General features: G+C 36.8%; 7 protein-coding genes and 1 pseudogene across 8 annotated transcripts; 3 read left to right on the top strand and 5 right to left on the bottom strand.

The window, feature by feature from the left end:
* Nucleotides 1-5806: 5806 nt before the first annotated feature.
* LOC124630406 (dehydrogenase/reductase SDR family member 13-like) lies at nt 5807-7084 on the top strand. Its single transcript, XM_047164298.1, has one exon. It carries the CDS (start codon nt 5854-5856, stop codon nt 6844-6846), a length of 993 nt encoding a protein of 330 aa, XP_047020254.1. The 5' UTR covers nt 5807-5853; the 3' UTR covers nt 6847-7084.
* Nucleotides 7085-12725: 5641 nt separating this feature from the next.
* On the top strand, nt 12726-14197 carry LOC124630422 (dehydrogenase/reductase SDR family member 13-like). Its single transcript, XM_047164323.1, has one exon. It carries the CDS (start codon nt 12771-12773, stop codon nt 13761-13763), a length of 993 nt encoding a protein of 330 aa, XP_047020279.1. The 5' UTR covers nt 12726-12770; the 3' UTR covers nt 13764-14197.
* Nucleotides 14198-17619: 3422 nt separating this feature from the next.
* Nucleotides 17620-19910, bottom strand: LOC124630494 (annotated as a pseudogene).
* A 1256-nt stretch (nt 19911-21166) lies between these two features.
* Nucleotides 21167-26489, bottom strand: LOC124630678 (cytochrome P450 4C1-like). The gene is made up of 9 exons (XM_047164643.1): nt 26405-26489; nt 26039-26149; nt 25533-25718; nt 24956-25152; nt 24550-24604; nt 24265-24469; nt 23817-23968; nt 23372-23548; nt 21167-21354 (listed from the first exon to the last, which is right to left on the bottom strand). Exons 1-9 carry the CDS (start codon nt 26487-26489, stop codon nt 21167-21169), a joined length of 1356 nt encoding a protein of 451 aa, XP_047020599.1.
* Nucleotides 26490-30334: 3845 nt separating this feature from the next.
* Nucleotides 30335-35265, top strand: LOC124630754 (cytochrome P450 4d8-like). The gene is made up of 10 exons (XM_047164735.1): nt 30335-30507; nt 30749-30841; nt 30982-31092; nt 31428-31613; nt 32140-32327; nt 32892-32952; nt 33347-33548; nt 33757-33908; nt 34156-34335; nt 34786-35265. Exons 1-10 carry the CDS (start codon nt 30351-30353, stop codon nt 34962-34964), a joined length of 1509 nt encoding a protein of 502 aa, XP_047020691.1. The 5' UTR covers nt 30335-30350; the 3' UTR covers nt 34965-35265.
* Nucleotides 35092-40407, bottom strand: LOC124630755 (cytochrome P450 4d2-like). Its single transcript, XM_047164736.1, has 10 exons — nt 40132-40407; nt 39805-39897; nt 39416-39526; nt 38769-38954; nt 38305-38501; nt 37923-37986; nt 37083-37284; nt 36661-36812; nt 36144-36323; nt 35092-35652 (listed from the first exon to the last, which is right to left on the bottom strand). The coding sequence occupies exons 1-10, from the start codon at nt 40289-40291 to the stop codon at nt 35483-35485; spliced, it is 1515 nt and encodes a 504-aa protein (XP_047020692.1). The 5' UTR covers nt 40292-40407; the 3' UTR covers nt 35092-35482.
* A 2810-nt stretch (nt 40408-43217) lies between these two features.
* On the bottom strand, nt 43218-47534 carry LOC124630451 (cytochrome P450 4C1-like). The gene is made up of 9 exons (XM_047164361.1): nt 47425-47534; nt 46521-46631; nt 46040-46225; nt 45494-45696; nt 45324-45384; nt 45007-45196; nt 44369-44520; nt 43845-44024; nt 43218-43477 (listed from the first exon to the last, which is right to left on the bottom strand). The coding sequence occupies exons 1-9, from the start codon at nt 47507-47509 to the stop codon at nt 43218-43220; spliced, it is 1428 nt and encodes a 475-aa protein (XP_047020317.1). The 5' UTR covers nt 47510-47534.
* A 4306-nt stretch (nt 47535-51840) lies between these two features.
* LOC124630771 (cytochrome P450 4C1-like) lies at nt 51841-62449 on the bottom strand. Of its 2 annotated transcripts, none has more exons than XM_047164767.1 (10): nt 62273-62449; nt 60944-61033; nt 60421-60531; nt 59097-59282; nt 58290-58486; nt 57855-57912; nt 54098-54296; nt 52934-53085; nt 52425-52604; nt 51841-52083 (listed from the first exon to the last, which is right to left on the bottom strand). In XM_047164767.1, exons 1-10 carry the CDS (start codon nt 62424-62426, stop codon nt 51896-51898), a joined length of 1515 nt encoding a protein of 504 aa, XP_047020723.1. In that variant the 5' UTR covers nt 62427-62449; the 3' UTR covers nt 51841-51895. The 2 variants fall into 2 exon arrangements, with proteins under 2 accessions (XP_047020723.1, XP_047020724.1); XM_047164768.1 differs by having other exon boundaries at nt 62277-62435.
* Between the last annotated feature and the right edge of the window lie 599 nt (nt 62450-63048).

The following is a 63048-nucleotide window of genomic DNA, read 5'->3' as shown; positions in this document are numbered from 1 at the left end:
CAGGCCTTGGCCCTGCTGGGCCCCGCTGGGGTTGCTGACATCTCTTTGAGGAGCGCGTGGAACAACGCGCGCCGTCGACACGGGTCTGTCGTCTAAGCAGACAGAGGGACGATGAGCCACCCGAACTCACCGCCCACAGACCCACGCCTACGGTGGCCGGGAGTCATCTCGCGACACCCGGCGCCCATGGTGTCTACCTGGTCCAGCGCGGCGGCCGGGATGAGAGGTGCGAACTCTCTGGCGTTCCGCCTCCTCCTTCTCGAGCATGACCGCTTCGCAGAAGGAGGCGACGGCATCCCATTCCCTCTCGCCCCGGACCATGGCCTGAACCAGGGCCGGACGCGAGAGGTCGCCGCCGCCCAAAGCCTCGACGAGGATCCGGCGGTGCCCCTCCCATGCGGGGCACACCTGGACTGTGTGGTCCACCGTGTCCTCGGGGCTGTCCGCACAATGGTGACACCCGGGCGCCTCCTCACGACCGATGCGGTGCAGGTACCTCCCGAAACAACCGTGTCCGGTGAGGACCTGCGTCATGCGGTACGTGAGGGCGCCGTGATTCCTCCCGAGCCACTCCTCAAAGAGGGGACTTACCGCCACGATGGTGGCGTGCCCTGCACTGGGTTGCGACAGTCGCTCCCTCCAGGCCACCATGAGATCGCGCCGGAGCTCCGCCCGCTGCGCGACAACTTGCCGCGGCAACGGGGTTTCCCCCCGGCGCTGAGCCTCCTCGCGCCAGTCGTACAGGCGCAAGAAGACCCTCGCCTCCAGATCCCACGGTGGCAGTCCAGCAAGTAAGCCAGCTGCTTCGCGGGAGATCGTGCGGTACCCCCGGATTAGCCTAATGGCTATCACCCTTTGGGGCACGTTCAGGTAGTGTACAGCCCGCGGCCGTACCGAACCGGGTACCGCAGGGCTCAGGAAGTGGTCCCGTATGCTACTTAATGCATGTAAACAGTCTATGTAATGTGCTAAAGCACTGCTCGGCGCATATGTTCGCGGACGACCTCTGCGCCTTGCGAGCCGGCACGGACCCCGCTGAAACGTGTCGCCTAGTACAGCAAGACGTGGACGCCGTAGTTAAATGGTCTCATGATAATGGCATAGTATTAAATACGGATAAAACGCAATATATCATCATTCATTCACCATACTTACCACTAAAGGAAAATCCTCTGCCACTATACACTCATACTTTTGATTGCATTCATGGTAACCTTGTCAGTTGTAGCTGTAAACCTATCCAGAGAGTTAATTGCGTAACTTATCTAGGAGTCAAAGTAGACGAGCATTTCTCTTGGAAAGAGCATATAGATTTCTTGTGCAATAAACTTAAAACTATACTAAGTAAATTTTACCACCTAAGTTATCGAGTTCCTACAAGTACTCTAAAAATACTGTACTCATGTATGGTGGAATCTATCTATAATCGACTATGCTCTTGATTGCTATGGACTTACATTCAAATCTTACATAGAAAAAATAGAAAATATACAAGTAAGGTTCCTAAAACTCTTGGTGGATAAAAAAACTAAAAATAAATATAAAACAGATTATTATAAACTATATAAACTTTGCAAGGTATTATAGTTCGGCCATTCAGAGAATGCGTTCCTGACACGTCGCGATTGAACTGACGACGTAACTTTGCAATGGCGTTGCAGTTACGATAAAAATATTTTTGCTGGTTGTTTACCGTTTTAACAATTGAGGAGCATTAAAACAACATTATTATATCAATAATCAATGAATGTTATTACGTCGTCAGTTCAATCGCGACGTGTCAGGAACGCATTCTCTGAATGGCCGAACTATACCGGTCAGCATTAAACATAAGTACCTACTCGCAACTAATAACCATGGTAATCAGGAGCATAATTCATCATTATTAATAAATGTATCTAACAAATAAAACACCCGAACGATGTCGTCTGGTAAATATTTAGTACCCAGAGTCAATAACGTTTATGGAGACCGAACGCTAGAAAAGCGTGTCCCATACGTACTCAATAGCTTACCAGACGACATCAGGGACGAAAAAAATAAAAATAAATTTAAGCTTAATCTAAAAAAACACCTACTTACTACACTGCCTTAACTTTTTATTGTATTAAATATCCTAATAACTACTACTAATACCGACCTACCGACTACTTTTCTTACTTAAGCTATATCTATACTAATTTTACTATATATTCGACTTTCATACTTACGTACTTAATATTAACCTTCTAATACTACTTATATACATAACATTATATAATACCTACCAATATATTATATTTAGAAATAATAATAAAATTATCTACATACTAATACAACATGTAATTAATAGGCATGATGACAAATTTTTAAATTCCTTTGTATGATGTAGGTATACGTCTATTTTATATGAAAAATTATTAATTTTAAGAAAATGCGAAGTTTTTTTTATCAAATAATTGCATTTTTCTCTGTCCACTTTGAATCCGGCGCGAAAACGCTTGTCAGTGTCATATCGTCCCTTGTGACGTCACGACTGAAATTACAAGACTCAAGTAAACAACGCTCGTGCAATAATTAAGTTTTTTATGTTATTAAATATGAATTCGAAAGTGCATAGGTGTTGTGGGGTCCCCCAGTGTAAGAACACATCCAAAACAACTCCTGATAAGTTATTGTGTACGTTCCTCACAATAAAAAAATACAAAACAAGTGGCTTATGTAAACTTGCAAGGCGAGATTCAAAAGCAATACTGCCCAGGATACAACTTTATTTTTGTGAAGATCACTTTGATGTAAGTTATTACATAGTTCTCTAGATTCTAGCATAGAAGTTTTTTTTAATTAAACTAATACACTTATTGGAACTAAGTACTACTAATGGAAGTTTTAACATTTCTAAATTCAGCTGAACAAAAATCTTTATTTGATGAAAAAAACTCTCCCAGCATTATGATATCAATTCTAGGCAAATTAGCGCTGTTTGCCTTGATAAATCCGGGCTCCATAACTCGTGTTATAAACAATTAATTAATTAAAAACAAAGATCGCAGTGGAAGTTCACAATAACGAAATGTGACGTTCGCGCGCTTTCGCGCGAGTTGTTTTGAGAGATGACGTCACGAGCTCTGATTGGTGTTCAAGATATCATGGCGGATTGCCTTATTTCGTAATTTTATTTTATAAAAATACATATTAATCACATTATTAATAAAGAAAACAATGCGCGTTTTATAGTCCAAGCTTCAAGTTTAATTTAATAAATATATTATTTGAATGATTTTTGATTACTGTCATCATGCCTATTGTAAACTTAATAGCTATAGTAATACCAATGTACCTAAGTCAATAGTTAAAAAAATCTGATCCAACAGACAAACTGTTGTATAAAGTTTTGTTGGACATTTTGTACCCTTTAGAATATATAATGTACCTTGTAATAAGCAATAAATAAAAATAAATAAATAAATACAGGTTGCCCCTCTAAGTAGTTACTAAAGGGGTGAATCAACTTTTGACTTTGAACTGACCGAATAAAGAAAATTTTGCATTTTATCGTGATCGGAATATAATAAAGAAGAAAAAACATTTCATTGTTTGTTTGTTCAGATTTTTTTCAGAGAATAAGTTTTTGTTCATTTATTTGGAGACTTTAGGCATATACAAGCCTAAAGTCTCCAAATACTACGTCTAATAAAAATAACACTTCAAAAAATGTATCCGGAAACAAAGTATCTTTAGAACTTTCCATTCGATCTTAGAGTGTACAGTGATTATTTATATATTATTGTTTAGAAAGATTTCATTGATACCTATAACTTTATTAGTTATTTACAATTACTAACTTATTTTTACTATGCTAGTTTTTATTAAGGTTCCGTAAATAAGGGGTAAAGGGACTTCGTCTGTCCGTCCTTCTATCAAACTGTATCTCATGAACAGTAATACTTAGTTAGTCAGTTAACAAATACTGAAAACTAGATCAAAATAAATATTTCAAGAATGACAAACAAAACATGTACATTATACACAGGTTTTTACATGAAAGTTTTTTTTTTTAGCATTTTATTTACTATACTCAGTATAAATACAATTTTCATTCAACTCTAGCTAGCTTGTTCACCATACAAACACAGATTACTTAATATTTACTGATAAGTACAATACGCGTGATTTTTACGGAACCCTTCGTCCGTGAAAAATACTCGCCCTTGACCGGTTTTTTTAGATAAATGCCGACGCTTATCAAGTGACGCACAATATTTTAACTTCTTCCCAAACTTGCTCGTTAACTAATTTAATAACAAGTTTTTTAATATAACTTTTTTATCATCTCACAAAAGGTTATAGGTAGGTATATAGGTAGACAGGTCACCTGTTCGATTGGTTAGCTTTTTTACTGATCATAAAAATATCTATCCCTTATTTACAATCTTTTAGCAAATAAAAAATAAAATAAACATGTTTACTTTGAAAACCGCATCAAATTGACGTCACACGGGATATAAAGATCTGTTTGTTTTGAACTGATATTTTTAACTTGAACTTGCTTCGTATTAAAATATGTTTAGCCACAATAACACTAAATTGTTTCAATCTTGCGTGAGTTATAATTTGTTTAGTCAACTATCATGATAATCATTTTTCCTGGTATCATAGAATACGTTGATACAATAGTCAAACAATTAACATTGTAACGTTAAGAGCGCGCGCACACTACTAAACTTTTAGTCGGCAGATTGCTGCTTTGGGCTCTTAAATTAGTGTAAAGATAAATGGAAGTAAACACGTAACATCGATCAGGTATTTGTTCCATACCAGACCGACTAAAAACTTTGATTGAATACACCATTTTCTAACGGATACTACTAGAACTAATTTAATTATCAAATTATCAATCAAAAATCAAATCAACTATTGGCCGTCTGCAATGTAATGTGCGCGTGCACAAATTCTATCGCTTTACAATCGGTACTAGTGATTAATATAATTACATACTTCATGTTTATGTATGAACGGTATCATTTGGGGGTCGCGAAGGTTATCAGCAAAAAAAAATACACAGAAATATACTTTATTGCTGAAAACATAGGCAGCATTGTCGCGTAAACTTTATCTACTGGACATAATGATACAGCTGTCTATTTCCCATATATGTCATTTATTTATTTTTAGAACTCCAGACAGTTTTTTCGATAGATGTATCATCATCATCATCTGCCTAGGCTTTCCAACTGTATTAGGGTCGGCATCTAGTATCAGCGGATGCAACTGGGCCAGTGTTTTACAAGGAGTGACCCCTTAGTAAGACTGTGTATCAGACTTAAATTCTGACTACCCGTAACGAGTGCCAAAGATATTCAAATGACAGCCGGGACCTACAATTTACCTTGCCCTCCGAAACACGATCATTGGTAACCAAGATATACCAAATACGTGAAAAAAATGTACAAATATTTAGATTGTTATTGTAATGTTAATTAAGTATTTATTTTTTCAAATTAAAAGTTGAGAGTAAAATTTATATGATAAAAACTTATAATGAGAAAATAAAATAAAAATGTCATGTAGGTATGCGACTACGACTTAGCTTTTGATAATTAAATATACATATACGCATAGTTTTGGTATTTTGTTCTTACAGAATGAGCTAGGTTTATTCAAAAACCATTAAAATATAAAGTAGGCTTTTTACATACAGGCGTAAAAAATATATTTATTCATCACTCAAACAAAAACTGGTATATACTAATAAATCAGCATGATACCTGTTTATTACATTTAGATATAGCCTATGTATACATTTATAATGAGCCGTCCGCTCCACTTGTTATCACAGTGTGCTTAGAGCCGCGAGGCGCCCCTGCCGTCACCATGTACGGAGCACTCCTCATTGTAGCGATCATCGTCATCATCGCACTCTCCGTCTCCGTCTACCAGAAGACCACCAACGCAATATGTCTCTCCAGAAGAAGACTAGAAGGCAAGACTGTCATAGTGACCGGAGGAACCGCAGGCATGGGTCTAGTGATAGCCACTGATCTAGCGCATAGAGGAGCCAGGACCATCATCGCCTGCCCATTCGAAGAAGAAGGAACAAACGCAAGGAAACAAATCATACAAGAAACTGGCAACCAGAATGTGGTGTTCAAACTCCTTGACTTAGCGTCTCTGCAGTCCGTCAGAGGATTCGCTTCAGACATCTTGAAAACAGAAGACAGGCTAGACATTCTATTGAACAATGCTGGAGTTGGTATTCCTGGAGATTTCCTCACGAATGACGGAATGAACTTTATAATGCAAGTAAACTATTACGGAACATTCCTGCTGACACTCCTACTGCTGCCTCTCCTGAAGAAGACAGGCAAGCCTGGCGAGGCGAGCAGGATCATCACGACTGCATCTGTTCTGCATATGGTAGGGTTCGTAGACGTCAACAATATATACAAAGCGAACCACTACTGGTCTAAAATTCATATTTACGGAAACAGCAAGATAAGCCTCGTATTGTTTGCAAATGAACTGACAAAGAAATTGAAAGGTTCCAACGTTGTGATTAATAATGTCGACCCTGGGGCAGTGGGTACGAGGATTTTTGATTCGACTAATATTGTTTTCGCGCCCATTCTTAGATTACTTTGCCTGATGTTCTACAAGAACCCGTGGCAAGGTGCGCAGACGGCCCTGCACGCCGCTCTGGACACGAAGGCGGGAGAGGTCAGCGGACAGTACTTCAAGAATTGTGAAATTAACAGAGCTGTGAGTCGTGCGTATTGTGATAAGACTGCTAAAGCTCTCTGGGAAGAGTCTGTGAGATTAGTGAAGTTAACTGACGAGGAATTGGAACAGTGCTTTAAGTCACTATAAGTAAATATGTGCTGTGAAATGTTTTTTTTTAAATAGGCCTAGTCCTAAATACGTCAATAGAGACTAAACTCGATGTATAAGGTAACACTACTAAGTCGTTTAATTATGTACTTGTAATAAAATAACTATTGATTAATGTTTTTTACGTGGCGAATTGGTGTATTTCACTATTTAATATTATATATATTTGATGAAGAAATACATAAATATACTTATATAATAAACAGCAAACATTTTATTGTGTCTTTGTACCCGAAAGTCCCCGAAACTACTAAAGCCATTTGAAAAATTATTTCAGTTTTGGAAAGCTACGCTCTTCTAGCCCGGTAGGGCAATAGTTCTCACGGGACACGCGTGAAACCCCGGCAAACAGTGAAAAATGAAATGTCTGAGTAATCAGACTTTTTTTTTATATGAAAGTGGTTGATCATCCCTTGGATGATAGTTTTGCGCATATAGCAACATACTCATCATCATCCTCCGAGCCTTTTCCCAATCATGTTGGGGTCGGCTTCCAGTCTAACCGGATTCAGCTGAGTACCAGTGCTTTACAAGAAGCGACTGCCTATCTGACCTCCTCAACCCAGTTACCCGGGCAACCCGATACCCCTTGGTTAGACTGGTGTCAGACTTACTGGCTTCTGACTACCCGTAACGACTGCCAAGGATGTTCAAACACATGTATATAGAAACATACTACGTCTAGTAAAAAACACTCGGTAAAAAAAATGTCCGGAAAACGAAATATTATAATTTTAATTTTCCATTGGATCTAAGAGTGATCAGCGATCACATCATACATAATTTTGAAATATTTTATTGATGCCTATAATGTTACTGGTTACAACTACACTATCTTCTTTTGAAGCTCGTTTTTATTAGGGTTCCGTAAACAAAGGGTAAAACGCCCTGCGTGCGCGAATAAGACTCGCCCTTGACCGGTTTTTTAGATTACTTATCAAGTGACACACAATACTTTAACTTGTTCTTAAACTTGTTCGTTAAGTATTTTATTGATCTAACGAGTTTTTAATAATATTTTTTTATCATTCTACGAAAGGTAGGTATATAGGTAGACAGATTACCTGTTCGATTGGCAGTAATCATAAAAAAGCATTTTTTTCAATCTTGAATGAAAAAAATATATTTGGGAAATAAAAAGTGACAGCCATCCTCATATCAGAATGGCTGTCACCTTTAAATTCATAAGGGTGTCATTGGGTAGCAACTAATGGTAGCTGGTAGCAATTAGGTAGCAACTCTCTATATGTATTTCGAGGGGATCGGTGAGAAGTGACAGCGATTCTGACGTTAGCCATTGTTTCAATCTTGCGCGAGTTATAATTTGTTTAGTCAATTTATCAATTGATAATCATTTTTCTGGCATCGTACGTTAATACAATAGTCAAACAATTTACATTATAATGCTAAGAGCTTGCGCACACTACAAATTTTTAGTAGGCCGATGGTTCATTTGGGCTCTTAAATCAGTATAAAGAGGAATGGAAACCGACTACTAGACCCACTAAAAACTTTGATTGTTTAGAAAAAATTAAAAATATGTATTATCAACTGTCAAATCGACAGTCGACAATCGACTAAAAGTTTGTAATGTGCGCACGCACTAATTCCATCCATTTTACAATCAGGACTAGTGATTAAAGTAATTACATACTTCATGTTTATGTAGGAACAGTATTATTTGAGGGTCGCGAAGGTTATCGGCAGAAAAAAATAACTTAGATAGAAATGGACTTTATTCCTAAGAAGATACGCAACATTGTTGCTTAAACCTATCAACTGGACACAATGATAAAGCTGTCTGATTCCATAATATTTGTTTATTCTAAATACTCCAGGCAGTTTTTTCGATATAAGTACCTAAAAGCTTCCTGAGCACTAGAATTTTACGAACAAAGTATATCCCAAACATCATCATCATCATCTGCCTAGTCTTTTCCCAACTATGTAAACCCTTACAGCTTCTAGTCTAACCAGAGGCAATTGAGTATTGAGTACCAGTGTTTCACAAGGAGCGACTACTATCTACTTATCCTCCACAACCCAGTTACCCGGGCAAACCACTGCCCCTCGGTAAAACTGGATATCAAACTTGCTAGCTTCTGATTATCCGTAACCACTGCCAAAGAAGTCAAAATGACAGCCGGAACCTACGGTTTATCGTGCCCTTCGAAACATGATGATTAGTGTCCAAGACAAACCAAATGCCTCAAACAAAATGTATAAATATTTAGATCATTTTAGGATAATGTTAATTACTTATTTATTGATAGTCGAGACTAAAAATAAAAACAGTGATAATAATATCTGATACTAAGTAAGGGAAAACTGAGATCTCCCAAAAAACATTTTCATGACAAATGTTGTAAATAAGTAATCAGATATGCTGTCGAGCTTAGTTTTCTAACTCTCACGTCATGCCAGTTCTAAATCTATAACCCCTAATTTTACAGTTAGTTTGCGGTGAAATACTTGACTATGATAAATGTCAACCGCGCGAAAAGAATTTATGAACTCGAACCTCAGTCAATATGAGTGGTTTGACCATTTTACCATAGGTACTACAAATGCTATTGTATGACAGAAAAACTAAACATTGATGAATAGATATTTAAGTTGAAATCCATACACAAAATAATGGCCAAGCCGTTCATTTTGACTGAGGTGTAGGGTGATATTTATTATTTTATTGATTAATAAGATAGTGTACATTATACTAGTGTACGACTTCTACTTACCTTTTTATACGTCGCTTAATTGAATCTACGTATTGGTTGGTAACACTGGTCAACAAATTATTTTTTTTTTTTTGGTGCAAAGGTGAAATAAACAATTTCTTGTACAATTTCTTGTAGAATATTTGATACGTAATCGAAGTCCAGAACATAAAGTTGCACAAGCACGTAGGGATTTAGAGATATAAAATAAATAAAATAAAATAAAAAGCCTTTATTGTTGAAACTGATACAGAATGTTTACAATCTCTATACCCCTCCTAAATTACCAAAAACGCGTTTTTTTTATGAAATTTGATGTAATTTTTTGGGAACAGAATTTTCTAGTAATTTTTAACTAAAGCATTATATAGTACTACTTTCCCCGCATTAACCCCATTTTAATTTATATTTTTGCAAGTTGTCTTTCTCAATATATACCATTTTATATCTAAAGTGAAGTTTTTTCATACTAACAGGCCAAATAAAATATAGGGAAGATCGAACTATCGTAGCTGTATACTTATTTCATGAAAATTTAAACTCTTAGCGTTCGAAATAAAAATGAATTTCAATCGGGAAGAGTAGTACTATATAATGCTATAGATAGAAACTAAAAAACAATTTTGCTATCCTTCAAAAAAATCGTCAATATCGTTAAAAACACGTTTTTGGTACTTTAAGAGGGGTATATCTCTAAATCCCGACGTGCTAGCGCAACTTTATGTTCTGGACTTCGATTACGTATCAAATAATCAATAAGAAATTATATATTTCACCTTTGCACCAAAAATGCTGTTGACCAGTGTAATTATTATTTTTCGTATCGAGTGAGCTGTAGGTTTAATGTCGGGACACCTTTTCACACACGGTCGGTTAGCCCCACGCTAAGTTATTAATTAACTTGTGTTATGGGTGCTAACACAACTGATAAACTACATATAGCTACATATATACATATTTATAACACCCAGACCACGACCAACAAGCATGCTCATCACACAAATGTCGATCGAACCGGGAATCGAACCCGGGACCTCAGATTCGGCAGTCCGGCTTGGTGACCTTTGCGCCACAGAGGTCCACCACCACAGGGTTTAACCACTTCTTATAGATACAGTGCGCAGTAGGTTTAATCACTCAATAAGCCTATCAAAATATATACAGTCATGGACACATAATTAAAGACACCCCCGACTCGAAGTGAAATAAACAGTTATGGTACTGAGATGAGCTTAAGCACGGTATAAAATGTAATGTAATTATTATTAAAACAAATATTACATTGTGTTCCTTAAATTAAGGACAAAAAATATTTACTGTCTTTAATACTTTAGATAAAACGCTTTATGGGAACTAAACACTAACTTTTGTAGCGGATACTTGGCTGGTCAGCTAATTAAAGACAGTAAATGGAAGATATAGAAATAGTCGCCATACCTTTTTTCAAGTGAGTAAAATATTTATGAGAACTCAAATTAGGTAATAATTTAGGTTTCCTTTATTAACATTTTTCATTTCAGTCCAATCAATACGACTTAAACAAAATTTCTGGTAAGTAAAATGTTTTAGGCTTTTTTAAATAAAGTTTTATCATACGGATTCATTCATACCACTTGAACTGTAATAAGAACATGGTAATAAAATTATTATTAAAGATGCCTTGTTAATGCACTAAAAAAGTCGAGGTTTGAGAACAACTGAAAACCGCCGTCAAGGAAAACTTATCCGCATTAACAGACTTCACGGTGGTGTTATAACGAAAATAGAGAACCATTAATATTATTCGGTACTGTTTTTTCGGAGTCATTTGATGCTAAAAGGACGAAAATTGTGTCTGCAGAACTTTAGGATAACACTCGGGCCGGGAAAACCTGTAGTGCAAAGTGTTTCGGAAGATGTTACTTTTGGAAAAGCACCGCACGTCCATACTGTAGTTGGCGTTTTCTAGCAAAGGTGAAAGTTGCTCTGAACAAGTATTGAAAAATGATTTTTTTATCTGATAAAACAAAGGGATTTGAAGAATTCTAAAAAAATAATTGATTTTAGTCACTTCCAAAACATGTGATGTAACCAAAGTACACCAAGAAAGTTCTCAAACGTAGGAGGCGAAAATGTTATAGTGTGGCTAGTCACCACTGTTTAGTGAAAGACCCTTCAGAGAGGTATTATTAAAAATAGGCGAATTCAAATACTATAATATTTCATAAACAAGCATATCGTTATAAGCTAAGCATAATTTACCGGTCATTAGGCCTTTCCAAATTAGAAAAGCTCTGAAAAACACTGCAAGGGTAGTAAAAATGACTCTTTAATCGGGCAACTTATGGCGGCTTTGGTTTGGCCTATTGCAAATCCAATGAAATAAAAACTGTTAATAGGCGAAAAATACTGTGGCAATAAGTTATACATGGAACATCGATCAATTTTACACAGATTTTAATTAAGCATGGAAGAAAATCCCCTTAGCGACTTTTACAAAACTGACTGCTTGCTTGTTCAGGGATGTCGTACCTACTGTTATTGAGGTAAAATGAAATAAACCAAATATTAATACATATTGGAATGTTTAATTATAGTGTAGGGAATGTTGTTGTAGAAAGGTAACTCCTATTTCTCGTACTCCTAACTATTTCTTCCTCTGAGCAAATGGAGTGTCTTTTATTAGATGGCCAGGCTTCGTTATGGATCATACCGCCCGGGATTCGGATAAAGCGAAAAAAATACTAGGGGCGGGGGATTATTAAATATAGTCATTAGTTTTAACATTTCACAATGCCTTCTTAAATATTTTAAAATAGAAAAGAAAGTTCCCACGGCAATGTAAAAAAAGAAATACAGATGAAATGCCCCGATAAGTAAAGATTCTAACAGTGTCTTTAATTACGTGTCCATGACTGTAAATACAGTTACAGTTACAGCCTTTTTATCGTCCCACTGCTGGGCACACGCGGAGAAGAATTGAGCATTAAAATATATAAATAGAGTAGATTTTTTTCATACAGGCGTAAAATAACAATTAATTTTGATTAGAATTATATATTCATCATTCAAACAAAAACTTGTATTAGTTATACCTGTTTACGTTTACTACATTAAGATATAGTCTATGTATACATTTATAATGAGCCGTCCGCTCCACTTGTTATCACAGTGTGCTTAGAGCCGCGAGGCGCCCCTGCCGTCACCATGTACGGAGCACTCCTCATTGTAGCGATCATCGTCATCATCGCACTCTCCGTCTCCGTCTACCAGAAGACCACCAACGCAATATGTCTCTCCAGAAGAAGACTAGAAGGCAAGACTGTCATAGTGACCGGAGGAACCGCAGGCATGGGTCTAGTGATAGCCACTGATCTAGCGCATAGAGGGGCCAGGACCATCATCGCCTGCCCATTCGAAGAAGAAGGAACAAACGCAAGGAAACAAATCATACAAGAAACTGGCAACCAGAATGTGGTGTTCAAACTCCTTGACTTAGCGTCTCTGCAGTCCGTCAGAGGATTCGCTTCAGACATCTTGAAAACAGAAGACAGGCTAGACATTCTATTGAACAATGCTGGAGTTGGTATTCCTGGAGATTTCCTCACGAAGGACGGAATGAACTTTATAATGCAAGTAAACTATTACGGAACATTCCTCCTCACACTCCTACTGCTGCCTCTCCTGAAGAAGACAGGCAAGCCTGGCGAGGCGAGCAGGATCATCACGACTGCATCATTCCTGCATATGGTAGGGTTCGTAGATGTAAACAATATATACAAGGCAAACCACTACTGGTCTAAAATTCATATTTATGGAAACAGCAAGATATGCCTCGTGTTGTTTGCAAATGAACTGACGAAGAGATTGAAAGGTTCCAACGTTGTGATTAATAATGTCGACCCTGGGGCAGTGGGTACGAGAATTTTTGATTCGACTAATATTGTTTTCGCGCCCATTCTTAGATTACTTTGCCTGATGTTCTACAAGAACCCGTGGCAAGGTGCGCAGACGGCCCTGCACGCCGCTCTAGACACGAAGGCGGGAGAGGTCAGCGGACAGTACTTCAAGAATTGTGAAATAAACAGAGCTGTGAGTCGTGCGTATTGTGATAAGATTGCTAAAGCTCTCTGGGAAGAGTCTGTGAGATTAGTGAAGTTAACTGACGAGGAAGTGGAACAGTGCTTTAAGTCATTATAAGTAAAAATGGGAAGTGAAGTGCTCTTTGCAATAGGCCTAATCCTTAACACATCGAAAGAGCCTATACTCAATGTATAGGTAACACTAGTATGTTCTGTTGATGTCCTTGTTCCAATGCAGCAAGTTATTATTTCGATTAGATCATTAAGAATTTACCAAGTATTTTATATAGTCTTGAATTATTTGACATTGTTAGTCTAAAAAATTAACGTGAATAATAATTTGATTACCTACGGTTGAGTTACACTTTTTTGTGTAGCCACTTAAAATTGCAAATTATGTTAACTAATGACAAAAGAATCATTTTAGTTTTAATTACTCGTAAGTACATGCCCATTGTTAAATCTTTTTTACATTTTGAACTGATGTATTTCACTATATAAATAGCATTAGTTTTATTTCTTGCCTGAGTATAAATAAATGGATTATTTTTATATCTTTTATTAAGTAACCTTGGCAAGCGCGTTCCAAATTCATAGCAAATTATGAAGCAGACAGCATTGAAACTGATTTAATTACGTATAGATACTATTACATACTTATTTCTTGGTATCGTGTCTGAATCCAATAAAGGAAACGCGAGCCTATCATACGTACTGAAGGTAGAAATACTTATATTGGTGGGATGTAGGATATCATTACATGACCCCCTCTCGCTTGGCAGTCTAACCAAGGGGTATTGGGTTGCCCGGGTAACTGGGTTGAGGGGGTCAGATAGGGCAGTCGCTCCTTGTAAAGCACTGGTACTCAGCTACGTCCGGTTAGACTGGAAGCCGACCCCAACATAGTTGGGAAAAATGCTCGGAGAATTATGACCCCCTCTCGCTGTGGATGCAGCGTGAGGGAGTGTTAGACGCTTACTGACTAAAATCCATCATGTTCCTTCTGGAGCTTTACCAGGATCGCGGTAACTCTCGCACTATCCCACTGCCCCGGCAGGCAGGTTTGAGCTACACTATAACATTAAGATAATTTAAGATTTAAACACAAATTGATGGCATCATCTTTACCGGTTCAGATACGTTAGTCTTCATTAAAAATGTATATATGTGTAGTTTATAATTAACGCATACAAAATATTATAACCTTTTAAAATTTTCCAATGATAATTAATAATCTGTTAGGCAAGCGTCGTCAGAAAGGTGTATCACTGAAATATAAAATAAAATAAATATTTTTATAACACTGAACTTTAGTCCCCAAATAATAATATTGATTAGAACTTTTATTGGGATCGGCTTCCAGTCTGACCGGATTGAGTTTTTTATATAAACTAATTGCCTATTGGTCCTCTATAAATAACCCAACTATTAGGTAATACTAAAAAACACATGCTAACAGTTTCCTTTTCCACTTCGTAATTTATTTTATACGTTTGCACTCACATAATAGATATTTTTGAATGTGTTTATCATTAGGTAATTCTTAACCCCTAGGTCAAAGTCAAAAGTTTTTATTTCAAATAGGCATTTGTCGTCTTTCATAAAAAATCGAAACGGCAAAAAACTCTATGAACACTCTTCTCAAAAATATAGTATTGTTTACTAAGTATCAGTTTTTAACTAGTTAAAGATTCAAGTAATTAACACAAAAAGTTAAATTATTAAATTAATAGGGCCAGTACCAAGGCCAACTTACGTAGTTACGTAGTTAAATAACGTAATAAGTATATTGAAAAACATGTTACCATAGGTCGTTGAAAAAAATATGGTAAGCAGGAATTCAAGTTAGTAACAAAATAAATTTTACCAAATTTTTATTTTCATATAATATATACATACTTACTAAATTAACATTAAAATTACCTCCTTTATAAAGATCTGACAAAGCGACTTGCTGACCCTTCAAGAAAACCAAGGGCTGCGGTTTCTATTTTGGTCAAAAGTTAAGCATTGCCATCCAACGTGGCAATGCTGCCAGCCTCTTGGGTACACTATATGTATGAAGAGTATTTCGACGCCATCTTTTAATTATTATAGAACAAATAATGATTTATTTTAATGTCATCAGTATATTTAGGATCATACTTAACAATAGATATTTATATAGACCTAGTAGACGATCGGAAGACAGTAAAGGTAAGCCTGAAACCGCGCGGACCCGCTGAAAGCAGTTTAAGTGTAACAAAATATTTTGTTTTCGGTAGTATTACCTACTTCTGTTTTCATTTTATTCGACTTCGATAAAGATATTACATCTCAATTCAAGGTGACATTGGTTAACACGTATCTTGTTATTACTTATCTATACGGAACTTGCTTACGGATTTGACGGACAAACTTTTAACGGCTATAATAAATAGTAGTTTTTTGTGTAGTTTTTAAAGAAAACTGGTACAAGGTTTGGTCAATCGTTTCAAATAGCTACGCCGTAAGACTATTTTTGTGTGTGTGTGCTTTTTATAAGCTACGACGCTACTAAATATTACTAAATTAATAAACATGTTGGCTATTTATAAAAACCTACTACACTTAAATCTATACTAATATTATAAAGCTGAAGAGTTTGTTTGTTTGAACGCGCTAATCTCAGGAACTACTGGTCCGATTTGAAAATTTCTTTCAGTGTTAGATAGCCCATTTATCGAGGAAGGCTACTTTTTATCCCGGTACGGGAAGTAGTTCCCACGGGATGCGGGTGAAACCGCTGGCAGAACGAAGATAAAGACGAAACCGTTTTTTGTTTGTTTGTACACTCAAGACTCCGAAACTACTGAACCGATTTGAAAAATTCTTTCACTGTTGGAAAGCTACACTCTTTCCGACTAACATAGGCTATATTTTCTCCTGGTACGTTCGGTAGTTCCCGATTGACGCCGGTGAAACCGCGGGCAAACGGCTAATAAGCTGTATTTTGCCCGAGTACAGACAGAAGTTCCCTCGGAACGCGGGTGAACTCTCTAATAAATAGCTACTATATTATATGTACCTACGAATATAATTATACTAAGTTATTCGATTATTTTTTGACGCACTTTTCACCTAAAGTAGTGCCAGTAACCCCTAATTAATACATGTGACCTCATCACGATTCATAAGCGTGAAGGTTATCAAAGTACCTAATCAGCTTATTAAGTTATTAGTGAAATTATGCCCTAGGTATACAAACCTAATGGTTAGTAATTCCATTAAATTCCGTACATTAGCAGTCATTATTTAAGTACACATGTTAATGTTAGTGACTAATAAAGGACAAGTCTGTTGCGATAAAGTGCCTATAACGTCTAAATTTCATACTTACCTACATCATCATCATCTGCCCAGCCTTTTCCCAACTATGTAGGTGTCGGCTTCCAGTCTAACTGGATGCAGCTGAGTACCAGTGTTTTACATGTGGTGACTGCTATCTGTCTTTCTAACCCAGTAACCCGGGCAACCCAATCCTCCTTGGTTAGATTAGTGTCAGACTTACTAGCTTCTGACTACCCGTAACGACTGCAAAAAATGTTCTAATGGCAGCTGGAACCTACAGATTATCGTGCCCTCCGAAAACGCAATTCATTAGACAACTTAATCTATAATATAAAAATGAATCGCAAAAAGGTGTTGGTAAGCGCATAACTCAACAACGCCTGGACCAATTTGGCTAATTCTTTTTTTGTTGTGTTTGTTATTGTTAGGAGAAGGTTCTTATGAAAAAAAAAATAGGGTAAAGTAGAGAAGTCAGTTGACGGGAGCGAAGCCACGGGCAAAAGCTAGTAACAACTATAAAACTTAAATTCCCTTTATTACAGGTCGTGACTTCATCCTCTAATATTTTATCATAGGAACATTTTAAAGAAAAGAACAATTTAAGCATATCTATGTTAGTTGAAACATGAAACACTGTGTAATTCTACTTACTCTAACCCAATTCTTTTAACAACATAGACTTATAGTTCTTTGTTGACTGTTGATAACACTTCATATGTCGATTAACATCATTACATCATTATTCTAATAAACAAATAAACCTATGAGTCAACTGCTATATTAATAAATGTAAAGTTTAAGCTCATGTATTTTGTATTTATGACGAACATAAACATGACAGAGATACTAGAGGTATAACAAAAAGTTATAATGACTTAAAGCACTGTTCCAATTCCTCGTCAGTCAACTTCACTAATCTCACAGACTCTTCCCAGAGAGCTTTAGCAGTCTTATCACAATACGCACGACTCACAGCTCTGTTTATTTCACAATTCTTGAAGTACTGTCCGCTGACCTCTCCCGCCTTCATGTCCAGAGCGGCGTGCAGGGCCGTCTGCGCACCTTGCCACGTGTTCTTGTAGAACATCAGGCATATTAATGTAAGAATTGATCCGACAACTATGTTTGCGGAGTCAAAAATCCTCGTACCCACTGCTCCAGGGTCGACATTATTAATCACAACGTTTGAACCTTTCAACCTCTTCGTCAGTTCATTTGCAAACAACACGAGTCAAATCTTGCTGTTTCCATAAATACGTAATTTGAACCAGTAATGATTCGCCTTGTATATATTTAATTAAAGATTTAGTAAGTTTTATTTATAATTAAAGATTCTACCTGTACCTTGTCTTTATATTTTGGTCCTACTAAGTAATTTTCAAAAAAACTTAAACAAATATGAGACAAAGGAAGAAAGGAAAACTAGGATGGAAACGCGTAGGAAAGATTTACCTAATTATTTGCAGCCAAAATTAAATGTTGTCAAACATAGCTCTAAAGTACAGTCCGTTAAAATTTACAATAAATTGCCACTAGAGCTAAAACTATTGATAGTTCAAGAATGTTTAAATTCAAATTAAACTTATTCCTGTTGTCGAAGTGCTACTATAGTATAGAAGAGTTTTTCAGCGACAAAAGTAATGCCACAATGTAACTTGTTTCTTATTAAGTGAACTTAATGATTTTTGACATGTTGTTATTTTGATTGAGTTGAATGTTTGTTTTTTTTTCCCTTGACATTACCTATTTTCATTATTGACTGTCTCGACTTTTGTTGATTACCATTGTTATTATTGTACCATTAGTATAAGTTGTCTTAATCCTGTATTCAACACAAATGTATTTTTGTTCAGAATAAAATATACGAAATATTGTTGATGTCTACGACCCCTAACTTATGCAGGACAGATGCAGTCGTGATGATCCTGCTAGCCTCGCCAGGCTTGCCTGTCTTCTTCAGGAGAGGCAGCAGTAGGAGTGTCAGGAAGAATGTTCCGTAATAGTTTACTTGCATTATAAAGTTCATTCCGTCATTCGTGAGGAAATCTCCAGGAATACCAACTCCAGCATTGTTCAATAGAATGTCTAGCCTGTCTTCTGTTTTCAAAATGTCTGAAGCGAATCCTCTGACGGACTGCAGAGACGCTAAGTCAAGGTGTGGGTCCACACTGCAAGCGCGGTGACTGGAGCCTAGGCGGGCGCGGCGAGTGGTGGCGTGGGGTGGCCACAGTGAAGGCGCGAGCTCTTGTAGCGGTTTGACGTACATCAGGAGTGCAACACCTTCACTTCCAGGAAATTGTTTTTTTATTTCACTTCATAGCTTTCTTGTTATTGTGGTGTGGATGTTTGCTTTGCCAGATCGGTGGTTTAGATTGAATTGCACTTATGAACGATTCAGTATTCACCGCCATTTTTTAGACAAACAAATAAATACGCCGAACGACAAAATCGAACTGGTTTGTTAACCCCGCCGCCCGCGCATTGGGTCGCTCGATGACTAGGCCCGTAGTGTGGCCAGAACGCGAAGATAGAAGCGTTTGAAACTTACGCTCGCTGTGTCGCTCAGTCCCATCGCACTAGGCTTCCGCCTTAGTCACTGCAGTATGGACGCAAAGGCGAGTTTCATATGTCGTCGCAACCGCGCTAGGCTCGCAGTGTGGACCCACACAAGGAGTTTGAACACTACATTCTGGTTGCCAGTTTCTTGTATGATTTGTTTCCTCACGTTTGTTCCTTCTTCTTCGAATGGGCAGGCGATGATGGTCCTGGCTCCTCTATGCGCTAGATCAGTGGCTATTACTAGTCCCATGCCTGCTGTGCCTCCGGTCACTATGACAGTCTTGCCTTCTAGTCTTCTTCTGGACAGACATATTGCGTTGGTGGTCTTCTGGTAGACGGAGACGGAGAGTGCGATGATCACGATGATCGCTACAATGAGGAGTGCTCCGTACATGGTGACAGCAGGGGTGCCTCGCGGTTCGAACACGCATTCTTCACACTCATTATAAATAAAGCCATGGTATGAAGTAATTGTTTTTAATTATCAAAATATAAAAAAATAAGAGCGTGTCGGGCCACGCTCAGTGCAAGGTTCCGTAGATCCCGATTTCATCAATTCAGATTAAATGTTAAAAGTGCGAAGGAGTCCAAAGTACAGCGACATCTCTCGGGGAATTGAATACTCATTCGATAAAACTAGTTATAATGTATGTTGGGTTACGGTGGTAATATTGAATTTCGTGAACCCATTTTAATAATTATTTTTTATTTGAAAGAGGATACGTTCTGGATTATAAAATATATGTACTACTTACGTTAAAAAAGTTCTTGCAATTCTTTTAAGGTTAAACTATGAGGGTCCCCAGTTGACTACGGTACCCTTATAGTGTACACGTGTAAACATAATAACTACAATTTATTTTTAACTTGTAAACGTATTTTTAAATCTTGGCATATCATTTATGATACTATTTATAATATTCATTATTTAAATACAAGTTTAAATATTCAATTTTCACAAAAAATCTAGCTTTGGAACTTTTATTTCCCTGAGACCATGGGATTACGTACATTGATGCTAAAATACAAGGGCATGAGAATTCACAAGACTGCAAAACATTGTGTAAACAATTAAACATTTGGGAACATCAAAAATAATTCATCTAAGTTCTTATAAATTCCGATAACAATCGCCTCCGTTGAATACAGTGGATCGATGGGTAATTTTATAATTAAGATTACCCGCACACTGCAGAAAGATCATCATCCTCCGAGTCTTTTTCCCAACTATGTTGGGGTCGGCTTCCAGTCTGACCGGTTTCAGCTGAGTACCAGTGCTTTACAAGAAGCGACTGCCTATCTGACCTCCTCAACCCAGTTACCCGGGCAACCCGATACCCCTTGGTTAGACTGGTGTCAGACTTACTGGCTTCGATGTTCAATGCCAGCCGGGACCTACAGTTTACTGCAGAAAGATGAGAGAGACAATAAAAGTCCAACACCCTGCTGTGGGTGCAACGGGATGATGATAACCCGTTTCAATAAAAAGGAACCTAATTTCTGCAGTAGGCAAAAATTATAAATAAACAGATGTGTTATTCCAGCAATATATTAATTTATCAATAAAGGATAAACACTAAATTTCCACATTTTCAGACCTCCTATTCAACTACTTGGGTCCAACTTCAGCATTTCTCTTATAACTCACTTCAGCTATTGGATTTTCTCTCTAGATTCAATCTGTATAGTATACTTATCAACATCTCTCATCATGAGATTATATTTAACTCTCAAAGGTTTTTTGAGGTCAGTAGAATTGATGCCTTTTGTTGGCAATATTTTGTATTTTCTCACAACGGTTGCTACCACGGTTTTCATTGACATCGTCGCGTAAAGGTAACCTGAAAATAGAAATATTGTATCTACATATAGTATATTAGAAAGTTGAAATGCTTGTCTTTTTGGTTGAACGTAATAATGAAAATTATTTTAGTTTTAGATAACCCGAGTATACCTAGAAACAGGCTACAGGCTGTCTACTTTTTACGCGGGTGCGGAAAATAGTTTCCGCGAGACGCAGGTCTACAGCAAACTGCTAGTTCTGCTATGAAGTAGGTATCCGTTTTTACTTTGGCACTGTAGGTAAGCTTTTCTTGCATCTTAAATTATCCTATCCAAGTTTACCGTTTCATCTTAAATTAGTGTAAATATTTTCAGTTCCCTTCATAGATTTCCAGCCACTTTGTAAATGGTATATATGTTACCGGCCGAACCCGATTTTAGGACAAACCAGTTTTGCCTAGGCTCAACTAGTTCTTCCTATAGGCGTTAGGATTAACTAGTAGAGCCTAGTCCAAACTAATTTGTCCTAAGCCCGATAGGACGGACCAGTTTAGGCTAGGCAAAACTAGTTGATCCTGATATAAGTACGCACACTCTTGGATAGACTGGTATAGCCTAGTCAAAACATATACATATCTAAAAGTGTAAATAAATAGATGAACTAAATAAACTACTCCGTGTTTAGAAAAATAATCATCTTTATTAAACTATAATGATTCGTCGTTATGGATAAATTGATAATACGAACAATCATACTACATATATGTAGCAAAGTAACAAATAATAGGTAAGTATTTTTTTAAATTAACTAAATACGTTATTAGGCGCGAGGCGCTCGGGGCGTGTACGTTATGCACGGCTAGCAACTAGACGCTAAATGCGTTTAAAACCACGCGACAAATGACGAACGGGGAGCGAGCGGCGTGGGACGTTCGGAGCATTCCCGCATGAACATGTTGTTTAGACTAGGCCATACCAGTTTATCCTAGAGTGTGCGTATTGATATCAGGATCAACTAGTTTTGCCTAGCCTAAACTGGTCCGTCCTATCGGGCTTAGGACAAATTAGTTTGGACTAGGCTATACTAGTTAATCCTAACGCCTATAGGAAGAACTAGTTGAGCCTAGGCAAAACTGGTTTGTCCTAAAATCGGGTTCGGCCGGTAACATATATAATTTCTAACAAGTTCTAAGCAAAATAATCTATAGTTCATGTATTAACCTATAGTTTATGCATTGGTCAATTTTCTTCTTCTAATCCTAACTAATATTATAAATGTGAAAGTAACTCTGTCTGTCTGTCTGTCTGTCTTTTCTTCACGCCTAAACTACTGAACCGATTTGTGTGAAATTTGGTACAGACATAGTTTGGAACTTGAGAAAGGACATAGGATAGTTTTTATTTCAAAAAAAATAAATAAAAATAAAAAATAAAATTTATTCCGGACATATAGCGCCATCTATTGGTCAAAATATGCTGGAAGTCACTATTCCATGCGAACGAAGTCGCGGGCAAAAGCTAGTTATACATATTTTGTTCTCACGAATGACAGCAAAATAGAAGACACAATAGACTAATTAACAACAAAATTAGCGTAATGACTAAGCAACGTATTTATAAGTTCGCGTGTTTTTGCTTTGATTGGCACAAGAGACTAATCCGGATCTAAGTAGTAGAGCATATATTTTGTCTGTAATACATCCAGTACCTACCTAAGGAATTAAACAAAACTCTAGTAAAACTATTTATATATTTTTTTTATAAACCAATGAAGTGGCTTTTAGACCAAGATAATTATGGAATCAGGCGTTACTTTGAGGACATTCATTGCATAAAATGTTTGGAAAAAATAGAGTGTTGATTCCCGCACCCGAGAGGTCGACAAGTCAACATCTTCTGAAGTTGCCCCTTGGAGGGGGCGAAATACGCGCCGAGTATTCAAGGCGTTGATAAATTGTTAGCGGAAATTAACGCTTTTAAACCAAGAGAAAACCTATTTGACTTCTTATTATTTGTGATATTAGAATAATTCTTTTAAAGAACTTCAGAGTTCTAATAAGCTATAAATAATCTCACCTAGACAGTTCCTAGGTCCATGGCTGAAGGGCATGAAGGCAGCTGGACATTCGAGAGGCTGCAGGAACCTCTCTGGTCGAAATTCCTCAACATCATCACCCCAGTACTGAGGGTTGTGATGGATTCCCCAAATATTGATGACCACGCCGCACCCGTCCACTAAGGTCACTCCCGAAGCTGGAAGGTCAAAGGAATCAAGGGAAATCTTAACAGTTACAGAAGTTCATTTTTATAAATATGGTTGATAATATGATTTTCATTGAATTTTGCGGGTGTCCTATGTTTTTGTAAGAAAAACAATGAAGTAAATATTTTGGGGAATCATTTAAAATTTAGACACAAAGCCTGAATGAAGGGTGCGCTTCGTAAAATAACCTTAACAAAATGTCCGAAAATGGAATTTGATAACATTCATCAGTACGAGTGACATAAATAAACTACTTACGTAAAGTAACGTCGCTCTCGATCTTCCTCAATATGATGGGCACTGGAGGATATAACCTCATCGTCTCTTTGATGACAGCCTCCAGGTACTTCAGACGAGGCAAGTCAGCTGCCTCAACTGGCCTGTCGGAATCTCCGAACACCTCCTGCAATCTGATGAGTACCAAAACATTAATGAGCCAAACCAGTAAAGTAAAGCATAGAGCAAGTAAAAATGGCATTTACTGATGAGGTTGGTACTGCAAAGTTATTTAGTGCATTTAGATTAAAATTATTCTTTTTATCATGTTATTTACTACTAGCCAAGACATGTTACACTCTCACCTGACCAGTAACATCTTTCTTTCTCCTTTAGAAAATTGGTTTCGAATAATATGTAACAAATTATCAATTCAACTCTAATAGATTTATTGATAAGTTCCAGAATAAAAATGTGTTTGTCAACTTACTCCTGGTAAACCTTCTCCTGTACCTCAGGATACCTGGACAGCATCACACACGTGAAGGCAGCTCCCACAGCCGAAGTGTCAGTACCCGCTACCAGCACCACAAATGACTCCTCTCGAAGCTCCAAGTCTGAGTACCCTTGCTCACTTTCCTTCTTCGAAGACTCAATAATCAGGTCTATTAGTGTTCTTAGTGCTTCGCCTTTTGCTGTAATGGAGTTTGTTAAGGTTTTAGAGATGGATTGAAGTTAGTGTTTAATTTGAATTCTGATTTTTGGTCCTATGTACCTGTATCTGTCTTTAGTCCTTCAACTTGCTTTGACTTTCTTGTTGATTGTATTATCTGGAAAAAAAAATCTGTATTTTAACCTTTCAAAATCATTCGAATAGATGCATTATTTTTGCCTAATCTACGACACGATATATAATATTATCTTTTAACGTAAAAACTATTCAGTAATAACCCGTTGTATGCCTACGCTCAAATAGACCAACAATAAATTTTCTTTTGTCTCATAATTACCGAGCAGTTTATTCGATCAGTTTTACAACCTGTTCTTATCACCTTGCACATAGTTTCTGACCAATTCTTCTCCATTCATCTGGATCATAGGACCCTTAAACCAATCCTTCTCTATAGGAGTTACTTTTGGAACCTTACAGGTGTTTTATAGGACCATAAAACTGTTCCTACCTCATCAACAAACCCGCAGAAGATATTCTTGCATTTGATAACTGTGGTGTAATACGGAAGCTTCTTGAACACGAAGTCTGTGTGCAGCCAGGGGTGAGTCATCCTGTGGGCACCGACCAGCAGTAGCGTCTCTATAGCACTCACTATCTGGTTGTTCGGGTTCATTTGCGCGTCTACTTTCACTCCCATCGTTGATTCTGGAATTGTGTAATATTTTTGTCTTTGAATTTGATACAGATATACGATATACGATGGATCTTTACCCATCTATATCTGTATAGCTGCGTAGTTTTAGCTCCAGACCATTTTTTCAGGGTTTGTTATTTGAACACATCGTATTATGCAATGAGGACATTAAAGTATTCCAAGAACAGCTATGACAGTTTCAGTTTGATATTGAACATTAATATAAACTCGCACAGAAAGTGCTAAAAGTTATTATAGCACATATTTATCAATGTTTTAACAAGTCACAGGGTTCTTCAGTGATGTAATTAATTTCATCTTTACAATTAAAATTTAAACAATATACCTACGTATGTGTAATAATACGAGTAGTGTTTACTATAAAACTTACGACAAACAGAATCCATAGCATAATTATTCAAGAACGGCCACATAGAGAAGTTGCCCTTCTCCACCACAGCTTGCATCTGCTTCGTCATCACATTGCTGTTCTCTGAGAATATCTCCACGAATCTGTTCAAGTTCCTCGTGCTGAATGTTGGAGCCAGGATCTTGCGACGCGGACGCCATATTGGAACTGTAAAAGTAGAATTGGAAAATGTGCGACTGTCACTTGTTACAGTATTGGAAAGCAGTTGTGAGCTGCGCCTTTCGGAAGGCCCGCTTTAAAAAATACTTTAAATAATCTTCTCTCGGTTGCAGATCTTCAGGAATTATGAGGGCTGCTGTAACCTATAATAAGTACTGAACTATAATGAACGAAACGATTTTATGTGGTCATATTTTGATTTTACCTAATTCAGCTGCATCTAGTGAGACTGCGAGCTGACACCAACTAGTAACATTTACTATTCAGGAGATATAGTTAAAAATAAATTGAATTAAGTATTTACCTACCAGACGCAAATAAACTTCCGTTGCCCAGTACAATGTGAGTGACTTTAAGTAAGTCATCTTTCCCTAATGATGTCTTCAGGACGCACTCAGCTGCTAGTGGGTCTGTGATCACTGAAAAGTAAACAATATTTATATTTAAATATGTATTTTTGAACTCTTTGTATTACAGTTCGCGTCATCTTTATTTTTCAGGACTTTTCTTATGTCTCCATTTTTTCTTTTAATTTTGGGTGTTAACATAGGCAGAAGATCTCAGGCTCGGATCACAGAATTAGCGGTTACTTTATTTGGTGTAATAATTCATTGTACATATTACTATTTTTTTTTTTGGTAAGCCATAAAAGTAATACACGAGTATGTACTTACTAATATAAAGTTTGAATGCATGCCAGGCGCCAACAACTCCTCCCCTTTTTGTTGACTCCCTTGCAAACATCTGCAGAGCCTTCATTTGCTCTGTAAAAGTATCAGGACTTTAATTACTATAAGTTCACCCGCCAATCAAATGTAATAAATACATACTAGATCTCCTACATAATCAATTCATCATCATAATATACCAGACTATTGCCCTCCTCTGATGAACATAGACCTGTATGTGCTCAGACTATAAGTAATGGTCTTGACTGCAGTTGTATTAAGTAATAATAAGGCCGGTTTTAAGACATACCCAGTGTAAATAATGCGTAATTAACAAAGCAATACAATTACAAACTACCATACCAACCAAAATAACCTAAACCACAAAAAAAATATAAACAATATTTTTATTAATTATGGTAATCCAAGTTTTTCAGTACCAATGTAACGAGGCATGACTCTCTCCGATCCTTATGGCCACTTTAAGTACCTACCCACTCTAAAGATAAGAAAATTATGCTAAATAAGGGGTATTGGGTTGCCCAGGTAACTGGGTTGAGGAGGTCAGATAGGCAGCCGCTCCTTGTAAAATACTGGTACCCAGCATCCGGTTAGACTGGAAGCGAACCCCAATCAACATAGCTGGGAAAACGCTAGGCAGATGATGATGATAATGATGCAACGTAACTTGAATATTATTATAACAAGCCATTGGTATTTAGGCTTCCTCTATTAAATAAAGAATTTTCCGTATTGTGTTTTAACAGGTTACTGACCTTATTGAAATGTGAAAGCAATAAAATACTTGTTTCTTTAAAAATTAAGTTCCTACTCTTTTCTTTGTGTGCGGCATTGTAACGTAGACGAGTGTTTCTTCTGGTCCACTCACTCGAGCAATCAAAACAAATTACGTGTGATCCTTTGCGAAATTTGTGAACATATTCTGACAAATTTTGATGGAATCTCTCCATTTGACTTTTAAGTTAAATAACAAGTCTTCATCTGGATGCACATGAGTACCGTTGTTTTAAATGGAGCGATTGTCTATCGACCTTCTTATCTTGACTCAGTTGCCCAATGTCCAGGCACTTACTAAAACTATTTATCAGACTTTCGGGCTTCAGACTGCCAAAGATATGACTGCAAATGACTGTGGGGACCCACAAAGATTCAACCTGATTTTAGATGCATAGATATCTATGATTTTGGATAGGTAAATAGATCGATATGACAGTCTATGATCAATGAATCCAAAATTCGACCCAATCTTTATGCATAGAAATCTGTAATAGTTTAAAAACTTTTAGTGCCTACACAAATACTAATTGCAATAAAATGCTTAAATTGAACATTGCCTATTAACTTAATAACGGTAACAGTTGTTACTAAGAAAATTAATGTACGATAAACTTGTAACTGGATTAGTAAAAGCTTCCTAAATAAAAGAGCCAATGAAAATCGGAACAATAATTCCAGAGATTAGAAAGCTCAAACAAAGAAGCGAACTTTTCAGCTTTATAATATTAGTAGCTTCCACCCGCGGCTTCTTCCGCCTTACGAGGGAACTACTTCCCGTACATAGAAATACACGTTATTCCTCATAAAATTATTAATCATCTCCCGAGCCTTTTTCCCAACTATGTTGGGGTTGGCTTCCAGTTTCACCGGATGCAGCTGAGTACCAGTATCCTTATAAAATTATAAATATTGTGATATAATTATTTATTTATTTATCACGTCTTTAAAAAAAAACATAAGTATCAACAACAAAACATAGCAACAATTACAACAATACAATTTCCTACATATACCAACTTCCGCGTTAATAATATTTTTGTAACAAGTATAGATTAAAAATAATTATTACTATTAAAATACTTACGCTCAGAATCACCAACTAGCAAATAAGAATGGCCTATGATAGGTAACCACCTGAGCCCACATGGTATCAACCGGTATAAAGCTAACAACTTTCTGCGACTCCATAACAAACACACAAACAAAAACAAAGCAATTACTACTAAAATAACAAATAACATTATCTTTGTTTTAACGAAAGGAGCAAAAATCCCTTCGGTTTTTGTAAACGTAACAAGGCTATGTATGTATGTTTAATTCTGATTATAATGAGGGCAAAAGTACGTTTTTGAGTTAATATTATGTTGAACTGATTTTATTTTACTGGTGGGGATAGGAGAGTAAAAACAAGGTAGTAACTGTCTTCTGTTATCCTTCGATTTTGCTCGAAAGGCAAAAGTCGATGCAAGGATAAATAGGTAATATAATATAAATCCCCTTAATTATCTCTATAAATAAATCCGTAATTGAAGTTTCTGATGACCACCTCACATATCATAATTAAGAAACAAATGAATCGAATGTCTTTGACAAACTTACATGCAAACGACTGATCTGCTAGACTACTTCTAGTACTGATCGCTTTGTTTGCTCTTAGAGATACGGAAAGAATTTCGTTATGCTAATACAGTGGATACCTATTGGATACCTAGTGGATTGATTCTCTCTCTTTCCTGCTATGTATCTCACATGGTAGTCCACTGTCCTGTTAGTCTAGTTTTGTTAAACGTGACTGTTGAGAACGGGGTCTCGAGTTTGATTTCCGTATTGTGAAATCGCTTTTGATAACTGATACACCCGTGCACCAAAGAACAAGTTAATGTCAGTCTTACCCACTTTTCTCATCAACTTCGTGTCAATTTGTTCTCCCCATATCGGGCTATGCGAGAGAAAGAATTGGTAGTGCACCTGTGTCTGCGTAAATGCTTGTGCGCTGTAATGTCCCACGCAGCTGATCTCCTTCAAGAATAACCGCTAGGCCGACAATCGGCCTGGAAGTCATCATCGATTCGAGAGTAAGAGCTACTAAGGAGGGATGTCTAAAGACGGAAACCTGATCACCATATTCCAAAGAGTGAAACACATGGTTTGTTTTGATGATTATCTTTAATTTCAAATATATCTATTTTTATAATAAGCGTGTAATCTGATAAACGCAGTAAACAAAATTAAAACTAATTGCTTTTAATTTCTCGCCGATTAAACGTTACATCATTATTTTGTGTTTTTTTCGTTAAGCGCGCTTAAATCTTAATAGAATTTAAAATCATTAGGTATTTATATATGTGACTTTATTTTCATGTGGTATTCAAAATTCTGCTCAATCTACTTAATTTGCAATATTTGTAGTTTCTTTCACTTGGATTTCATTTCAGAAGATTAGCAGTTATCGGCTTTTTTCATCAATTTAAATTAATATCTCTATGAACCAGTCATTTATATCGGGTGTGTCGTTCACAATCACATTAAATGAAATGCGTTAATATACTGGTTATTATATGTCGATTAACACAAAGGAAAAAGAAAAATACGTAAAAATAAAAAAATGATTTTTTCAAACAAAGTAAATAGAATAAAAATGCGTGAAAATTAGAACACCATATAAAAGTCAGTCATTACAAACAACTGAAACTCTCCCTTGAAGACTAACAGCTGTCAACTGATCAAAACATTCAATACTCCTAACTTTATCTCTGCTTTACACATGATGTTGTAAATTAGAAAAACGAAAAATCACTCCTGTGGCTAAACCACTGAATGGATTAGGTTATTTTTTTTACAATTCGCCATAGAATACCATAAAGTATGTGTGATAAGATTTAATGTGATTGTGAACGACACACCCTGTATACGAGCATTGTGCTTAAAAATTTAGACAGCATTTTTCAGAGGAAGGTAAACGGGACGTTTTGACTGAAGTCAAAGAAAAATGTCATGTATGCATTCTTCTCATATTACCATATTATTCGAAAACAACTATCGATTCTAGTTTTTCTGTGGAACTTAATTAATCGTGAATAAAGTTCGTCAATATAAAGTTTAGCATATTTAATCTACATGTGAGTAGTGGACGGACAGTCAGATAAACAACATTATGTTAGTAGAGATTTTAGTGTGTTTTTCCATTATTTTGTTGTTGTACCAAAGATGGGTGAAAAGAGATATTTACAGGTTAGGTGCACAGTTAAATTCTGGTGTGAGGACTTTTCCGTTTATTGGACATAGTTATTTGTTTTTTGGTGATAATCATGGTGAGTTTAGTGATTAGAAATATACGTTTTTCTTTTCTCTTGCCATCTAGTATTTATGGAGAAGTGACATATGTAGATGCAAAAGGTGTAATGGTACTACAAGAACTTACTTTCTCCGTATTTTTACGTTTTTTTTTTTTCTCATTAAGTGTGATAAAAATAATATTTAAATAATTTGAATATAGAAAGATCTCCACGTTACTTGAATGGATGTTTATTTTTATTTCAATTTTATTTATAGCACGAATGAATGGTTTCCAAACTCTTGGCCGCGATGCAATAAGCAAAGAGAACGGTCTGACTTCCATGTGGCATGGCAATCATTTATTTACAAGTAAGTACCTGCAGTCTACTTACTGAAATAATTTCTAAAATACATAAATCATTAAATCATATAGGTGCTGGGCAGGACAATGCTACCATGTTAGAGACCTCAGCGATTTCACTAAATACTATCTATCCTTCCAATTTCAGTGATAGCAGATGCTGAGGCTGCTGAATTCGTTTTGAAGACATGCCTCGAAAAAGATGACATTATGAAACTGTCAACACTATTTGTAGGCAACGGCTCTATATTCGCTCCAGGTAAAGTCTAGCAGAATTACTTTTCGTAATATCATAACCTCTCCTAGGCCTCTAGGCCTCTAGGCCTCCTCTCATACAGAAAAAGGATTGGGCGTTAATCACCACGCTTGCTCAATGCGGGTTAATAGCAGACATTGCAGTTTACTATGACTTATGAAAGAGAGAATCCATGAAGGAGGTTCTTAATAGAATACTACATTATTGACGGACTTCTATTACAATCAGATTATCAAAAATCGCAATCCATAAGTTTTCGTTAGTTAGAGAGAGTTATGTGTGAGTATATGAGAGTCTTTTATTGAATTCAATATTTTCTTCTTTATTTTATCCAACAGTATCAATATGGCGTCCTCGTCGCAAAGTCCTGGTCCCTTGCTTCGGCACGCGCAACCTGAAGACTTTCATGTCAATATTCGTGAAGCAGAGTGCTATACTCGTGAACAGGATAGGCAAGATGGCCGGCACCGGACCTCTATCAGCGTGGAAATATTATACGGCTTATACTATGGATGCTATTGCTGGTAAGGGCTTATAATTAGTAGTAATTTGTCGTAATTATTCACAATAATCTAGTAAGTTTAGTAATTTAAAAAAATGATTGTTTAAAAAAACAAAATAAAACACTCCTTTAGAGCGCACAATTTTTTTTGAATCGATTGAATAGCTATTCGTTTATTGTCATCAGAACTGAAAGCGTGTGCAAAATCAATCAATGTCATCCTAATCGAAGACGGGAAGTAGGGCAAATTAAGGTTCCAATATTTTCTTACATACATAGTTACAAGTGAAGCGTATCACAAATAAATGAGAGATCCTAGACTTAGAAATGTGCAATCATTCATCTTCTTTTTGAATAATGTCGTTCGTTATTACTTAATACTTTTTATTAAGGGATCGGCAGGATCGGCTTGTAGTCAGAGCTCACTGGTGTCAATAATAGGTATTTGATAAAGATTAATTTTTAGAACAGTTCGCAGCTAAAATTGATTCATCTTTAGTATCTTCAAAAGAGCAGCAACAACTTTCATTAAAATGATATCATTTCAGAATCAACCCTCGGCTATCAAATGGGTGCCCAGAACGATACCCGTCACCCATTCCTAAAAGCAGTAGAAGATGGTCTCGCCAGAAACGCAGAGAGGGTTTGTCAACCTTGGCTGCATAGTGACCTGGTTTATACCAACCTACCCATCTATCCTAAGTTAGTGGCTTACAAAGACTTTATGTGGGATTTTGTATTGAAGGTAAAGTAGATACCAAATGACTGTAGTGTTGTCAGTTTTCATCATCATCCTCCGAGCCTTTTCCCAAACTATGTTGGGGTCGGCTTCCAGTCTAACCGGATTCAGCTGAGTATCAGTGCTTTACAAGAAGCGACTGCCTATCTGACCTCCTCAACCCAGTTACCCGGGCAACCCGATACCCCTTGGTTAGACTGGTGTCAGACTTGCTGGCTTCTGACTACCCGTAACGACTGCCAAGGATGTTCAATGACAGCCGGGACCTACAGTTTAATTTCAGTAATTTCATTTCAACCTATTTAGAGTTGTCAGTTTTATTTCAAGTTAAATCTAATTTTCTTAATCAAAGCATATCAGATATTTTGTTTGTAATCATTTCTAGACGTCATTGACGTAATTTTATTGAATTCATTTAAATTAATTATTCGCTTGAAAACTCGTTTTTAACTTATCTACCTCGTATTTACACTAGATTGTTTATGTTGACTCATACCTACATTAGAAATGATGATTAAAAATATATCTACGTGCCATATCAATTATTTGTTTTCATTTTAGCTAATAAAAGCCAAGCGGGAGGAAATAAAGGAAAATGATGAAATGCAAAAGGCTAATGAAGGTAAGCCTTGTCTCAATAACTTAAGAGCGAGTCAGTTAGGGGTTAAGTTTTTATAAATCTATTATTTCTTAAATAAACCTATAAAAAACATATACATATTTTTAAACAACAAATTAATAGATAACAAAGCTCCAATCAATTAATTAAAATCAATTACTATTCTAGTCACTATGAATAAAAACAATTTTATCACGACGAAAATATCTCGATGCTTCAATATGATAATAGGTTATTATTAAAACAATTCAGGCTAAAGGAATTTCTTGTGTTAATAGTTACTCAAAATCGAAAGATAAGAAAGAAGAAGAAGCAAGAAAAGAAAAGGGTTCCTTGATACAATTCAAAAAGCGGAGTATATATGAAATAATTTAACTCAATATAAACCATCTTTCAGGATCTTCAGAACGCGCTTCATCCACATTTATGGAGTCTCTAATAAGACTATCTGGTGGTGACGGCGGTTACACGGATGTGGAAATAATTGAAGAGCTGATGGTTATCATGGTGGCTGGTAATGATACCTCGGCGGTGGGGTCCTCATTCGTGTCACTGATTCTTTCGAGGCATCCCGATGTACAGGAGAAGGTTTATGAGGAGTAAGTTGTAATATATTGTTTAACAATAGCGTCATAATGGAAACACCTAATATTTAGAATATTTGCAAAAGGTTGGTCCGAAAATCAAATCTGCAGTTGTCTTTAAAACAGCCAGCATTACCACAATAATTAACTACCCACTGATATCAGCAACTAGATCATCGTTCCACATTCTACTTTTTAATGCACTTTTTTACTATTTAAACAGATTACAAGAAGTATTCGGTGAGTCAGACAGACCAGCTACTTTTGAAGATCTGCCTCGTCTCAAGTACTTAGATGCAGTGATTCGAGAAACACTACGATTGTACCCACCTGTACCAGTGATCACCAGGAAGATTGTAGAAGAAGTTACATTACGTAAGTCCGACAATACTGTACCCTTATGTCCTATACACTCGCACTTTAATAAGTCTGCACGCACATAGGGTCCTGCAGACTGCAAAAATGCGTACCTAAGTTTGAAACGATATTTTTTTTAAAATGGCATCTTCCCTATTTATGATCATAACAGGAATTAAAATATTAGCTTCATTACATAAAATGCAATAGTTTCCAAAATATCTAAAACAAATATCTCCTACTGGAACCCATTTCCCTATTACAGCATCAGGTATAAAAATCGTGCCCGGTTCTGGCATCATCGTCAACATCTGGGCGCTTCACCGCAACCCTCGGTACTGGGGCTGTGACGCGGAGCAGTTCCGTCCTGAGCGCTTTCTCGACGCACCGCCCACACACCCTGCCGCCTTCATGCCCTTCAGCCATGGACCTAGGAACTGTGTTGGTGAGTGATTTTTGTATCTGAGACTGCTGTGCTTTGTCCCTTTTCTTTACTATCTTTCGATCTTTTGATGGTAAGATTGTGCGAAACCCTGGTATAGTTATCTTTTGGCACCCTAGAAACCCTGAAACTCTTAACTTCAGCGGAATTAATTAGAAGAGAATTCGAATAAATTAATCTCTCTCAGTTGACGTGAAAGTCATTACCTGCCTAGCCTTTTCCAACTATGTTGAGGTTGGTCTCCACTCTCACTGGATGCATGGGAGTGCCAGTGTTTAAAATAAAGCGACTGCCTATCTGACCTCCTCAACACAAGCTACCCCTTTGAAAAGATGTTAAGTCAAGCTCATAAAATCTTCTACCTGTATGAAGGACATTTTGATTATCGATTTGATTTGATATCGCTTTTTATCTCAACTTTGTTTATTTAAAATATCGCCTTTCATCTTTCAGGTTACCAGTACGCGATGACATCAATGAAGACCGTAGTATCTTCATTACTGCGCCGGTACAAACTCCTGCCAGCCACAGCCCCCAACGAGAAGGGGACACATACACCCATACGTCTGAAGTTCGATCTCATGATGAAGGACGATGACGACTTCCAAATACAAATAGAAGCCAGATCTTAATTTATTGAATTAATTCTATGTTTAATTAAGTTTGCTTAATATGTAAGGTTTGTGCAAATGAGGGGCAAAAATCGGGTTATTAATCGGATTTTTTTTTATTATGAAACTTCGTAGGCATTCATTTAGCTAGTTTTAGAAGGTGAATAAACTCTGAAAATATTCATAATCATTTTATGATTCCTGTCTTCTCAATATTTGCACTCAAGCTTATGGACACTTTTAAGAACTGCTAATTTAATAAATCGCCAATTCAGACATTCGAAAAGTTGAAACATACCAATGAAATAAAACCAACACAAACTTTCGCAATATTATTTGGCAGAAAATACTCACATTATAGGTAAACATTACACTGGTAAAAATAGTCACTTATTTCAAATTTCAATCTGCTCCCAATGCCCACAAACATCGCTGTTTGCAATAAAAAATATCCATGATGCGGTGACCACTCTTAATAAGATCAGCAGTAAATAATGGCAATTTATTTTGCAAAACAACCCTGTCCACGAACCACTACATCATACTCTCTCTTGAAGCTGCAATGTGAAGTTATCGACATCTCTCATCATGACATCAAACTTGACCCTCAAGGGTTTGAGGTCCACATCATCTGATGCAGGCATTATCTTGTACTGACGGAGCAGTGCTGCCATCGCCGTCTTCATTGACATCATGGCGTATTGGTAACCTGAAAGAGCATTAGCAACATACATTACTGGCTCCAATACATTAATTTTAAGAAAACTAACCGACTTATAACTTATTTAAATAGTTAGTAATAACAAGTCTTCACATGAGAACTAGCTTAAAAGAAGTTGAATGTTTGCTCAAAATTCAAAGATTTGGTCAATAACCGCCTCGCTATGCTTGCACTTATGCAACGTTGAACCTCCGAGCTGCCCTTCATAAAAACGCATTACGTTTAAAAGTAGTCTTAAACAGAAACATAATATTCTGCGATTAGTCTTCAATGACGAAATTGTACATCTATTTAACTTCTGAAGAAAAGTAGGTGTTGCTTCAACGTCTATACAGTATGCTCCTACTAAAGTTATGAAGCAATGCTTTACAAACTTGCAACTTGACAACTAGTGCTGCATGCAAGCCACTTCCAACCGGTCCTTTGGCAACCAATGGGTAAGACCCATACTCAAAAGTCTTATCGCATAATGTCCTTACCAATGCAAGCTCTAGGTCCATGGCTGAAGGGCATGAAGGCGGCAGGGTGTGTGGGAGGCGCGTCTAAAAAGCGCTCAGGGCGAAACTGCTCCGCGTCCGAGCCCCAGTACCGAGGGTTGCGGTGGATAGACCAGATGTTGACCACTAAGCCACACTCCTTGACTAGGGTCACTCCTGATGCTGTAATGTTAATATTGGTTATTAGTAGTTACTTAAATGATGGCTTCAGGCCCAGGATTTCCTCATTCATGAATACTACCGAGTTTACAAGACAAGATTCGTAACGAAATCCTTTTGGTGGTTTAAAAAATTCTCCACTTCACTTTAGTGACGTCAGGGTCTTAATGAAATGACCAATCTAACTGACTTCCCAGTGTTGTGAGCTTATCTATTAAGAGAGCTATTGCTCAATTGCCAATGAAAATGGTACCATTTGCAGACATTGTGTTTGTAAAAAAAATCTTATCATTCTGCCGAAACTAGCAGCGAACAAGGCAAACATTATCAATCTACTCACGCAAACTGACTTCCTTATCAACTTTCCGAGCAATGATTGGCACGGGTGGGTATAGTCTTAGAGTCTCTCGTATGACAGCATCCAGGTACTTGAGACAAGGCAAGTCTTCAGCCACCACGGGTCTCTTCGAGTCACCGAATACTTCCTGAATTCTGTAAATAATGAGCAACATCAAAAATCTAAATATCGCTAATTTAAGCTTCAAATTAAACAAACTGCAAAAAAAATCCTTTTTGTAAATACCAGAATTATACTTTTTTGTTAAAGTTCATTCAATTCGAATTAAATTCAGACTGAATAAATATCTTCAAAACATCAAAAAAAATTCGTATCCAGTAAATAGACATAGTTTGTATAATAGTATAAAATTATATAAAAGATCGCACTAAAAGTATTAAATTACAACTTTTCTTTGAACTTACTCTTCATAAACTTTATCTTGCACATCAGGGTACTTCGACAGCATCATGGATGTAAAAGCGGTGCCCACTGCGGAAGTGTCAGTGCCAGCTAAGACCAGAACAACAGTCTCTTCCCGTAGCTCTAGATCTGTGTAGCCACGATCTCCTCCCGACATATCTATGAGTAGCTCCAAGAAGGTTTTCAGTCCATCTTGCTTAGTATCTGAATTGAATTAAACATATTTTTAGATCCTAGTAATGTTAATTAGGAACATTAGAAATACTGTTTATTTTTTTAAACCTTATAAACTCTATCATTATGTACCTACATAGATTTTTCCACAATTCTGTCATTGAACATCCTTGGCAGTCGTTACGGGTAGTCAGAAGCCAGTAAGTCTGACACCAGTCTAACCAAGGGGTATCGGGTTGCCCGGGTAACTGGGTTGAGGAGGTCAGATAGGCAGTCGCTTCTTGTAAAGCACTGGTACTCAGCTGAATCCGGTTAGACTGGAAGCCGACCCCAACATGATTGGGAAAAAGGCTCGGAGGATGATAGATTTTCCCACAATTATTTCATTTTAATTTTTAAATTTTTTAACTGTAACTATAAATAAAATTGACTTAATTTAATTCTTTTTTTATTCATTAGGTACGTGCCTACATCAAAAAATTGCATTAAAATATCATAGTATTGTTCTTAAAAGTGCATAAATATTCTTTCCTGTCTATGTAAATTATTATTAGGTACTCTATCAACAATTTAAATTGAAAGTAACTAAGCTAGTATAAGAAAACCTAATTAATTAAGTATCATAAAATATTAAGACATTAACAGTTTGATGTTTCTGTTTTACTTACATTTATCAGATTCAGTCATAGCCTCCTTCTCTTTTTTCAAAGATTGCCTTTTAGCTTGTATCACCTGAAATATACATTATATTTTAAATAATACAAAGTAGATTATTACAAAGATGTCATGTTTCTGGTTTCATTTAAATGTTTTTCAAATAATCTACCAGTATCCCACTTTTCTTCTTCTTCTTCGTCATTCCCTCACTGATTAGGTTCACGACCACGCATTACATACTTTACGCATAACGCGGTCTGAAGCCGCGTGGTCTCTACGATGGAGATTGCCCCCAACAATGCTCTTGGATGCATCCAACCGTCTTTTAACTAGCTAATTTACTTTTTTTAAGTAGATTGTGATGTTTTACCAAACAGGTATATAACATTCTACCTCTTCAACAAACTTGACGACATAGTTCCTGCACCTGACGTGCCGCTTGTAGGCCGGGGTCAGCTTATACACCGCCTCGTTGTGCAGCCAGGGCTGGACTAGGCGCGAGGAGTCCAGCTGGGTGCACTCGTCAAACGCCTTCAGGAACGGCTGTTCTGTCTGCTTTTGAGAGTTCACTAGGACTCCTAGGGTTGACTCTGCGAACATACGATTTGTGTGTATCAGTTTAGTAATTCGCTCATGTACCTTAGTGGAATAATTTATGAAAATTTAAGGTTATAATGGATTGGACTTTCCACATAAAAATATAACATAAAGGCATGATATGAATTGGTAGATGGATCGGCCAAATAGCAAGACCTTACGAGCGAAATTTCTGGCTTGTGATTGTCTTACGTCTAAATACCCATCCCTTCTAAGCCTAAGTTGTCACATTTTCGCACAAAAAAAGCATGATCTCTTACCACAAACAGAATCCATAGTATATGTAGTAAGGTACTGCCATATGGAGAAGGCGCCTTTCCCAGCAGCGGCCTGCAGCTGTTCCACCATGATGGAGCTCTGACGAGAGAAGATCTGGGCGAACTGTGCCAGATTCTTCGGGCTGAAGGTAGGAGCCAGGATTTTGCGACGAGGACGCCAGATGTTCACTGGTGGAAAAAATAATAAATAGTAAAGGATGGTGAATTCTTTATGGCGTATGTAACAAAAATAAAAATCGATGTTTTGAAAACCATGGAACATGGATTTAAGAAAGCTGAAATGATAAAAGTTCTCAATATTCATAATAAAACTCAGCGTTTGCGGTATGAGCAAACTAAAAGATAAAAAAACACACGGCACTTAATTTCCACTCGAATAAGTTCAAAATATATAATGAGGTGCTAATAAAGCCCCGTATTCATAGTTAACATTCGTTTAACAACATTGTTGATGAGCAACAAGAGTGTTGTTTTTACTATATACTGTATTTACTATATGATACAAGCAATATTGTCAACAACATAATCGCCAGTAATTAGGCAACTTGTTAATGCAACTTTGTTTATAAACAAAAGTTTACTATGAATGGCTTTACAAAGATAATTATTATTCTCATAGAAGGTCTTACCAGGTGCGAATATACTGCCGTTACCAGTCATAAGGTGCAAACATTTCAGTGCGTCATCCTTCTCCAAGCAAGTTTTCAAAACAAACTCTGCTACTACTGCGTCAGAAATCACTAGAAAAATAAAACCTAGGTAAGCATTTTCATTTCTCCTATTAATGTCTCTTAAATAGGGCGTAGGATTATTTATTCTCATCATCATCATCATCATCAGCCTATCGCAGTCCACTGCTGGACATAGGCCTCTCCAAGTGCACGCCACTGAGATTTATTCTCATACACATAGCTAATAACCTTTTTTATGTGCGATACTACTTAAAGTTATACTTCTAAAAGATAGCACAAGTACTTATAAAGTTGAAGAGATTATATAAAAAATATAGTGTACTTACCAAGATAAAGTCGATGCCCTTGCCATATAGTAACCACACCATCGTCTTTATCATAAGCTTCGCGACCCAAATTTTGGAATTGTGACATGCGATCTAGAACATAAATACCAACATCCATTTTTTTTATCCTACTGTTGCGAGAGAATCTATGGAAATTGCTGGAGAAATTATTGAGTAACATGAAATTATTTAAAAAGAAAGAAAGAATAGCAAAATTATTAGAGAAGCAAAATTATTAGAGAAGCAAAACTATTTAGTCGGCACAGATATAAAAACAAAAATTGAAGAAATATAAAGTAATAAGAAAGAAATAGTAACACTACTTACGTTCATCACTTCCCAAAAACATGTAAGCGTGTCCAACAAAAGGCAGCGTCCTATGGTTAGTAGATCCAAGTTTATGGGAGAGATCTATCATCTTCCGCCTTTGCCATCGCAACACTAACACCCATATTATTAAAACTAGTACAAGTATTTGTCCTAACATGATAGAAACGATAATTCACAACATAAAAAAGTCAATGTTTAGAATTCACAATCTGAAAAAAAACAATATGCCCTCGATGATACAGAAAACGAAGATATTCTAATTAAAAAAACCTTTGTAATTAAACACGAAGTAAGTTAAATGGTAATGAAGCTGCATGGGCTACTGAATCTAACAAAATACTTACGGCTGGCATTGATGAGGTATTTAAATACATACAAACAGTTTTTGTAGCACCCACTTAAACTTTTTAGAGTCTAGTATGACAAAATGCGCAATCAAAAACGATTGACTCGTGAAATATAGGTATCATCATGATAGTGATTTGTGACAATATAAATAGGATCCTTTATAGAACACATAATTAGATGGGTATACCTAAGAGATTCCCTTTCTAGCTGCTCAGCCTTAACCCAACAGCAGGTCAACTTTCTCAGATGTATTTTAAAAGAGACTATGACCCTTGAGTTTGTTTCGGCGTTTCTTCTCAGGGATCGGTCATTTTGGAAATGCCGACCCCAGCGTTTTTAAAATGACGTGTAAAAGTGATGTAATGTCCTACTTGCAAAATAAACGATTTCATTTAAATAACATATCTTTGAGGACTAGACACGACCAACATGCCATCGTTATTAACCAAACATTCATCATAATTATTACAATGGAAACTAATAATTTCTATTGCATTATTAGAATCAAAATTATGTTTCCTCGAACTAATCGGTGCCATATTATTTCTCATTACTGTTGCTTTCTTTAACATATTCTCTCACAGCTACATAAAGTACCTCATACTTATCATCTTGTGCTTCCATTTTACCAAAAAAAGAGCCGTCAAACAGTTCGTATACTTTAGTACGTACTGACATAGTCTGACGCAATAGTTAGTTAAATAATGCTTGAATCAAGTGCACCGTATAATTGAAGTTAGTTTGTTCATCTATTCGTCAACATGTTCTTTACATGTGATATGAAAAGCAAAGCAAATATGCTCTGAGATATATAAAGCGTAAGTCATTGCTCGTGATGGTAAATGTGTTTTTTTTTTTCACTTTAATTTGTACCTATTTGTGCTATCATAGTTGATTCCCGCCACTTCATTATAAAACGTGGTCTTACAAAGTACCGAATTTAGTAATACCTTCAGAGCGTTAACTATGTTTTAGGGGATGGTTTATTACCAGTACTAAAGCCGGTACATTTTAGAACAACGTTTTATAGTAAGGTAAAAACACTGGTACTCATCTGAATCCCGATTAGAATGAAAGCCGACCTCAACATAGTTGGGAAAAGGCTCGGAGGATGTTTCTCTTTATGGGTGATCATACCGCTACAATTAAAACCTTTTAGATTCATGGTGTATCGTAGATATCCATTCATGTATACTTATGTGTCAAGCGCAGCAATCTAATTTATTTGCAAAGCACTCGAATTTTTTCGAAGGCTAGAGTTTACGAGGTGAATTGTCTAGAAGAGTAGTTATGTCATTCCTCAAAAATACTGACATTGTAATTGTACATACTTAAATCCATAATGCCTATAATTTAATAAGTACCAATTGTTCTTTAATTCAGTGAACAAGTGACTCCCAGTGATCAAAAGATAAAAAGCGCTTGATATATTTTAAACTAGCTTCCGCCAGCGGCTTCGCCCGCGTGGTGTGATGATAAAAAGTAGCCTATGTATTAATCCAGGGTATCACCTATCTACATACCAAATTTCAATCAAATCGGTCCAGCCGTTTTTGCGTGATTGAATAACAAACATACATCCATACATTCTCACAAACTTTCACATTTATAATATAAGTAGGATTCGTAGAGAATGTCACTTCTCCACGATATTGTACGGCCAGTACCTGTATTACGTAATGTGTGCAAAAAAAAAAAAACAAAAAAGGTATAAAAATAAACAACAATAACAACATAATAGGTATAATTTATTTACGTAGTATCAGAAAACCAGCTTTCAATAGCAGTACGTTTGTAGTTTTAAATAGGTCTTCCGTAACATGATAATTAAATTAAATTGTTTTTCTGAAAGGACCTTCACTACCTTGAGTAAATAAAAGTATTTGTTTTTAAGTACTTAAGTAATCAAGGCCATATCGTTATATCATATAGAGATTAAAATATACTCTACTTATTTACTGTTATAACACAATTAATTATGCTTAACATTGTATTTTTTTTTGTTACTTAGGATTAAGAAATCAAGACATGATACTTTATTGATAAAAAAGTGGTACTATAGTTCGGCCATTCAGAGAATGCGTTCCTGACACGTCGCGATTGAACTGACGACGTAACTTTGCAATGGCGTTGCAGTTACGATAAAAATATTTTTGCTGGTTGTTTACCGTTTTAACAATTGAGGAGCATTAAAACAACATTATTATATCAATAATCAATGAATGTAGTTACGTCGTCAGTTCAATCGCGACGTGTCAGGAACGCATTCTCTGAATGGCCGAACTATAACAGTAATATTATTAATCGTTACATCGTTATTTTTATCATTAAGGTACGTCTTGAATTCTTGCTGCCTGTTTTGGAATGTGCAGTCGCTGTCAGATAGCGATGTCAGCTTCCGACTTCGTCAGCGGGGCCCAGTAGGGCCAAGGCCTGCCGGGGCTGCGGGTTCGAAAGAGATACCGCGGCCCTGGCACATGAAAGGCCTACGACGGAACACGACGGTTTTTAGTCAGTAAGAGTCTGACACTCCCTCGCCGCTGCTAACCCACAGCGGGAGGGGTCATTTGATGATTTTTGACGTCGTTAAAAAAAAAAAAGATTTCGACTTCGTGCAGGCGGCAGTGGCAGCCGGCAGCAACAATTCAAAATTTACGTTTAACAATTAACGTCAATATAAACTATTATTTACTTAACATCTCATCATCAATCATATTAAAAGTCCTTTATCAATCTTATCTCAATTCAAGTTGCACAACAAAATCATTGACGTCTCTTATCATGATATCAAACTTCACTCTAAGATCTCCCTTGAGCCCATCTGAGCTAAACTTATCGCTCTTGGTTTCATCGAAGTTAAAGTTATCCCTCTTGGTTCCATCAAAGTTAAACTTATCCTGGTTTACATAGTTATTCGTCTCACTAGGTAGTACGCGGTATCGACGCAACATAGTCGCAAGCGCAGTTTTCATCGACATCATCGCGTATTGGTAGCCTGAGAAAAAATAGAAACGAATATTTTGTAAAATTGTTTGCTTTGCACGGTCAATTTTAGGATGGGTGATCGTCTTGAACAGTAAATGAGTTTTTATCGGAGGTTCATGCAATACTCAATGCCAAACATGGATGTTGCTCACCACGGACAACAAAATGATGGGTGACCGATTAGAAGATGATATTTCCCTGGCAGGCACAGTAAAACACATTAAGGAAGTATTAGTACATGTTTCTTAACACACACATCTTATGTATGGGGACTTGGGAGTCTTAAATTTAGGCTTAACGGCCAACATGGTACTTGATTGCAATTTTCATAAATCTTTACATCTTAGGTATTTTCTAGATATTCATTAGCTACCCACCTAAACAGCTCCTAGGTCCATGGCTGAAGGGCATAAAGGCGGCAGGGTGTGTGGGCGGCGCGTCGAGGAAGCGCTCAGGACGAAACTGCTCCGCGTCACAACCCCAGTACCGAGGATTGCGGTGGATAGACCAGATGCTGATGAAGAGGCCACAGCCTTCTAATATTGTTATACCTGAAGCTATAGAAATAACATTACAAGCTTTACCTTCTTAGTTTTTTAACAGGAAATTAACCATGTTTGAGGAGACTTACATTAGTGGAAACGTAGTTTTTATAACCACAAAATTGGGGCATAGGAAGTTTATATGATCCATGCAGTGCAGGATTAACGATAAGCAAGAGTGCTTAGAACCTCGCACTCAACATATACACCAAGGCTGCACCTAATTCTTCCAAAAAATCGAAGTGCTGTATCTACTATCATTTTCGTCGCTTCTCTTTAGTTAGCAAGATGTTTAGTGAGTAAAGGGGCCCTCATTTTTCTAATCTGGTACTGGATCTATGTTTCAATATACTACTTACGTAGAGTTACATCTTTCTGGACTTGCCGTACTATGAAAGGTACGGGAGGATACATTCGCAACGTTTCTTTTATAACGGCTTCCAAGTACTTGAGGCTGGGCAGATCTTCAGGAGTCACTTGTCTGTCTGAATCGCCAAACACACCTTGTAATCTGAAAAATATTTCTTCCTACTTATTTATATTGACTAACGGCCAGTTTCTTCATCAAAAGTTAAAGTTAAAGTAATGTCTAAAGTAAAAGTAACGGTCAAATACGTTTTTTCAAGGCTAAAGTGACAGCAAAACTAATAGAAAAATTGAATTTGACCGTTACTTTTACTTTAGACATTACTTTGACTTTTACTTTGGCTTTAACTTTTGATGAAGAAACTGGCTGTAAATGTTAATTGTTATTTGTGTATTGTATTTTCTATGGGCCCTAGTTGCCTGAATTAAAGGAATAAATAAAATAAAAAAATGACATACAGCTGAAGAGTTACTTTATCTGCCCCGTCGTGCAATTCCAGAAACTACTGAATCCATTTGAAAAACACTTTTAGTGGGCTATCTAACCATTTATTGAAGTAGGCAATATGCTTTTTGTCGTGGTTTGAAAATGTAACTTATACATCAAGTCAGATATGCAAACAAAACTTACTCTTCATAAACTTTGTCCTGCACATCAGGGTATTTGGCCATCATGAGAGTAGTGAAAGCGGATCCCACTGCTGAAGTATCAGTGCCAGCTAGTACGATAACCAGGGTCTCTTCTCTTAGGGTCACGTTGTTATGCTCCACTGGCGATTCCATCAGCAGTTCTAGGAACGTCTTAAAGCTTTCTGTCTTTGCTGAGGACATTCAAAGCAGTGTTAGAACGTGCAGTGGAATAAACTCCTTAGCAAGTAAAATCACAATTCAATCACTATTTTGCAGAAAAAAAATAGGTCATAATTAAAAAAAGCTTCGTAATCTTACGTGTGCCAGTTTCTTGATCTATCTTTTCTTTTGTCAGTTCTTCTGCTTTTGATGCAATGATCTGAAATAATAAAAAATATACGTTCTACTGCCATCATCACATTGAAATTCGCCAAAGAGGCTATAGCCAGATTGACAGATTTTGTTATATCCATTCTGGACCTTAATACCTTGTTCATAAAGTTCATTATCAGTTCCTTGCCATCTGCATACATTTGAGAGGCATTTGCGCAGAAGAAGCGGTAGACCGTCTCATTATACAGCCAGGGCTGACAAATGCGTTTGGCATCTATACGGCAGCAGGTCTCGAAGGCATGTAGAAATGGCTGGTCGGGCTGCAGCTGGGAGTTCATTTTTATGCCCAGTGTCGTTTCTGTAATGTTTGATTTAATAAGTAATCAATTCGTACAAATATTATATGTTAAAGAGTTTGTTTGGAAGGCTTTGAACTTTAGTGGACCTTATGCCATTAGTGGCAGAAACTACTGGTCAGATTTGAAAAAATCTTTCAGTGTCCTTATGTGTCAAACTGACCATTTATTGAGGAAGACTATAATCAACTTTTTTATAGGAGTGGAAGAAGGTGTTGCCGTGGAACGCATTACACACACGCGTAAAACCAGTGGTTAGAAGCTAGTTTATAATACACGTAGGTCAAAATTTACTTGCACGCCGGTTGTGTAATAGTTATTTAAAAAAAATGTCAACCACCATACCACAAACAGAATCCATGGAGTACGTAGTGAGGTACTTCCAGATGGAGAAAGCGCCTCTGCCAGCGACGGAGCTGAGCTGTTTCACCATGGTGCTGCTCTGGTTGGAGAACACCTTCACGAACGAGTTCAGGTTCTTAGGGCTGAAGGTCGGAGCTAGCATCTTGCGACGGGGACGCCATATTGGGACTGTACAAAAGTTTATTTAGTTTTGTGTTATGAATGGTTTGTTGAAATTAGAGATCACGTCATTATATAAGTACGTAGTTTTTTTCCCCCGACAGTTTTTCAAATGGAAGGACTATGTATATCTTATCTCGACAACTCAGTTACTAATTGGGTAAACTATATACCTTGATTAAATTAATACTTAGGTACTACACAGTCAGTAAACCCAAATATCGCCAGCTAAATCAATCAGCTCCTAAAATCAAGATACCCCATTTGTTTTTTCGGTACAAGTCAACAATCTTCGAATACTGACCTGGTGCAAACACGCTGCCATTTCCAAGGAGTCTTCTAAAGTACTTCATAACGTCATCCTTCTCTAGGCAAGTCTTGAGTAGAACCTCCGCAGGCTCGGGGTCGGCTACCACTATTGTGTAACAAATAGGTACAATTTTAATATGAACACATTGACCACTCTGAACCTATGACCAGTCTTACCATATTACGAAACTACGTCAAAAGTACATTAGGCCAGGAAATTTCTATCGATTTAGCTAGCTACCGCAAGTGATTTCTATCGAGTCCTCGATAAATGGGCTATCGAATAGAGAAAGATTTTTCAAATCGGTAAAGCATTTCTTTAGATTATGGCGTTCTAAAAAGAAACTCTTCAGCTTTGTAAGTATAAGATATTACAGTAAATAAAGTATGGATTCCAATAAGTAGGCACAATAACTATTTTACTGAGAAAACGGAAACTTGTACAGCTAATTCAGATAAACAAGTTCAATGTAAGTATCAATAAGGTAATTATTATCAGGTATTTTTATTGATGATATTAAAAATAAATATTTGGCGAGAAATAGTTGTATAAGTATCTAAAAAGTTGCATAATGAAGGTTAACCGAAAGCACCCCATGTAGATTCCGCATTTATTGAATTTTTCGTTTCCGTGTTTTTGAATCCCAATCACTTTCGGTGCATATCAAGGATATTTTGAACGGGCTAAGTAACAAAAATATTTTAATGGGATTATATAGAAAACGAATAAATTACGATTATATTCTTGATTAAATCCGTTGTAGGTACATGAGCGAGCACACACGAAAAAGACACAATTGATTTTCTATTGTTTTACAATTACGAACATACCTATACCTTTTTGGCATTAGGTAAAAATTAAATACGTTTAGTTTAAATAATAGTTTTTATTTACTTACAGACATAAAGCTTATTTGCTTGCCAGTGGGATATAAGTCCACCTTTCTCTATTGCCTCGTATCCAATTCTTTTGAACGTTTCCATACGATCTGAAAACAAAAGGATATCAGTTAAAAACTTTAGTTAATTGGGAGATGAAAGAATATTCTGAATTTTGCTAAAATGTTACAGTAAGTTGTACATAAAATAATGACAGTTTATTGTAAATGAATAGCTGACTGGATTTATTTATGTTCTACTTTTTTACTATAACAATCTAGGTATGTTAAAAACAATTCCATTACGCCTTCCCTACATAGAATTTACCTCACTTTATGAATTCAGAAAAATATAATGCATCATTATGTATTCATACTTTTTGAAAATATGCCAACATAAAATTAGACACATCAGGCACCAAATTTCTAATACATAAAGGAGTCAAGCAGGGTGATCCAAAACTTTTTACCAGCACACTCGAACAGGTTTTTAAGGAACTGGCCGACCCCTGGATATCGCAGGGTATCCGAGTCGGCAGTAAAACACTCACTCCAGCAGTGGGACAGCATAGGCTAATAAAAAAAAATAAAAAAATGCCTACTTGCCTACATACTATCTCTGATGTGTATTCGTTTTTTTTTTTGAAGGGCTGTTAAATTACTTACTTAATTAATTCGTCTCGTCACGGTGGTTATTCATAACTTACCGTATTTTTTTATTCACGTAAATATTACGCATCACATCGTTTTAGGGCAAGACAAAGACTAATTAACATTAGGACAAAATAATTAATGGTTTCGGCAATTTCATACTGCGCGTAACGCATATTAATTAATTTAGGAATAGGTATTAAAATAATAACTACCTACATACCGGTACGAATTCAAAAGCTTTATTCAATGTCCCGGTTACGTACTTATTAGTTAATTATTGTAATCGCCAAAATTGCCTAAAAAAATACCAAACTATGGAAGGTACCTATTTACGATACCATGCCATATAAAATATCCTATACTTGTTACGGTTATGGACTACTCTACTCAAGGCAGGTAAGGTACCTATCAATTGTAAATTTTACATAGAAATCAATAGGAAGGCAGTAGATATCTACTATTTTAAGGAGGAAAGACTTAATTGTTTGTTCGTTTGCATAAAATAGACTCCGGAACGAATGAAACGATTTTGGAAGCTACAGTGTCTCCAGGTGTCACAGAGAGAACTTTGTAGCGAGATAAAAAGCACACTTATGTAGGTAAATAAGTTAAAAATCTATTTCCATTTATGATGTGGTGTGCAAGTCAAAATTTAATTTAGTAAATACTTTGACTTTAAGCATTTTTTTTAAAGGTAGCTTATTTTAATACATCGTTGATATACAAGCTGTTGATTTGCATCCGTGCCATAGTCAAGGACGTAATTATGCTAATGATTCTCGACCCAAATCAACCAAAAAATTGGTACGTAATTTTTTTTTAATTATTTTTTTTCCGAATTCCGTCTATGTCATCTAGCCGTATTTAAACTTGGCGTGTGTGTTACTGGCCTTAAAACCGTGCTGCGCCCTCACACAAACGCAAACACAAAGAATACGCAACGATCATTCGTAAATTTCATTCATAAAATTGGATTACTTCTGAAATACTACGACATTACAATGACAAAAAAAGCAGTGCATATTAGCTATTTCCCGTCTACTGTAATTCCAATCGATTATTTACGTACTTTATGTCCTCCTCCTGAACTATGGCACAAATGCAAATCAACACCTTGTATAGCTACAGTAGTCAATGATAGCTACTCAGTTCTATAAACTGATGTAAATATAGTAGGTGATTTTCCTGGAAGTACGTACCTGGTACCGGTATTTGTTATAAGGACAGTAGAGATACCTACGAAGGTAAGTACTTAAACTAGTTCTATGGTAGGTAAATAAACCTTTCGACAGGCTGACCTTTTGGCTTCGTAGTATTCCATCGTCGCATCACAGGCTTTTATTGTTCTTTATTTCTTTTTTATTTTCTTTTTTTCGCGGGACCTACCGCCCATACAAGGATGTACTTAATATACCTAACCTATGCTACTCAGGGATAATGTAGCTTCCCGTAAAAGTGCAAGAATTTTTCAAAATATTCAGTAGTTTCTTAGCCACTAGAATGCAAACAAAAAATGTTTCTTCCTTACTATTTTAGTATAGAAATAAAGCTAATTGTCGTTAGAGCTGACTTAGCAACGCAAGCAAATGTTGTAAGTATCTATGCTGCGAACTGTTGAGAAGTTCTCGCAAGGTATAGTGCTCCTGGCTGTAGCATAGGTCTTTTCTGTATTATTTATATATTTTCAACCAACCTGAATATATCGATGTATAATTTCATAGTTCTAAGTCTAGAAAAGGCTCAATAATATCTCAATAATATATAGGTATATGGAATAAGAAAAGGTCAATTAAGCTAACAACAATACCTAACTACAAACAAACCGCAACTGATCGATGCCGATGGATATCTAAACTCTTAAATATTAACTAGCTAATAATAATATATCTACACCGTTTATGAATCAAATATACCACATTACCACCCAAATCAATATAGTAAACATTATATAAGTTTTAATACATTACAATATTTTAATAAAAGTACTCACCTTCGTCATCTCCCAAAAATCGATACCCATGTCCGACGAAGGGCAACGCAATACTCCTTGGAGCAAGTCTGTCAGCCAAAGCGATCAATCTTCTATTCTTGAATCTGGCCATCATTGTCCAAAGCATTAAGAATAAAGCTGCTAATATCCACAACATTTTGTCTACCAGTTAACAACAATATATAAAGTTTATTAAGGTTCTATTTTTAACGTACTATGAAGTGGTTAAAATACGTTTTATATCCCGTAATAAAAGTTCGCGACCGATTTTGTTCGAAGCTTTTAACGAAGTGTCTTTCCCTTATTGAGTATCTTAGCTTTGGTCTGGTTGCACTTTTCCTAGACTAGTTATTTTATGCGGGTTTCGTCATTGGCCATTTTGATAAGTCCTTGGATTTTTGAATTGAGAATATTTTGAGAAACAAAAGTTGTTTTATCGTATTCTATCGTTTATTGCATTCCATAATGTACTACATTGCATGTATTGCATTCCATAATGGGTAATGAAATATCTTAAACATTAACTTTAATGAACAATAATAACTAAATATAGGTAACTATGTTACTCGCAGATAATATAGCTTTCTAATGGTGAAAGAATATTTAAAATCGGTCCAGTAGTTTTTGAGTTTATCCATTACAACCAAACAAACAAACAAAGTTTTCCTCTTTATAATATTAGTATAGTAAGGTATAAGTAAAAATTACAGAAACTTTTGATATACCTATTTAAAGGTGCATAGTTATCATAGCTTTACTTTGAAACAAATATACCTAGACTCAAACCAAACACTTGTAACCCGCGTTATAAGTGAGTCCTGTAACACCCACCTATATTTTGCGTGGTGATTAAACCTACTTCCATCTCTTGAGAAGAGGTCACAGCCCTGCAATGGGACAATAAAAGGCAGATCAGCAAATGATAAAATTAAACACGAAAAAAAGAAGATTAAGTAGCTATTTTATTTATAATTATCCAAACTAGACTGAGGAAGGTGCCTAAGTATAGGTACTGAGTAAATGTATACATTTGCAGGTAAGTATGTAGTTTTAAAGTATTTACGGTAAGATTACGATCGCCTTTTGTTTGTACATATTTAACAAATGGACATGAAACAAAAGATACAATTTTTAATGAGATCTTGAAAATCAGCCTAACGGCAGGATAAGTCGTATAATAATCGTTAGTTTGAAATAAATACAAGAAATCAGCTCCATAACCAAATAAATTAAAAATGTCGTTGACCCCAATGCATACCGAGGGATAGCAAAAAGAGAAGATTCTAAAATTTATCTATCAATTAAGAAAGGATGAAAAATTATGGAAAGCATTAAAACCATGTAGTCAATATGAAATAACTTAAAATAATCATTTAATTCAATATTATTCCGTTTCTACGTAAACAAAGAACATCGTTTTACAACGCCTGAATAAATAAGCAATGCAAGCCACAGTGAATAGTTTACTTCTTTGCTGTGTTAGTTTCAGTAGGAACCTTGCAAGTTTATATTTTATTAGGGTATGTCAGGAACTACAAATCCAATATTTAAAAGTTTTTAGCTAAGTTATCGACACAATCTGCGGGCTACTTTTCATCCAATTATGCGGAGCTAGATAGTTACAACGGGATGCTCGCAAAACCGCTGGCGTCAGCTAGAACAGGTAATAGTTAACTTATTTATATCAATGGTTTAAATTTTCTTCTTCGGAATTATCGTTAATAATTATCGTTCTTACGATAATGATCTTAGAGGATTAAAAGGAAGTTGTAAAATAAATAAAAACACAGTTCTACTATTAAATTACCTATTTATTTACAAAAACTATAAAAATACCCTATCACACAACTATTTCCTACTATTTAACTGTACAGTGAACCTATCAGCATCTTTCATCATGATATCAAAGGTCACCGTGATGGGTTTATCTTCTGGTTTGCAGCCATTACTTCTGGCCATGTCAGAAGTGGACACGCGGTATCTTCTGACGAGAGTCGCTAAGGCTGTCTTCATTGACATCATGGCGTATTGGTAGCCTGCAAAAGAATTTGGGCAATCAGATAAGAAACTTTTTTGTTTTTATGCCAATCACGGTACTTACCCAGTGACATTTTAAGAATTCATAGAAGATTTTTGGTTCAGATTGTTTTTTTTTTTAGATTTTTACAATTGTTTTGCGATAACTTTTCTTATTTACATACTTACATCCACATAAACTATTTTTTATTATCATCAGACAATATTATTTCAATACTGGAAAAACAGCAGGCATTTAACATTAGCCTAGCCTTGGCAAATTTTTTAAAGCCCAAATTCATTGCTTGATACATAATGTACTTTCTCACCATCACCACGAGACAAAATCATGTTAACTCACCTAAACAATTCCTAGGACCATGACTGAAAGCCATGAAGGCAGCAGGATGTTTGAGCGTGGTCTCGAGGAAGCGTTCTGGTCGGAACTGCTCCGCATCGTCCCCCCAGTACCGAGGGTTGCGCTGAGTACCCCAAATGTGGGCTAATACTCCGCAACCTTCTACTAGGGTTACTCCTGACGCTAGAATAAAAGGTATCAAGAATAAATAAAGAACATTGCATTACTGAATAAAGAAGAAAGACGACAGACTTTTTGTAGAACAGATAACCGGGCCGAGTTTTTGTAGACCCAACTTGGATTTTCTGACAATCTTATTATTGTTACCTATTTTTCTCCTACAAGAAATCGGTCAACGATTTATCGGACGCGGGCGGGCAGCCTAAAGAGAAGCAGTATTTAATCTGATTCTAGAGAGATTTCAGATCGATGACAATATAAGGCTCTCAAACACCTAAATATTCTTAACTATCTCAGCATTATCTTTTGACACGACAATTTAGATCACTTACGTAGTTGTACGTCTTTTTCAATTTTCCTCACAACGACTGGCACTGGTGGGTACAATCGTAACGTTTCTCGGACCACGGCATCTAAGTACTTGAGACGAGGCAGGTCTTCTGGAGTAATGAGTCTGTCGGAGTCACCGAATACTTCGTACAACCTGTGGAAAAATAAATATTTTTCATGTATGATCAAAAAATGTATGACGTCATATAGCTACATTTTTGTATTATCTCCTGAATAAAAAATATATTTAATATCTTCAAGAAGGATGAGGATGAGGTTCGTTTCTACAAGTCAAGTCAAGTTCAAGTCTTTTTTTTAGGGTTCCGTACCCAAAGGGTAAAACGGGACCCTATTGTTTTCGCTCCTCTGTCCGTCCGTCCGTCCGTCTGTCCCTCCGTCCGTCCGTCCGTCCGTCCGTCCATCCGTCCGTCTGTCACCAGGCTGTATCTCATGAACCGTGATAGTTAGAGAGTTGAAATTTTCACAGATGATGTATTTCTGTTGCCGCTATAACAACAAATACTGAAAACTAGAATAAAATAAATATTTCGGGGGGCTCCCATACTCATTTTTGCTCATCCATCATCCTCCGAGCCTTTTTCCCAATCATGTTGGGGTCGGCTTCCAGTCTAACCGGATTCAGCTGAGTACCAGTGCTTTACAAGAAGCGACTGCCTATCTGACCTCCTCAACCCAGTTACCCGGGCAACCCGATACCCCTTGGTTAGACTGGTGTCAGACTTACTGGCTTCTGACTACCCGTAACGACTGCCAAGGATGTTCAATGACAGCCGGGACCTACAGTTTAACGTGCCATCCGAAACACAGCCAATGGTGTCTAAGATATACTTAGAAAGTACATACAGACTTAGAAAAGTTGCATTGGTACTTGCCTGACCTGGGATCGAACCCACGCCCTCATACTTGAGAGATTGGTCCTTTACCCACTACCAATCTCTCAAGTATGAGGGCGCGTATCATTAAGTAAGTGTATCATTTTTGCTCGATATCTATAAATATATGTATGTATATAGAATAATAGTTTGGATGGTACGGAACTCTACGTGCGCGAGTCCGGACTCGCACTTGGCCGCTTTTTATAAATCTCTCTTACTCACATTACCTCTTTCTTACACACCCATGAAATATTTCGCCAAACAACTTACTCTCTATACACCATCTCCTGCACATCCGGATGTCTGGCCAGCATCATGACAGCAAAAGACACCCCCACAGCCGAGGTATCAGTACCAGCTACTACGATGACCAGGGTCTCCTCCTGTAGCTCCAAGTCGGAGTACCCTCGGTCTCCCCCTGATGCTTCTATTAGGAGTTCTAGGAAGGTCTTCATGTCATGGGTGGTGTCTGGAGTGAAAGGTTTGGTAAAAATAATAAACGTGAACTGTAATTCTTGGCAAATTGATGGCATATAAGAACTTATATTTGGAGGTCCGATATTCAATAGGGTAGTGTCCAGGGTCGAAATAATGAAATAATATTTAGTCCGCTTTTTAGATAATCAAAAAATATTGGATACGTATTTTTTCTTTTTTTAATTAAACATAAAATGACAAAGATAATACACTTCAAAAATTAGGAGTGGGGGCCTTTTACGTCACAGTGTCCTGAAAATTGTAGCAACTTGTGACGTCACACTCAACTTTAACACGCTATATCTTAACAAGTTCTGATCCAATTTAAAAAAGAAAAAATACGTATCGCTTAATTTTGGACAATCTACAAGACGGACTAATTATTATTTTTTAGGAAACTAGCCTATTAGGTTGGCCCAAGTTTTCTCCTTTGTATCATATTCTGTTTATCTGCCGTCATCCCACAATTTACATTATTTCTAGCCATATCGATAGCTAATCTACATGTTTACAAAATATTTAAATAATGACAAAAATTCTTACTAGAGAATTTGGATGAAAGGAAAACCATGGCGGCTCAAGGCTCATTGATATGGCGATTTGTTCCATTGATAAGCTTTTGGAATCATAATTTTTGTATTTGTCCGTTTTTATGCAAAATGGAACCACTCGACAAATTTCATTTTTTACTTTTTTTGAACAATACTAATGTAAAAGTGGTCTAAATTCTTATACAAAATTTTAATATACCTTCTTTCCAAGGCGGAAATCATGTGGTTCTTTTTTGTATAAGAATTTAGACCACTTTTACATTAGTATTCTTCAAAAAAAGTAAAAAATGAAATTTGTCGAGTGGTTCCATTTTGCATAAAAACGGACATTTTATTTATACATTGAAACAGGGCTGACTATACCACGGGCCGCATGTGGCTCGCGGATTGAATTGTTGCGGCCCGCAGAATTTTTATCTTCTTTGTTTAAATACATTAATGAGCAAATTATTTTTATCGCGACGAAATTCAAATGTTTTGTATTTGATTACGTCGAACACATCACTATTCACTCGACAACTCGGGAAAAAGTTGATAATAAAATATTGATATACCATTATTCTACTTTTATAATGTACCTCTAATTAGTAATTTTTGTTGGCCCTGAGTCCCATTTAGTTTAGACAGCAATAATTCAGGATTAAAACATGTTTTGGTGTAAAGATGCCTGGTTATCATCATCATCATCATCAGCCTATCGCAGTCCACTGCTGGACATAGGCCTCTCCAAGTGCACGCCACTGAGATCGATTTTCGGCTTCTCGCATCCAGCTCCTGCCAGCCGTCTTGCGCAAGTCATCACTCCACCGTGCCTGAGGACGTCCTACACTACGTTTGCCGAGGCGTGGTCTCCACTCTAGAACTCGTTTACCCCAACGGTTATCGGTTCTTCGGCTAATATGGCCAGCCCACTGCCACTTCAGCTTGCTGATTCGGTGGGCTATGTCGATGACCTTGGTTCTCTGGTCTGGCCTGGTTATACCACTTGCTATATTATGTACAATGAAGTCTTCTTAAAACTAGCTCCTACGCCAGTACTGATCATAAAATAAATAAAACTAATATCCAATTTCGAAACCATATAAAACATTTTATGACTAGTATTACTTCGATAAATAATATTTAAAAGAAAAGTCTAGACGAAGCACACATCAAGAATGAAAACTGCAGTTTTCATTATAATAAGTCTAATTTATTCTATAAATTGTGACACGACATTTGCAGAAGTTAAAAAACCTACAAGAACTGCAGGACCTGCAGATACATCAGAACCCGTAACAATGTCAGGACCTGCGGATACATCGGAACCCGTAACAATGTCAGAATCTACAGATACATCGGAACCCGTAACAATGTTAGGACCTGTGGATACATCGGAACCCGTAACAATGTCAGAATCTACAGATACATCGGAACCCGTAACAATGTCAGGACCTGCGGATACATCGGAATCCGTAACAATGTCAGAACCTGCAGATACATCGGAACCCGTAACAATGTCAGAACCTACAGATACGTCAGAATCTGTGAAAATGTCGGAACCTACAAAATCACAGAATAATAATGAAAAGTCAACAACGCAAGTTTCTCGTCAATTAGTCAAAGATCGTGAAGATTGGTTGGATGTAATCATAAGTCGCAGCACAACTGAAGCTCCGAGACATTTGGCAAAAATTAAAAAAGTTAAATGGTAGTGTGTTTCATTGTAGAAGAAATTATTTTCCTGTGTTGAACGTAATTTTTCTTATATCTATTTTGTAGGTATTTTTTTTAGTGAGTCAAGCAAATTCAGATTTATTATCTCGTCAAAAACAAAATAAGTGGTATGCAGCGGATGTATTATTGAAATCGATTTATAATACTAATAATGCGATTTTATTGAAGTTGTCTTTAAAGGGCTTCAACGTGTCATGTTCGGCCCAACGTTCGCCTTTAAAGGTCTCTGCACATAGCGGGCGCGGCGCGGCGGGACGGGACGGCAACGCGACACTGAGCAGTTGTAATGTACTAGATATTACGGAGGCCGCCACACAGAGCCGTCCCGCTCGGCGCGACGCGACGCGACAATCTAGTGCATTGTGTCGCGTCGCCGTCCCGTCCCGCCGCGCCGCGCCCGCTGTGTGCAGAGACCATAAAAATTCCGGGACTTTATAGTCCCGTGGTCTAGTACGAAAGTACAAAGTGTGACCTACACATTATTGGGATATCATGATTAGGACACAGAAGGCAAAATTCTTGAATTTCATTATTTCTTACAATGCAATAAATAAGTTTAATTATGCCTCATTTAGTGCGGTAAAAACATTTTAAATTGAGTAATTGCAGCCTATTTACAACGTGCAATTGTTTCAGTGTTATGAGTATTGTAAAATAATAATAATTACGTTATATTACTTAGATAGTTAAGTGAGGTCTCTCGGTATTTTTTTCTGAAGTACTAAATCGGGCTCGTTAAAAACGTGAGTTGCCAAATGGGGAAAAAATATATTTTACCCTGAGGGTTGTAGGATCTCTAACTATTACTGGCTCTATAGAAAGGTTTTGAAGAGCTTAGATTTATTTCAATAATACCATAGCGGCTTTTCTCTTGAAGGCGATCCGCAGGACTTATTATTATAGTGCACAAGCATTTGCTTTACACTAAAGGACGGCAATCCGACACGACAGGAGAGAGATCAGGCGCAGGACCGACATTTACGTGCTCTCCGATGCATGGGATTTCAATAATAGACAAAAGCCGCTTAGGAGTTGAATTTACAGTAAAATAATCAAATGACTAGCACATTTAACAAAACGAAGGCTGTAAAATAATTACATAATATACGTTTGTGACGTTTAACCTGTGTTTACAACTGGCCAGTACTCTTGGCCTGCCATTAACCTAATAGTAACCAATGCAAAGTACAGATATAAGTAAATAATTGTTATAAGTCCTTCCTGGAAAATGGACATGCATATAATGATTATGATTATGTGAGGACAATTACCTACCTACGTACCTTTTTTCGTGATGTTGGTCTCGTCTATCTTTATGCTTTTTCGTTTTGCTTTTATCACCTGGAATAAATACAGAAACATTGGTTTCTTAGTTTAATTGACCGTCTCAATGGTGATGTAGGTACTGTTCGAGTTTTAGGTGTAGGTAAAAACTGCTTATTATTTTTTCTCAGGGGTAAAATCCTACTGGCGGGGCTGCGGGATTGTTGGAAAGAGTTACCGCCGCCCTGGTTCCCAATATTCGCCGAAAGAAACAAACTTGACTTTTAACCAGTTGCTGAGGGTGCTAAATTCTTCATCGATCTATAGAAAGCGCCTACTCGTTTTCTGAGGATATGCCCCACATGGACCTCTATTCACATTACGTAAGAAACCATATTTTTTTCTATTATATCTTAGGGCTATTAGGCATCAGAGAGTTTATACAGCGAGCATACCTGGTCAATAAAATTGCAGATGAGCTTCTTACAGGCTTCAAAGCCAGTATGTTGGGGTAACAGCTTATACACAGCATCAGCATGTAGCCACGGGGCTAACATTCGGGCAGCCATTAACTTGCAGCACTCTTCAAACGCCATCAGAAATGGCTCATCCGTAGTCTTTTGGGCATTTACGTTCACTCCCAGGGCGGTTTCTGGGGAACATCAGAATTTTGAAACTGTATCTTACGCTGTTTGTAATAAGGTTGATAATAGCAAGGAATGTTTTAAATAGAATTGACAAAGGAGATATTTACCTAAATGTGATAAACCTTTTTTAATATCTAGTAGTTAAGACAAAATATAGAACTGACTAATGACGCTTTTCTACACTATGAATAATTATATGATTTGTTTTTTTTTTACAGAACCGATTAATTTAGTCATAATTCTTAACTTGCTTATTTTTTGTCAGCTTAGCTAGATTTTTTATTAATTGCATTAACGCCATAATCTTAGTTTCGACAACGACTTACGAATATAATATTTTTATATAGCTAGACGGAAATAATTCAAAGCAAAAGTTTAAGGGTCATTTTAGGGTCACATACATTAAAAAATGATTTTAAAGACAGCTACACTTTCTAAATTGATGCGTCAGAAAGACTTGGGGATAGACGGACAACAGGGTGTAATAACAAAAATGGTTACGAAGGAGTATTTTACCAGCTGTTGAATGCAATAGTCTAACTTAATTGATGAGTATTGTTAAAAGATAAACCAAAACGGTTCCGTTTAGTTTCCATCAAAACAAGAGGAACTTACCACAAACAGAATCCATAGTATAACTGGTAATATACTTCCAAACTGAGAAGGCGCCCTTCCCCTCAACAGACTGTAGTTGTTCCACCATCACCTGACTCTGTCGAGCGAAGATATTCACGAAGTTGTTCAGGTTTTTGGGCGTGAAGGTCGGAGCCAGGACTTTGCGACGAGGGCGCCAGATGTTCACTGTGAATGGGGAGTCAGGTCACATTAACTGGCTGCGGGATTGTTCGAAAGAGTCACGGTTTCCCTGGTACATAAAAGGCCTACGACGGGACACGACGGTTTTTAGTCAGTAGGTAAGAGTCTGACACTCCCTCGCCGCTGCTAACCCACAGCGGGAGGGGTCATTTGATGATTTTTGACGTCGTTAAAAAAAGGTCACATTAACTGTACTGTACCTATTACTATTACTGTATACAACATGTAACTTAATTAACGCACATCCTGAAATATAGTTTATTCAGAATCGTTTACTGAATCGATTTATATCATTTTTAATAAAGGTAATTTTTTATCCCAAAAATAATTAAAACTACGGAAATTATTAATATAGATTAACCCTGTACAGTCAAAACAAATTCAAATAGATCGTAACTCAAAGTAATAAGACTTCGTGTATTGTCGGCTTTTTCCGTAGTTTCGTTATGTTGTGTCGAGTCGAGCGGCGCGCGGCGCGATATTTGCGTGCGTAGTAGTATGACCAAAAAGTTCTCCAAGAATTGGTATAACTAATTTAGTAAATAACAATGCATATTCATGTTAAATTAAAAATTCAGTGTATGTATTATGATTATAACATAATATTCTAATTGGCGTGTTTGAGGGTGTGCGTTAATTACGTTACATGTTGTATATCTTGCTTTTAAGATGGTAAAATGACCGAATAATCTTCAGACGATTTATTCACATAAGAGAGTGGGAGTGTATAATAAAGTTTGTATATGAGTATACGGAGAGTTTATAAGGGAGTACATAATGACATATTTCCAAGAGACACTTGTTCTTATAGCTATTTGAAGATCCCGTGGACCATTTCCATAAAACGTACGTGGAAAAAAAGAGAAGATGACTAATTGCAGCTACAGCCCTCCTAAATCTGAGGTAGGTAATTCATGGAACTTCCTCAGCTGCAACTCGTTGCCATACTATTACTACTTGTCAATTTACAGACATTTTTGACTAACGATGTTTTTATTAGTGTTCATTCTAAAATTACCTGCTAGTTCCACAAAAACAACATATGTAATGCTAAAGACCTTTTTTGTTGACATAAGTCACAAAATTGTAAACAAAAACATTTAAAGGTCGTAATGCTATTTACCTGGTGCAAAAATTGTTCCATTGCCGATAAGGTTTCTCGCAAAGCGCATAATATCATCCTTTTCCAAAGAAGTTTTTAGTATAACTTCCAAATCCACGGGATCTACGACCACTGCAAAAGAACAATTATTTATTTATTTGAAGTAAAGATAACAGTCAATCTTTATTGTTTATTCGGGTTACAAAAATTGGTTCAAGGTGGATCTACCATAATTATCTCATAAAGTATGTTGAACTTGATCTATTTGGCGCACACATAAAAAACATGTTATTTTTTCCCCTGTTTGTGTTGTCCTATGTTGTGTCAATAAATGTCTTTCTTTGTCCTGAAGCCCTTTCTTCAGTAGATTGGAAGCCAATGGTAAAATAGTTGAGAAGTCTAGGCAGATGAGAAGGCCACCAGAGTCCCCAATGTTGACGGGTTGCATATCAAAACTCTGTGAGAGAATTACCACTAGGTACTCTGGTACTTAACTATTAAAAATTACTGCAGTACTGGCCTAGAACATCAAGTTTCGACTCACCCGTATAATAGTGTCCCCCTAGCCAGAAATTAGAGAGTCCGCCATTTTTGATAGCATCGCGACCTAATCGCTGAAATGATTCCATACGATCTGCAAAAACACAGAATCTTAAAACATTGTTTACTATATTAACATCTTGATAGTTTTTCAGGTCAATATTCTTAACTTTGACTTGAAGTCCACAAATCTATGTACCCATAGGTGAATAATATTATAAAGCAGAAGAGTTCGTTAGCTTGTTTGCTTGAATGCGCTAATTTCAAGTCCACTACTAGCCCGATATGAAAAATTCTTTCAGTAATAGACAGCCCATTGAACAAGGCTTTTTATCCGGGTCCGCTAGCAGAAGCTATTCCATTTTAAACAGACGCTAAAGATAAAAAAAAATCATATTGCTAGCTCGGATTAAGCAATAGGAACTCTTAATATATCGAGTTATTAACTAAAGGGCGTGGGGTCAATGATCATACTGTTTTGATAATTAAAACTGACTGTGTTGATTAATTTGTTTAAATCTTTAAAAAATACTAATGATAAAAATATTAATGACTAGCCGTTCCCCGCGGTATTACCCGCGCCCGGTGTATTTTTTGCCGCTCTGGTACATGGTGAGCAGTAGCGCCTACCTACACTTGGTATTGGTATACTCATATAAGTTATGCTACCCTGGTACATGGTGAGCAGTTGCATCGAAATTTCGTTATTGGTATACTTTACTAAGGTGAATTATGCTGTCCTAGTACTTTACTTTTGTGGTTCTGCGGCATTCCGTAAGTTGGTTTTTGTCTAATCACTCCCGTCCCGGGAATCTTACTCGCATTTTTTTTCCTTATTTGCTCACCGTTTAGACCTACCCTGGACTACGACAAACATTTTAAAACTAAAATCAGCTCAATCGGCCCAGCCGTTCTCGAGTTTTAGCGAGACTAACGAACAGCAATTCATTTATATATATATATATATATAGATGCTAAACGAGCGAAGTCGTTATATTCAAATGCATAATTTCTTCTAGATCTTCGTATACCCCGTTTGAGTAGACACAAAAGAATAAACAATCTAGACATGAATTCTTACTAAAACACTCAGTTTCAAATGCAGTTAAAAATAAATGTAAATAAAAGTAAATTACTTAGGTAATCATTTGAAACGTTATTTTTAGCAGGTGTAAATATTTGTTTAATAGTTATTTGTAAAAAAACAGTCCTATCAAAATTACCTTCCTACTGAAATGGAGTAAGTATAGGTAGACCAGAAATCAATATTTTTTTAATCACCTCAAAATTTTTGATTAATTAGATAGGCAAGAAAAACAAAACATGTACTCACTTACTCCACCCCCCATAAACAAATACGCATGGCCAACCAAAGGGTAAGTTTTGACGCCACATTTTATTTTACTGGCCACTGCTATTATCCTACGGTTCTGAAACCGTCTGACCACTAGCCACAGAGCCACGGCACAGAACACTAGCCACAGCATGGCTCACGATTCATAACCAACTGCGACGTATAGCCACGCAACTTAACTTATATACTTAGATGCCTAATTAAAGGGACCTGTTGTTGTAAAAGAATTAGATATGTTACTAGCATACTAGTTGTCTGTCGCGGTTTTACTAGTCTTGATAGATTTTGCTTCACGCATTTGGATTAAAGAGTCCCGATGTGTGAATTCCATTGAGGAAGAAGACTCATCGGTATTATGACTAATTGTGATTACCTATAATTTAGATGCATGTAATGCCACCGTAAGAACCCATGTGTAAATGATGCATAGGTATCATGAATTTCTCCGGGTGTTTGTGGTATCTTTGAATAAATAAAATCTCACAAACAAGAAAACCTAGAGTTGTCTTTTCAGGCGAAAGACGTCCAATGCTGGACAAAGGCCTCCCCCGAGGTTCGTCACATTGCACATCCGGCAGCCCGCATCTACTACTTCCCGGCGACCTTGGCCAGATCGTCCTTCCATCTAGTGGAGAGCCTGCCCACACTGCGTCTTCGGGTTGTAGTCACCACTTGATCACTTTTCTGCCCAATCGGTCATCTGTGAACAACGTGCCTTGCCTATGACCACTTCAGCTTTACAATTCTTCGGATTA

This window comes from Helicoverpa zea, chromosome 5 (assembly GCF_022581195.2).
Source record: "Helicoverpa zea isolate HzStark_Cry1AcR chromosome 5, ilHelZeax1.1, whole genome shotgun sequence".
NCBI lineage: Eukaryota > Metazoa > Arthropoda > Insecta > Lepidoptera > Noctuidae > Helicoverpa > Helicoverpa zea.
The sequence above is the reverse complement of the archived record's forward strand: the minus strand, read 5'-3'. Positions and strand labels throughout refer to the sequence as shown.

Excerpts from the sequence above, each read along its gene's own strand:
- LOC124630406 (XM_047164298.1), top strand. The coding sequence starts at position 5,854 with ATGTACGGAGCACTCCTCATTGTAGCGATCATCGTCATCATCGCACTC.
- LOC124630422 (XM_047164323.1), top strand. The coding sequence starts at position 12,771 with ATGTACGGAGCACTCCTCATTGTAGCGATCATCGTCATCATCGCACTC.
- LOC124630678 (XM_047164643.1), bottom strand. The coding sequence starts at position 26,489 with ATGAAGGCTCTGCAGATGTTTGCAAGGGAGTCAACAAAAAGGGGAGGA. Across the intron at positions 26,150-26,404 it reads TGCATTCAAACTTTATATTA|TGATCACAGACCCACTAGCA; the intron begins GTAAGTACATAC and ends TTTACTTTTCAG. Across the intron at positions 24,605-24,955 it reads TCTGCGGGTTTGTTGATGAG|ATAATACAATCAACAAGAAA; the intron begins GTAGGAACAGTT and ends TTTTTTTTCCAG.
- LOC124630754 (XM_047164735.1), top strand. The coding sequence starts at position 30,351 with ATGTTAGTAGAGATTTTAGTGTGTTTTTCCATTATTTTGTTGTTGTAC. Across the intron at positions 30,842-30,981 it reads TGGCAATCATTTATTTACAA|TGATAGCAGATGCTGAGGCT; the intron begins GTAAGTACCTGC and ends TTCCAATTTCAG. Across the intron at positions 32,328-32,891 it reads AAGACTTTATGTGGGATTTT|CTAATAAAAGCCAAGCGGGA; the intron begins GTATTGAAGGTA and ends TTTTCATTTTAG.
- LOC124630755 (XM_047164736.1), bottom strand. The coding sequence starts at position 40,291 with ATGTTAGGACAAATACTTGTACTAGTTTTAATAATATGGGTGTTAGTG. Across the intron at positions 37,987-38,304 it reads TCGTCAAGTTTGTTGAAGAG|GTGATACAAGCTAAAAGGCA; the intron begins GTAGAATGTTAT and ends TGTATATTTCAG. Across the intron at positions 36,813-37,082 it reads CAAGATAAAGTTTATGAAGA|AATTCAGGAAGTATTCGGTG; the intron begins GTAAGTTCAAAG and ends CATTATTTACAG.
- LOC124630451 (XM_047164361.1), bottom strand. The coding sequence starts at position 47,509 with ATGGAAACGTTCAAAAGAATTGGATACGAGGCAATAGAGAAAGGTGGA. Across the intron at positions 44,521-45,006 it reads CAGGACAAAGTTTATGAAGA|ATTACAAGGTGTGTTTGGCG; the intron begins GTAAGTTTTGTT and ends AATATTTTTCAG. Across the intron at positions 43,478-43,844 it reads TGGACCTAGGAGCTGTTTAG|GCTACCAATACGCGATGATG; the intron begins GTGGGTAGCTAA and ends ATTTTTTCTCAG.
- LOC124630771 (XM_047164767.1), bottom strand. The coding sequence starts at position 62,426 with ATGCTGTGGCTAGTGTTCTGTGCCGTGGCTCTGTGGCTAGTGGTCAGA. Across the intron at positions 60,532-60,943 it reads AGGGGGACACTATTATACGG|TGGTCGTAGATCCCGTGGAT; the intron begins GTGAGTCGAAAC and ends GTTCTTTTGCAG. Across the intron at positions 53,086-54,097 it reads CAGGAGATGGTGTATAGAGA|GTTGTACGAAGTATTCGGTG; the intron begins GTAAGTTGTTTG and ends ATTTTTCCACAG.